General features: G+C 27.6%; 5 protein-coding genes across 9 annotated transcripts; 3 read left to right on the top strand and 2 right to left on the bottom strand.

Moving 5' to 3' along the window:
• The first annotated feature begins 3,841 nt into the window (after positions 1-3,841).
• Positions 3,842-9,373, top strand: LOC112679373 (exocyst complex component 4). Its single transcript, XM_025549150.1, has 15 exons — positions 3,842-3,970; positions 4,117-4,448; positions 4,679-4,844; positions 5,947-6,107; positions 6,171-6,285; positions 6,370-6,627; positions 6,789-6,910; positions 6,968-7,028; positions 7,232-7,353; positions 7,663-7,840; positions 7,906-8,126; positions 8,201-8,387; positions 8,468-8,653; positions 8,731-9,084; positions 9,161-9,373. The coding sequence occupies exons 1-15, from the start codon at positions 3,917-3,919 to the stop codon at positions 9,332-9,334; spliced, it is 2,691 nt and encodes an 896-aa protein (XP_025404935.1). The 5' UTR covers positions 3,842-3,916; the 3' UTR covers positions 9,335-9,373.
• A 1,036-nt stretch (positions 9,374-10,409) lies between these two features.
• LOC112679312 (protein transport protein Sec31A) lies at positions 10,410-18,957 on the top strand. The gene is made up of 20 exons (XM_025549066.1): positions 10,410-10,563; positions 10,711-10,906; positions 11,046-11,238; positions 11,528-11,663; positions 12,184-12,281; positions 12,345-12,487; positions 12,570-12,672; positions 12,930-13,082; positions 13,931-14,035; positions 14,094-14,423; positions 14,497-14,599; positions 14,662-14,816; positions 14,877-15,332; positions 15,392-15,472; positions 15,552-15,903; positions 16,433-17,059; positions 17,119-17,219; positions 17,678-17,923; positions 18,021-18,092; positions 18,698-18,957. The coding sequence occupies exons 2-20, from the start codon at positions 10,716-10,718 to the stop codon at positions 18,893-18,895; spliced, it is 3,843 nt and encodes a 1,280-aa protein (XP_025404851.1). The 5' UTR covers positions 10,410-10,563; positions 10,711-10,715; the 3' UTR covers positions 18,896-18,957.
• Positions 18,958-19,045: 88 nt separating this feature from the next.
• On the bottom strand, positions 19,046-23,076 carry LOC112679313 (DNA polymerase delta subunit 3-like). Its single transcript, XM_025549067.1, has 8 exons — positions 22,944-23,076; positions 22,404-22,780; positions 21,612-21,667; positions 20,090-20,522; positions 19,949-20,029; positions 19,597-19,876; positions 19,386-19,532; positions 19,046-19,329 (listed from the first exon to the last, which is right to left on the bottom strand). The coding sequence occupies exons 2-8, from the start codon at positions 22,446-22,448 to the stop codon at positions 19,088-19,090; spliced, it is 1,284 nt and encodes a 427-aa protein (XP_025404852.1). The 5' UTR covers positions 22,449-22,780; positions 22,944-23,076; the 3' UTR covers positions 19,046-19,087.
• Positions 23,077-23,451: 375 nt separating this feature from the next.
• Positions 23,452-26,014, top strand: LOC112679360 (N-alpha-acetyltransferase 40). 4 transcript variants are annotated; one of them, XM_025549135.1, is made up of 4 exons: positions 23,452-23,827; positions 24,614-25,092; positions 25,171-25,466; positions 25,623-26,014. In XM_025549135.1, exons 3-4 carry the CDS (start codon positions 25,195-25,197, stop codon positions 25,963-25,965), a joined length of 615 nt encoding a protein of 204 aa, XP_025404920.1. In that variant the 5' UTR covers positions 23,452-23,827; positions 24,614-25,092; positions 25,171-25,194; the 3' UTR covers positions 25,966-26,014. The 4 variants fall into 4 exon arrangements, with proteins under 4 accessions (XP_025404920.1, XP_025404921.1, XP_025404919.1 ...); XM_025549136.1 differs by having other exon boundaries at positions 24,614-24,657; XM_025549134.1 differs by lacking the exon at positions 24,614-25,092 and having other exon boundaries at positions 23,454-23,827.
• Positions 26,015-26,789: 775 nt separating this feature from the next.
• LOC112679358 lies at positions 26,790-29,893 on the bottom strand. 2 transcript variants are annotated; one of them, XM_025549133.1, is made up of 5 exons: positions 29,513-29,893; positions 29,212-29,439; positions 29,011-29,142; positions 27,752-27,849; positions 26,790-27,075 (listed from the first exon to the last, which is right to left on the bottom strand). In XM_025549133.1, exons 1-5 carry the CDS (start codon positions 29,619-29,621, stop codon positions 26,965-26,967), a joined length of 678 nt encoding a protein of 225 aa, XP_025404918.1. In that variant the 5' UTR covers positions 29,622-29,893; the 3' UTR covers positions 26,790-26,964. The 2 variants fall into 2 exon arrangements, with proteins under 2 accessions (XP_025404918.1, XP_025404917.1); XM_025549132.1 differs by having other exon boundaries at positions 26,792-27,075; positions 27,752-27,858; positions 29,513-29,889.
• Between the last annotated feature and the right edge of the window lie 42,196 nt (positions 29,894-72,089).

The following is a 72,089-nucleotide window of genomic DNA, read 5'->3' on the forward strand; positions in this document are numbered from 1 at the left end:
TATTTTTTATTGAAATTGTATTGAGGTTATATTTACATAATTGTTCATAGTTTTCTTTACAATAATGAACTATTGATATATAACTCATATAAAATGAAATAACTTAAGATAAAACAGTTAAAATAATCATTGATGTACTTATAGGTATATAAATACAACTATATAGGTTAACCATATAATCATTAACAATTTTGATTTAGGAAAATACTATTCGAGCTGTAGTAAATGTTGATCCAAAGTATCATAATTACTTTGTTGGAAGACATGGTGAAATTATCAATCAAATTATTAATGATTGCATTGAAGTGTCTATAACATTTCTGAAAATAGCTTTTAGTAATAGTGCTGTTACCATAAAAGGTGATAAAATAAATGTTAAAGAGGCGAAACGTAAGATTGAAGAAATTGTTAAAGACTTGGTTAGTATTTACTATACAAATATTTTTATTTATAGTTATTGAATTATCAAATTCATAAAAATAACCTATGACTAACAGTTATTACATAAAAAATAATTAAACCTTTATTATCTTTTAATTTATTTAAATAATAGATATACGAGAATCATAATACAATAATAATAATAATTATAATCTCGTAATACATTAAAATGTTATAGAAAAACATAATTGAAGTCACTATGAACGTTTCTCCAAAATATCATCATCATCTTGTTGCCCACCATGCTGAAGTAATAAGCCAGATAAGTGGGAAACATAATGGAGTTACTGTTATATTTCCACAAGTTACTTCTAATTCTATTAAAATTTTGATTAAGGGCCACAAGGATTATGTTGAAAAAGTCAAAAATGAAATCAATAATATTATTATTGACTTGGTAAGTTGTATACTAACACTTATTGTTTTATCGTTAAATTATTAATCAATAATCGTGTTACACATCGGCGTAGCAGTAGTGTAGTAGGTGTGACGCACCAAGGCTTTCGTGATTTGGGGCCCTCAATTCAAATGAAAACTGATATGAACAAAAATAGAAGCTTGCGTTAACTACAACCAAATGTTTGTTTTGATTTTTGGTAGAAATAAATAATGAAAACATTTTTTTTTTTTTCAAAATCTTATCAACGACTTTTACTGTTAGATAATTGTCAAAATAATTAAACTAATAAATTGAAATGTAATTATAATAAAATAAAATATATTAAATACGATAAACTCAATATAAAAATTACTATATTAACAAATTTATTGTTAATTGTTGATTATGTTTTTTTAGTATTTTGGGTTTGGCCTCTTCCATTTTGAAATCTTGGCTATGCTACTGAAAGATAATATTCTTTATTACATAAAGTGAACTAAACTAAGTAGTCATAAATATTTTTATTCCATATTAATTGATGTAAAAAATAGAGGAGGATTATTAAAGATTTCTAATAGTGTTTTTAAATATGACTTAAATACATTGGAAATTTGTTAATCAAACTGACTTGCTATTTTACTTCTATTATATCTATATTATTATTATTATTATTATTATTATTATTATTTCTGAAAGGGATATACAAATACTATACAAGTATTATTTTTATAAAATACCTTAAATTGTTGTTTTCATGCCTGAAAGAAAATCGTCAAATATTGTATCTATGATACATATAAAAATATAATAAATTTTGGATTATCTGTGGTTGACATGACTCTTCGATTTTCCAAACCTTGTTCTAGTTTTTAGAATTATTTATAAAATTGTAAAAACTCAAAGGCCTTTCGTTGATTTACCAAATTAAATAGATAATAGATTAACAAGTTTTAAATGGTACGAATATGGAAAACATTTTACACTCTGATAAAACGTCTGTGGATTTAGCACTTTTTTTAGCACTATGTATCAGAGATGAAAAAAAATGATTTGCCAAAATATAATTTTAACTAAAACAGTATAAAATAGTAGGTAAAACTTATAAAAAAGGCTTAGTATTTCAGGAAAGGGAAAAAATAATTTTGGTTTGCGTTTTGCGTTTATAATTTGCGTTTTGATACGACTTAGCATCATTTTTTTGTAGAGTTTGTAGGTGTGGTATAATAGGGATAGAGGTTTATTGCTTTTCGGATTGCTTAGATCTTTGTCCGGTTTAGGAAGTGCCATTACTTAAGCTTTCCTCTACATTTTTGGTATAGATTTCTTTTGTAGGAAACCATTTAGTACTTTGAGAAGTCAATTCTTAGTTTCGATTACGAAATGTTTAATTTGTTCTGTAATGATCTCGTCATATCCTGCCGCTTTCCCGTTCTTCATTTCTCGTAAACTGTTACTTAGCTCCTCCATCGTAAAGTCATCCTGGATGTTATGACATTCTATATTTTAGTTTCCCATTACGAAGTAGTTCTGAGGTTACCTGGTTTGCCGTAACATTTATACAGGATATTTGTACTGTTTGGTCTCCGTTTAATTTCTTTATTAGTCCCCAGGCTTTTTTACTGGTTTTTGTCATGTCGATGTTTTCTATTGTTTCATGCCATTTCTTGTTTTTCTCGGCATATAAAAGTTGGGAATATTATATTAATTATTTTATTATATTAAAATTGAAACTAAATTCAATGAAGCAGAAAACCATTACAGATTTCTTCAAAAAATAATAGTTTTTTATAATAATAATTTAATTTACATAATATAATTATTATATAATTAAAACTTAAATTTTAAAAACAATAAATAACTAATACCAATTAATTTGCTGAAATAATTAATAATTATGTACAATAATAAAAACAACATTTTCTTCTTAACTCAGTAATTCGAATTTTTTTTTATTACTCAATATAAAATATTATTATATATATATAATTAAACTGTCAATTTTAAGAACGTGCGACACTGACACATATATAAATGAAAATACGACTACATATAGTTAATTAAACTACATACATTGAGTAAAAAAATTGCAGTCGGCATTTTTCATATTATTCACCCCCCCCCCTTAGATTTTCATCTTCGGACGCCCCTGATTAAAACCATATACATTAGACGCTAAAGGTAATATTGTTTTACGGGAATGATCGGAATTTAAATAATTCAGATAAATTTGCGATTTATACATCACCACTTTATTTCACCTGAAGCTAACGTACTAGTTACTTTAGAATATTTAAAATGTTCTAAAACTAACAGTGGTTTAAGATAGCTGGAAACCCGCGAGCCGCCGTACTGTTGCCGCACAATACGTATTGGTGATGAAGAATTATAATTGATAATTACTCCACTTAAACGCAATATTTTTTAAAATCATTTCTTAGTGCACGGTAAAAATATGAGAAGAACCTCAAATTTCAAGATCGTACATTGCGTAGTTTTTGAGTTACAGCGATCAGTGACTAAGTGGTATTTAGATTTTATATATATGTATAAATATAAATTAAACATAAGAAATATTTATGCACATTTTGTTGAACTAATATTATTTCTTGAAAATTACGTTAATAATTGTAAAATGTATGTTATATTTTCAATTAAAATTTGGCATGACACGATTTCATGACAAACTAATTATCCTTAGCTGTTACTTTAATAATTGGGTTTAGAAAGTGGTGGCTCTATCTAGCTTTATTTCAATGCTTTTCCAAATTATCTTAGCCCTTATCTTTTCTGCAAAATGCCTAATGTTTTTAAAGCCAAGCTTATTATCACGTTTGATTTTTGATAAAATAATACTCGTTCATTTTTTATTTATTATATTGTGTAAAATACGGTTATTTATTAATCAGTAATAAAATAACAAAATTAAAAAAACAAAAAAATAAAAATAAAAAATAAATGCATTAACTTTCAAATATAATTTTCATACCATTTCTCATTCAATATTTATTTATTTCAATAATATACTACTATTCATAATAAGAATTATTAGAATTGCTTTTCAAAATAAATTATTTTCTAATTTGAATTGTTATTAATATGGCAAATCCACCCAGTAAGCCCCCAAGGGGCATTAAAACTCCAAAGGAAACTGTAAGTAAAAAATTGTGTTCCATTTATTTGAAGTATTAATATTATGTTTAAATAATGTATAAATTGTTTAACTCTACTAGCTCTTTTATCATTGTTTATAATTTGGATTTATTAAATTTTTAACTATAATTTTTTTACATCTTTAGAGTGGATTATTAATGACAATGATACGTGCTCTATCTGCAACTGAATCTAATGAACATCGTGAAATTGAAAAAACTGCTTTAGAGAGAGAATACAAACGATGTGATCAAAAATTAGAAGAATTGATCTCCATGGAGCATCAAAATCTTGCCCGTGTAATGCATTTATTTACATCAGTGTCTAGCGAAATTAATTCATCTAGAGAACGAGTTCAAGCAGCAAAACGGAAACTTATTGCATGTAAAACATTATTACGATGTAAGCGAGATGAATTAAGAAAATTTTATGTTGAAAGTATTGAACAACATCACATGCTTACTCAATTAACTCAAATGTAAGTTGACAATATCATTCAGTTAATTGTGTTTCTTCTTCCTTGTCTTTCTTCTAACTATTTAGGGTCGGCCACCTTTATCCTAAACCTCCATTTGTCTCGATTTTTTTATCCCTTACACACACACCAATAGCCTTCATATTATTCTCAACCATATTTTTTGTTCTTCCTCTTCTTTTGTATATACATTTCTAATGTATAATATCTTTTTAATTGTAATTACTTGTTAGAGAACAAATAAAAGAAGTACCTTTTCAATTGAATATGTTGGAGTCAAAAAAACAATATTTACAATGTACTAAATTGTTGATGGAAACATTACATATTAGTAATAATGATTTGAAGAATATAGATGCATTAAATGAATTAAGAATTGAACTGAAACACAAAAAACAAGTAATATGGTTTATACCAATAGTCATATTTTTATTTGTTGTGGTATTTAGATTTTAGTGGTTAAAAAAAAAAAAAAATATTTATAAATTTATTGATTTATGTAATTTATAACTTATGTTATATCAGATTCAATTTAATGTGTACAGTATAAACTGTACACGTTGGGATCTAATCCATTTGTCTATTTTAAGCGGTTGGTTACATTATAAACCAAACTTAGTTCCAAAATACCACCATTTTTAATATAAAAATATTTTTATTTTGCACATGTGAATCATAAAATTAGAAATAAATGTTAATTTATTTTATAGATAAATAAATGTACAAAATAATAATGAATAATTTGATATTGGAACACATAATTTTTCAGTGATTTTTGTTAAGTGCCTGGTGGAAGGGACTTCACTTTGTCTAAAATCGCGATTTTTTTCTTGAAAGATCTTTTCTAGATATAATCGAAAGTGTTCATGATTATGTTGAAATTCATGGTAAAAATGAAATGTCTCTTATTGAGCTAGAGAAAGAAAGCTATTTTTTTATTGCTTTCGATAACACTTCTATATAATCATTTAAATTTACAACAAAATCCTATTAAGGTTTAAAAGTTAACAATTTTTATTACTTTTGATAAACATAATTTAATAGTTACAACGAAAAATTTACACATTCAAAAGTTTATACTTATACTAACATTATGAAAAAAAAATATTTCCCATAAAAATCAAACTGAGAGCTCATATTATATGATTTTTTTTTCAACATTGTTAGTACACATTGGATTTAAAACCTGACCACATTAGGTGGAATTTTCTGTGTTTATATAGATGATTACATTTAATGATTAATAGGTAAATTACAAATTAATATTTTCAAACATCTCATTAAATAATTTGTGTAATAAGAGTATTTGTAAAAATATCTTATATTTTTTTAATATCATCTATTTCAATATAATTTGATTCATCAATATATTTTTTATAATATATTTTGTAAATAGTATGGTAATTGTTAAAGAAGTTAAAAAAAGGATAGACCATACTGATTAATTACATTATAATTGTCTTGCTTAAGTATTAATTATTAATAAATGTTGGGTTACTAGGATTTGTACAATAAACTATTGGATGATTTAATGAATCATATTTATGTAATTTCACCACAATCTGCAAAATCATTTCGTCGCGTAGGATCAGATGGATATAATTCCTCATTTGGACAAAGTACAAGAAGGGTATTGAAATATACACCACAAATTGCACCCAAGTAAAGTTATATATAATTTTAATTTTCTTTAAATTTGTATTTCTTATTATTTATTTATTATAGAGAAATTTCAAATGAAAATAATGAGACTGAAATCACTGAACTTGATACTGAAAAATTTGTCCCCATAGCTGTTGAGTGCCTTGCTATACTTATTAAGTTAAATGATACAATTGAAGTATGTTAATACGTTTATTTGATTTAATTAGTTTAAATTACAAATAGTATGTATGTAATAAAATGTATTAAACTGAATTTTTAGAAATTGAAATCTACTATGCAAACACAGTTAGTAGAAATTGTTGAAAAAACAACAAAACAAATATCAATAACAAATCAATCAAGAAATGTAGGAGAACAATTAGTGACATTAGTAAATGGTGTAATTTTACAATTTTATTCAGTTGTTGATGCACATCAACTTTTTTTAAGCAGTTTAGATAAAGTAGTTGATCAACAACTAATCACCAATATCAACAAATATGATCTTAAATATGTTTGGGAAAATATTGAGTCCATTGTAAGCAAAATATTCAAACAATTGTTTGTTATATATGGTCATTAGTATTTATTTTATAAAATTAAATCCAACTAAAACAAAAAAATTACTATGTTATTGTTTTGCAGTAAATTAAAATTTAAGGTTAACTTAATTTGGATTCATTGTTTTCCTTCTTTTAGGTACAAATATTTTTAAGTAATTATTTGGATGTAAATAGTCATTCAGATTTAATTGTAAAATCTACTCCAATTTTTAGTAATATTGATTTGAATGTATTTTTTTCAAAAAAAAAAGTTCAAAGGTAATTGAGTACCAATTTTATATGAATACAAATTATTTTATTTTATTTTGTTTGTAGACCTAAACAGTGTCTTTTTAAATTTTCAAATGCTTTGGAAATGTCTTCTGATTTATTGGATGTAAGTATTTACTATTTGTTATTTAATATAACTGAATAAAATAAATACTATTTAATTTTTAAAATTTGAATAAAATTGTATTCAGTTTTGAAACAAAACAAAATTATATCTTTTCGTTAGGTACCAAAATTATTTTATTTTAATGCTAATTGGTTTCTAAAATTTATATATTTTATTAAAAATTATGATTTGATGTATTTTAGAGACCTTTTACCAGTATAACTCAACCTCAGTCAATGATTTGTACACCAAGTTCAGACAATATTATATATATTTATGAGCCACTCATAATGTTCATACAACAAATCGAACAATCTATAAACACGTAAAATATTTGATATTAATTTTTAATATAAAATTAAATAACAATGTATTAATAATCAGGTTTAAAATATTAACAGAAGGTATACTTAATTAAATCTATCTTAATCTAGAAGGTTATTTAATATATCAATAATTTGAATGTCAAAGAGTATAATTAAAAAACTTTATATTGGCATAATTGTAATTGGATCTTTAATTTACTATTTTCTTCTGTTTTTTTTTTAAACTTTTTAAAGATTATTTATTCCAAATCAATATGACAGTAAAAGAAAAAGATTTTTAATTAAAAAATGAATTGATTTTTTTACAGAAACACTTGTACATTAAATTTATGGCTTAATGAATATATTCGAACTGTTTTTCTTGATCGTCAACACAGTAAAGTAGCTACTACTGTTGAATCAATTACCAAACAAGTTGATGCTTGGCATGCTATTACTACACCAGAACAAATTCAAGATTTAAATGTTTCTAGACCATTGTTAGCTGTAAATAATAAAATAATAGTAAATTTAAATTTATTTAATTGATAATTCATATAACATTTTTTTAGAGTACAGTAAATATATGGAATAACATATGCCAAATAAAAAAGTTGGTTATAACTATGCCTGAATATGCATCACATTTCTTAATGATTATGGTTAGCATTAGTAGAAGCTATAAAGAGACATGTGATAGCTTTTTTTCTTCTAATATTAAAGCATGCGATAACACCACTAAATTAGTGAGTCATCTATGGATTCAAAAACATGATTTAGTTGATTATCTTAAGTAAGAATATAAATTAATTATAATCTAATAATATATACATTTTATAGATATTAAAATAAAAAATATTGTTTTAGACAATCCCATAACTGGGTAAGAAGAGAATATGAAAATAAATCAAAAAAAAGTTCAACAGATGAACTAAAACGATATACTCAAGAAGCAGATAAGTTGTTTGAAAATTTGGAAGGAAATGATTTTAGAGTAACAAGTGTTTCAGATATAAATCAGCTTAGATGTTTGGCACATCTTTTGGAAAGCATGGCATGTGTTGATATTTTATGAAATTATTTTAGAATTTAATAAATTTTAATGGTAATTTCTCATTTGTTTATTTAATATAGGAGTGGATTGGAAAAAAATTAAACGAGATTTCAAACCCAGAATCGAATCAGTATTTAGTTCCTAAATTGAATACTTCCAAAATAGACAACAATAATTTACCATTAGCTTTAGTTGAAACTTTACAACAATTGGGTAAAGATTTTTTAGATATTTCTGATAGTATCCTTTTGTATCTTTATTTGGAAGTAAGTATCATTAAATACCATCTGTGATTTTAAATGTACTCAGTAAATTTATGTGTATATAATTTAAAATATTTTAGATTCGTGCTCAAAGTATTTATTACTTATTACCTGGTTTTGAATCAGCTATTGGAAATACAATAGAACCTAAAGTTTTGGATCTCAATCAATCTGTATCGGCTTTACACGAGGCTATGTTAAATGCAATTTCCAAGAGCAAGGCTCATTATATTTTTGAAGGACTAGGTGAAGTGATTTCTAAAAGTTTAGTAAATCAAACTCGCAGTATAGAAATTGTTGATGAAATTGCAATAAGAAAAATAATACGTGATATTACAATGCTAAAATATAACATAACTGCTATGTTAGGTGCATCACAAGTAACTTTAGAAAAAACTGTTCATTATTATGAATTGTTACTTTGTACCCCAAAGGTAAGTAAAAGAAATATTTTAAAATTATTCAAACCTAAATTTCTATTTTTCTAATACAATTGTCTTATGTTTATAGGAAATATTGGAAGAGATCTTGGAGAAAGGTGCTGAATATAGTGAAACTGAGTATATGAACTTGTTACAAATTGTTCATAGAAGCAATAAAAACACAGAAGAAACAGTTAGTTTGCAGAATGATTTAAAAAGGTTATCTGATATTTTATCTCAGATTAAACCTATACATTTATAGTTTAATAATTTTACTCTCCAAAAGTATACAAAAACTATATTTTTGTAATTAAATAAAAAATAATTGTTTACCTGTTTAGTATTTATTAAATGAAGTAAATATATCATTGTTACATATTTTATTATTTTAATATATAAATTGTAACTTAACCTTACAATATTTTATAATGCACTAATATTATTAATTACTTGTATAAAAATATTTATTGAATATATTTCTATTAAATTTGTTTTAAAACCATTCTGTATTGTATTTTTAATTTTCGTAATTTTATTTTATATATTATTAAAAAAAAAAAAAAAATTACTTGTTAAAAATTTACATTTTTTCTAAGTAGGTTCTAATATAAATTAAAATGTACTATATTGTTGCGTATGATTTTGAACAATGTATGTGTTCATTGTTTCACTGAAAAAAATTGGAAAAAATCCAAATTGAACGAAAATAATTTAAGCATTGTCAAAAAGTTCTCTATTTTGAGCTGAATGAGATTCTAACTTGAAAATGTTTTTGTAAAGGGAAGGAAGAATTAAATATGCAAATAAGTCAATGTTCTATTTGAGGTTAATATGAATCTAATTTAAACTCAAATAGACATAAATTCAATTGATATTATACATAAATAAAAATACAATCAAATTTTTTTCTTTCTATTTTAACATAAGTAATGAATAAAATAAAAAACTGAATGGGAAAAGAAACATTACAATCTTGCACGAAAATTAGTGCAGAAGAACCATCAGAATTTAATGAAGTTATTGTGAATGAAGCAATTATTAATATTATTATTATTTTTTAATTATTTGCTCCTATGCTGTACACCCTCCAGAAAATGTATAATATATGAAATGAACACAGCACAGGCCGCAAGCACACAGGTCACAAGTGGATATTTTTTCAAATAGTGATAATTTGTTCTTCGTATTAATTTGAGTTTTGTAGCAACGTTGGATGGATGCAAAATTAATAATTGAAAAAAATGAGAACCACTGGATCACGAGCCACGTTGGAATATTAAAAATTGTTACAGACTTCAGTTCCTTAAGTTTTTTAAAATAGAGATAACATTTTTTTTCTCTGCAGATTTACGTGTTTCCTATCAATTTTTGGTAGCGATTAATAGCTATTACCTATTCAATAATGTGTGTGTAGTGTTTTCGACTGTATATATGTGTCGTTTTATTCTAACGTGATTTTAATTATTTAAAAGTAATTGGTGTCCCTTAAAGGTAAATGCAATTTGATTAATTATTTAATTAAACGTCGTTATTTGTCGTTAGTTACGATTTCGAACAAAATGATTATTTGTTATATGCTCATCTTGGTTTAATTAACTTTGAAAGTTCTAAGTTGTACGTCTTATGTTTCTGAAATAGTCATAATGAAAATCAAGCAGTTCCAAAATACGGTTGTATCAACATGGTCGCCAAAACTAAATTATCCAGTCAATATAGCCATGGGCACTGCTGCCCAACAATTAGATGCTTCATTTAACACATCGTCATCACTAGAGCTATATATGGTTAAGTCTAACAATGTAACGCTCAGTGCATCAATTTCAACAGACTGCCGGTGAGTTAGTTACACCCCCAAGTTTTAACTTTCTTAGAATGGAGAGAGTTAAAGTGTATCTAAAAGCGTAAAAACCAACACTTTTTCTTTACTTAGGTATGTCTGTAACTTATATGAACTATTTTGTGTTTTTATTAAGATTTCATAAATTAGTATGGGGTGGTACTAGTAGCGACGAAGATTGGAGTTCTGGAATTATTGCTGGTGGATGTGACAACGGAGTAATTAGACTATATAATGCATCCAAACTGGCAAAAAATGTTGATAGTGTAGTAGCTAAAAGTGATCGTCATGTTGGATCTGTTAAAGCGTTAAATTTCAATTTATTTCAAGTAATTATACTTTATATTTTTACATGTTAAACATATGTTTTCATCTATCACTTATTTTAAACTTTGACAAAATATTATGCACTATAAAAATATTTTATTAAATGATTAATTATTTAAACATAATTTTTTTTTTAAAATTAACATGTTAAAAAATTTAGTTGTTAACCTCTTGTCAGTGTAGAGTAAGGCCTAAAAAAATTAATTTATTGTTATATAATATTTGTAATATACAATAATGATGTGACTAATAATTTTCTTCTTATTCTATCATGGAAACTTTAATTTTTAGACAAATTTATTTGCATCTGGTGCATCAGAATCAGAAATATTTATTTGGGATTTGCATAGTATGAGTACTCCAATGACTCCAGGATCAAAGTTAGAAACTTTAGAAGACGTAATTGATTTAGCATGGAATAATGAAGGTATTGCTACTAAGCTAAAAAGTATTATAATATTATATAGTATTTACTAAACAGTTAGTTTTTGTGCAATGTATTTTTAATTAATAAATTGTGACTATTATAAACATAAATTGTCTTTGTATCAACTGTAATGATAGTGTGTAATGTTAAATGTATAGGCAAATAATGTGTTATTTAAAGTATAAGTTTAAGTTCTTTTATATATAGTGTTATAATATGCGAAAATGGCAATGTATATAATAAATTAAAGTATGTCCTATAGGCAGAGCCGTGTCAAACATATCAGTGCCTCGGAGCAAAATTTTTCTACGAGACCACTGGGTACAGGTAGCATATTATGTGCTGATAAGGGCATCCCCTTTCTTTTACAAAACTACGGCGCCCGGGGGCAATTGTCCCCTTGATCCCCCTTAATACAGCCCTGCCTATAGGTATACACTATATTTAAATAAGAAAATGAATTATAGTATATTTTATATTAAAACTTGTTGAATAAATATTTTTTTGGAAATTATTTCAGTTCAACATATTTTGGGCTCATTGTTTCATAAGTATACTGTTGTATGGGATCTTCGTAAAAATGAACCTATTATTAAATTATCAGACAATAATTCAAAAGTAATAAACTAAAATTACTTATTATTTTTATTATTATTTTGAAATAAACCAATATTTAAATAGGTAAAATGGAAAGCAATGTCCTGGAATCCTAAAGTAGCAACACAAGTATGCATTGCATCGGAAGATGATCAAAATCCAGTAATTCAACTGTGGGATTTACGATATGCTACTTCACCTGTTAAGAATTTAATGGGACATCAAAAGTAAGTATTTAATTATCTTTTAAGTATTTTATTATTATTATTACTTTTTAAATTTTAATAATTATAATTATATAATTTTTAGGGGTATTTTGGCAATGTCGTGGTGTTCTGAAGATCCTGATTTATTAATAAGTTGTGGAAAAGATAATAAATTACTTATATGGAATCCAAGTAGTGACACAAATGTAACTATTGTATTACTATTATAATTATTTTTTTTAAGTATCTATTTTTGTTTGAAAAAATTTCAAAGTTTTTAAAATATGAATAAATTAATAGAGGTGCTAGACTATGTTTGATATCTTTATTTGCTGTATGGTAAGCACACACATACATCATGATTTATTCCAACATATATTTAGTGTGAAAGCATTGATATATACTGTAAAATATTATGCTTAAAGTATTTTAAACTTATGAATATGCATTTTTTTTTTTTTAGGAAAATTTATTAGTATGTGAAATAGAACATAACTATCAATGGAATTTTGAAGTAAATTGGTGCCCAAAAGATCCATTGTTGTTAGCTACATCTAGTTTTGATGGACAAACTACTATTTATTCATTAAATGATCTACAAAAATTTGAAGGCCAGGTAATAATTTTCCATTATAGGCCTATTTGTTTTATTAAGTATATAAGCTTCTTAAGAACCTATAAAAAAAACTAAATATAAACCTTTTTTTTAATTTTTTTGGTTTGTTGTTTCTAGTTTTTATTTTTAATCTGCTGATGTAACCCAGGCTATTTAATAAAATATTCTTTATCTGCTAATATCTATTTATGTTTTATTTTTTATTTTTTTTTTTTAGGCTAGGACTAATTTTAGTTTTTCTTGACACACCAGTTTTTCTAACTTTCGGTTTGAATTTACAAGGTTTCTATTTTGTGTTTAACCTTTGATTTGTCGTTTGAGGTTTTTTATTTTTTAAAAGTGTTAGATTGTATTATATTATATTACATTGTTATTTCTTTATTCTCTACCTGATCTATTTTATATTCTCGTTTGAGCTTAGCTGTTTTAGAAGATTATCTGTCAAATTTAAACAGAAGAATATATTTTATTTTGCAATAATTAAAATCAATACATTTTATTTTCTAAAATAATAAATTTCTTATAATTTTTAAATAATGTTTATAATACTTAAATATTATGTTTTTTTTTATATTTGTAACATCATCACTAGACTATGTTTTCTGAAAAGGTTATGTAAAAATATTTTCTTTTAAAAATGTATACTAATATTTTTATTTCAATATAGTTATAATTGTTGTCTTATTCGACTAGATTATACTGTAATGTTTTTCTATTACTAGTTATTGTAAAATATAAACGTTAAATTGTTGTTATACAATTTTACATTTTTATCAAAACTTGTTGCAATACTTATTCATTTATTTGGTAATTAAATGTAATATTTATTATTTTATATATTATTTAAGAAAACTAGTGGAAATGGAACAAATGTCAACTCTCAATGTTCAACAGTGCCTAGCTTAACTAATGCTCCAAAATGGCTTCAGAGAAATTGTGGGGCATCATTTGCAGTAAGAAAGATTATTTTAGCTACATATTTAGGACTTTTATTTAAGTACCTATGTATAGTTTGGTGGTCAATTGGTGTCATTTGATGGTTCACTTAAAACAATCCAGTTTAACAAGACGATCATCGAACCTGACTTAGTAATATGGTCTGAACATTTAAAAAAAATCCTGAATAATGGAAATTATGAAGGCTTTTGCCATCATAAAAGTGAATTGACTCCTGATAATGATCTTCAACTTATATGGAAATTCTTAAAATCCATGTTTCAAAATAATTCTAAGGAAACACAATTGGAAATATTGGGATTTTCAACTGAAAAAGTTAGTAATGTAGCTTCTCAGTGTTATAATATTACAAATGGAGTTGAAAATAATTCTGTTAATAATAAGGTAATCAAGAAAATATTTAATTTATATTATTTTTTTAATTTTTAATGAGAAATCTTATTAAATTATATTATAGGCTAATAATGAAGAAGAATTTAATTCAGATTTTATAAATTCTCAAGAACATAAAATTGTAGCAAAATTTGATAACTTTAATCTGAAATCTTCAAGCTCAAATGGTAAAATAAAGTGTTTAAGAGTAAAGTACTTATTATTTATTATATTTGTATTATAAATGTAGATTTACAAGATTCAATTTACCAGTCACTTCTTATCGGAAATTTATCAAAAGCTGCAGATTTATTTTTAGATAATGGAAAACCAGTTGAAGCTATATTGCTTGCTATAACAGCTGGTCCTAAAACATTATCTAGAATACAAAATAAATATCTTAGTGTAAGTGAATATTGAATACCATTATCGATTTTTACATTGTTTAATTAATTACTTTCATAGAACTCAAAAGAACCAACTGCTGCTCTATTATATGCAATTATTACTAATGATTGGAATAATCTGGTTGAAAATTGCAATTTAAATTGTTGGAAAGAAATAATGACAGCCCTTCTTACTCATACCAGTGGAATGGATTTAGTGTCTTATTTTGAAAAACTTGGCAATCGTCTTGCTATTAGTGAGGACCAAAGCTTATCAAAATATGCTCTACTATGTTATATTTGTTCTGGGAATGTTGAAGCTCTAATTAACAATAAAAAGGATATCAAAACAGTTGAAAACTTACAGGAATGTGTAGAAATGGCAATATTGTTGTATAAGTCAAAATTATTATCTAGTGAATCTAGCATAGAAGTTGGAAAAAAATTTTGTGAACTTTTAATGAGATATAGTGAAATTTTAGTTTCCCAAGGTGATCTAGAAGGAGCTTTGAGCTTTTTAGAATTTACAAATAAGGTAAGTAATGGTTTTTAAATTTATTTATATCATAATTACACGTTTATTTTATCATGTAGGATCAATGTGTTGAACTAAAAAATCAGTTATACAAAGCACTCGGGAGAGATGTAGTTGAACAACAAAATAATATTTCACAAGTAATAATAAACTAATTTTTTTAATAAGTGATAAAAAATAGTACAAATAAGTATTTTCTTATTTAATAACTATTTTTAGAAACAATTTAATATTGGAACTCAAGATTTACGGAAATATTCAACATCAAGTGCTACTGGAACTGTAACACCAGAATCACCTTTTCCATCTTACACTAACAAATTTATACAAGATAATGATATTAATCAAATTCACAATCAATCACTTTTGAATTATCCACCCAATATTCAGGCTCAACCAATTTACAATTTAAATAATCAACCACAATCGACATACAACTCTCGAACTATTACACCACAGTTTGGAAATAGTTTTAGTAATCAAATTAATTCAGCTCAAACTAAAACAGTTCCTCCAACACCGCCGCCAGATTCTGGTAGTAGATGTATGACTCCTAGTACTATAAAACCAGGTATAACATATTTTTAAAATATTAAATCATTAACATAATATATTTTTTATTATTTAATTATTTAATGTATGTACTAATATAGTATCCATATAATCCAAATTGTAAAAAATTCATCGATTTCTTCCTTAAAAATGTTCGTACAAAATTATTTGCATGCATTTGACTGAATACTATATCAGTATTTTTTATACTTATAATCTTCTTGGTCTTGGATCATGTGTTGGTTACTATTTAAGTATTTAACTTTCAATCCCTCCCCCTATAATCCATTCTATATAATGTTTATAGAAATTCAAAAATATATTACACTAGTGCTTTTGTCTGTAATATATTCCCTTTGAATGTGACCTAATTATTAATTATAAAGATTTTTTAAATGTAATTATATTAAATAATGCTAATAATAAGTTTTTTTTTAATTTTCAAACAATTTGTTTTTAAATAAGTTCATTTTACAATTTTTATTTTATAAACTTTACTAAACTTGATATATATTTTAATAATTTTTGTTTTAATGTTTTTTTTTTAGGAAGACCCAAATATGTTGTTGATCCTTCTGTAAAAGGAAATAATGTGTATGGTAGTTATAACAATAGCTTAGGAATGCCACCATCTGGTCAACAAAGTGGTTTTAATTCTCATTTGGGACAACCTTATTCCTTAAACCAACCATTAGGACAATTAAGTGGCTTTAATTCACCAGTAGGACTACCACATATTCCAAATCAACCATTTGGGCAACAAAATAATTTAAATCCGCCAATGGGTCAATCACATGTTTCAAATCAACCATTTGGACAACAAAATATTTTTAATCCACCATTAGGACCACCACAAGCTTTAATTTCTCCATTAGGACAACAAAATAGTTTTAATACACCTTTGGGACAGCCAAACATTTTAAATCCATCATTAAAACAGACAAGTAATTTTAATGAACCACTTAATCAAACAAATCAACCAAATATTTATAATCCAGCTTCAGTTCAAACAAATAGTTTTAGTCAACCTAAAACTATTGGTCAATTACCTAATTTAAATCAACAACCAACTTTTCAACCTATTCAAAGTCATATGAATAATTTTTCTCAAGCTGTTTCTCCGTCGCCTAACTTTAACCAGTCATCATCAGTTTACAATCATAGAGCTCCATCAAGTAAAAATATTTATTATGTTCTAATTTATTTATCATAAATATAATATTAATTTTTTTAGCTGAACCATTGCATCCACCTAGTTTGATGAATTACACGAAAAAATCAACTGCTGCTGGTTGGAATGATCCACCAATGTTATCAACTTCTGCTCCAATACAGGTAATAGTATTATTATTATTTTTTTTTTTTTTTAGTTTAAATAAATTGTATAAAAAATTGTCTCTTTTTATTGTTTTAAGTCAGTGTTGTATTTTATTATAAATTAAAATAAAGATTATGAATAAAATTTGGATTATTATGTTTTGTAGAGTCTATAATAATTAAACAATTACAAATCAATCAATGTTATAGATAATTTATTTGGAAATGCATTTTTTTCATTTATAGAGTGTTTGTAATGTAATAGTATCATTATTATATTTAATCAACAGTGGTGTAAAAATAAAATAAAAATGGATTTCATGTATCATTATATTCAAAATATTCAAATCTTTAGTTATATTTTCGAGAATAATTTATATTAATATTTACTTAGATCTTTGAAAATATTCTTTTAAAATATTTCATCTAAATTTTATATTTTAAACACATGTGTATATTTATGTTTGAATGTTCAGAAACCATCTACACCTGTATCAACGGCTCCAATTACGCATCCATTATATACAAATAATCCTGCTCCAATTGAAGAAATGGGAACATATAATCAATTTCAAGGTAGCCATGAAGGACAATATTCAGCCAATAATATAACGCAAGGCGTAGAAGCTTTACCTAAGCAACCTATACCACAAGAACATGTTAGAATTCAAGTGGTATTAGAGGGACTGCAATTAAGATTATTAGAAGCAGCACCCACTCCTGTAAGTAGAAGTTATTTTTATACTCAAGTTTTTTTAATGTATAATACATACTTTAAATTGTTATTGTTTAAATTATGTTTTTTTTTTTTTTAAATAGCAAACCAGAAAACGAGTCTCAGATATCGCTAAGAAATTAGATTTGTTGTATGACTCATTACGAGAAAATTCTGTAAGTAAAAATAACCTTATACATAAGAAATAATACTATTTGAATTTTTGACTTTCTATTTATGGGTGTAATTTAATAATATCTTATATGTAATTTAAACATAAATTCAGGTTTTTTTTAAATACTTTCTATAATAATAATAACAATAAAATAGATTTAGAATACGGTTTGGAATCAATTAAACAGTAGTTTTTGATTAATGCTTGTATTCTTGTTAAAATATTATTTATATATATTTAAAGAATTATCTGTTATGGAGAGAATGAAAAAAAAATAAAATTTTCTCTTCAAATTAATGAATTGGTCTGCTATTGCCTAATTGTATATAGTTATCAAGTTAGAAAATAAAACTTTTGCATCAAAAACTATTGTTCAAACAATTAAATTATTGTTATTAAACAACTTTTAATTTCATTGATTTAAAATCTATGAATATGTAACAAACCATATACAAATGTTCTGGGGCTTTATGTTGGCCACAGTTTCTACTCAACTTAATACTTCTTTAAAATATAAAATGTAAATTTTATGAAGGTAATATTTATACTTCTAATAAATAATTATTTATTCATTGTTGACTAATATTTACCATCTATGTGTTACAGCTATCTTCGTATATGATTCAATGTCTTCATGCAATGATTGATCTCGTACTAAAGCGAGATTACAATGGTGCTTTCAATTTGCATATGCAACTGGTTTCAGGACCGGAATTCTCAAAAATATCAACCTTTATGCCTTCAATAAAAGCTCTTTTTCAAATGGCTTATCAATATAATATTAGTCTCGAAGGAATTAATTAATATTAATATAATGTAATCAACATTGTTATTTAGATGAAAGGAAAAATTATATTTATATATATATATATATATACATATTTATATTAACATTGTAATAAGTTAATATTTATTTATAAATTATTATACTGGTGGTTAATGCAAATGATTTAATTTACATGTTTAAATTTATGTAATGTTTTAAATGTGAATACATTATTTATTTTGTTTAAAAAAAAAACTATTTAAAGATGATTGTTTCATGCCCTGATTGGAACTTAATTTGGGTTGTTTGGTTTTATTTTTTTTCTTATCAATATGTCCTGATTCATCGAGTTTCATTTTTTTCTTACTCGGTTCACTGTTAAACTCTTTTAATTTTGCATCTTCAACAATTACATCAGTTTTTGAAGAAGGTTCACATACAGTTTCAACTATATTAACTTCTTTTGTAGTGCCTAAAAAATGTCATTGATTAAATATTTCATAGTTGTAATTCTATAAATGAACTTACATATAAAACCTTCATCATCGACAAATGTAGAAGTGGTTATTTGTTTTTCTTTTTTTCGATTTTCTCTTACTGTAGAGCGTGGTGGAGTAGGTTGAACCAAATCAATTTCATCCTCAACTTCTAAAACATTTTCAGACTTTTTCTTATCTAAAAAAAATATTTCAAACATTATATAAAAATAAATTACACAACAAAATAACAAAATTATTACCTTCTTCTTCACTATCTATTTCTTCATCTGAACTGTCAAATGTTTGAATACGCTTTCTTTTGATATTTTGACTACTTTTTTTCTTCTTTCCACTATCCTTTTTATTTACTTTTTTTTTAATTTTTGTTTCGTGTTCATTTATATTTTTCTTTGAAGGCTCATCGTCTATTTTAATATTATTTTTTGGAAGATTTTCAGTTAAAATTTCATTATCAGAAATAGTTTTTATATTATCTGAATTATTTGATTTTTGAAAATTATTGGAGAAAAGTGAATGAGTCTGAAATTTAATTTTGAAAAAAAAACAGTAATTTTTTTAAATTAATAGTTTAACACCGTAGAACCAACTTACATTTTTTGATGAAACTTTTTTTTCTTTTTCTTTTATTTTAGCATTCTTGCTTTTATTAACAAATAAGTCCATTCCAGTTTTCTATAAATAACAATTAAATAGTAAATTAGAAAAAAAAAATAAATTAAATATAAATACTACTTTTTTCTGTGTTTTGTCCAATATAGTATCAACTTCTGTTTCATTGCTGTGATTTGGAACTTTAGTAGCTGTCAAATTTATTTCAGCAGCTGAAGATAAATCAATTTCCTTTTCAATTTCATTATTTTGTTCAGGAATAGATATAATTTGTTTTTCTTTCTTTTTAATACTTGAAGGCAAAGTAACATAATTGTCTATTGAGCTGTCTATTAAATAAAGAGCATTGTTGATATCATCAAATCTTTTAACTGGTTGAATACTATAAATATGTTCAAAATTAATAAGTTTGAAACGGCGGCGTATTGTTTCAAGATGATCATCATAAGCTATAATCATGCAAAACTCGTCATTTTCTTTGAGTACACCACCAATAATGAAAGTAATAGAATATTTGGTATCATCTACAAGTGAATCCACATAATCTTGTAGCATTCTATACACAATAAATGAATGACATTAATAATGTTAAATTGCAAAAGTTGTATTATAGTTAAAAGAAATTAAAAAAAAATTTTATTATTATGTTCTCTTAGAGTTTATTAACTATATTAAGGGGAATATAAGAAATCAAATGATAATTGAAAAATATAATTTTAACTTAAAAAAACTTATTTAAATATATAGTATTGATTTGAGAATACATTTCTGATCATTAATTAATTTTACATAACTCCTAGGTATATAAATAATTTTCATTATAGATTATATAATTACCTTATTATTTAATAAAAATTTGTTAATATATCCTAGTATATTAGATATGGAACTGTATTGATGATAATTTGTTCTATATTGAATTTTTTATGTAATTATTGTTCTCAAATCATTAAACCTTATATAATTACATATAAAAAAAACTTTTACGTTTTATCAAGGAAGAAATAGCTAACAATTTTTTTAAAGCTTAAGGCTGTAAGTTTTACATTATTAAAACTATAATTTAAGATTATGTTTTTTGATGAATATGTAAACATTTGAATCATGAAGAAATTCAATAATCAAAATTGAACTTAAATTAAAGAAAAAAAGAAGGTAGTGAGTAGTAAATACAAATATTTTAAACAGAAATTTGTAAAATCTATGTTTTAATATTACACTGGTTGAATTTAACATTTTACAAATTTTAATAAACCTGCTTCATTTTTAAAATTGAATAATACAGATAATTTGAGAGTAATAGTAGATAGTAGGATTTGTAACATTAATAAGTTTCAATTTTGTTTACTCATATCAGCGATTCCCAACATTTTTGAGTTATGTATTTCCAATACAAAAAAAAAAATGTAATTATGCCTCCCATGAACTGATAAAACGAAATTTTTTATTATTTAAATATAATTAAATTAATGTTGATCTTAAAATAAATATATGATAATGTAATATACAATATAAATATTTGCCTTGCACCTCCTCAATAAGTGTTTGTGCCTCCCAAGGGAGGCATGTTTCACAGCTTGGGATTCACTGACTTATATTGTTCATATACTGCTTATAATCGACTATAATAAGAAATTATACATACTTTTTGGCTTCATTTGGATGAATATTCAATTTTCTAGTCAGAAATTTATATGTTACCTGCAATTGCATAATATTTAATATTTATAACACATTATAAAAAAAAATGTTATAAGCACTAACATACTGTAAACAATTTAGGCTACAAATATTCATGTCATTAATGATTCAAACATTATTTCGAATAAGTAATATAATTAATAGAAATTCAATTTTTTTTTTTTTTTTTTAATAAGTTTTATTAACAAAAGAAATGTTTATCTTCAAAAATTTATCTACAAAAATATGGAATAAACATTTGTAAAATAGCCCTTTACTAATGAAAAAATAATGAATAAATAATTAAAAAGAAATCACACTATACTGAACATAAAATACATGAAATCTCAGAAGGTTATTAATGATTTATTTTACCTAACCATAAATATTCTGAATAAAGTAAACATGGAAATGCAATGTTTGTAGTGAAAAATAGATGAATATCATAAACAGTACTAATTCATTATTTCATTATGGTACAATAGGAGTGAAAATATTTATAAAATTATTTAATGCGAAAATAAATATTCACCCACTAATCACCTATATTTAAATGGATTTGTTAAGAGAACCGAATGCCTAACATACAGGAAACTCAATTTGATGTACCGCATACGATAAGTACAATACAAATACAAAAGCAAATGCCGTGAGAAACATTTGAATGGCATAATATTTTCAACAAGACACAGTTAAGGTGCACGTAATGTAACGACCGATAGTTGTATAATAATAAACAAGGAATGATAATACTTACAATTTGTTGCTTGATTTCAAGCTGATCTTCAATAATATTGACCATTTCAGTGATAAACGAAATAATAATAAAAACAAGTGTAGTCTGAAAAGCAGCGACTATGAGAGAAATTCGAATTCAAAATTGAACTTGTGGATCGATGATAATTAAAGATAGACAATAGATCTTAAATTTGCTATCAAACCGCGAAAACGCATTGGTCCGACGGACGATATCAACGCATTCGTGCTTGTATTCTCGGTGATAGTAAAATGCGATAACTGTTTTCATGATAGTGTACACTGTACACTGTTCAGGAACTATTGGGAAAGAATACGGTTTTCATATGTATGCTATTTTACCATTGGCGCACAGAGTTAATTTGCGAGCAAATGCAACTAAAAAAGTTAAAGTTTTTTAAAAAAAAAAAAACGTTCTTCTAAATTGTTGTCTGTAACTGTAATTAACTCTTAAGATAACTATAAATTTAAGACATTCAGATTTATATATATACCGTGTAGGTATAATGTTTGTGTTATAATAATAATGTTATGTGCTTACCATACTCCATAATGTTTGGTATCCAAGTTGTCCAATTATATACCCACTAACCCACCACCGACGAGAGCATATGCAATTGCACCCCTTGGTAACCTATCTAGACGACACTGTATTATACTATCGCAACACCTTTTCTTTTTTTTTTAAGCCGACAATACACACGCCATCTGGAACTAGCCGATAAGGTTATGTAACAGGTGGCGGGTTGCCATAATTAATTTAGTGGATGCAGGCCTAATAAAGTACCTATTATATTTAACAGTTTTGGAATACTACATATTACGTCATGCCATAAATGAATTATAATTAATAGCATCAATGGCATTGTGTAACACAATAGATCTTATTGCACCTACGACCTACATTGCATAAAGTTAAATATTAAGTTAATTGGGTTTCAACTATTAAAAAATCAAAATACGAATTGCCGCGCATATTTTAAACAGATATTGCTTGATAACAACATGATAACGACTGCATAATGATAACAATATTGTGATGGTAAACGGGTAGTATTTATAAAGATCCCCCTTAAAACCTCAAAAAATGTATCACTTTCATCGAGATAAAGAATAAATTAATAATGACAAAATGAAGGTTATTCTTTATCTCGATGATCACTTTATTCTCAGTTGACAAGCTCAGTCGACAAACGTCCTATCCATTCATTTAATATATAGGTCGGTGTACGTTCGATTATCGATTATTTATCATAATTATCACGCGAGTTTTGCCGCCAAAACGACAATGGTACCCGATCCCGCCGCGTTAATCTCAATACGTCGGCCGGCATCTCGGAAGTCCCGGAACGTTCGACCGGTCTGAGAACGAATAAAGATCTTGCTAGCATCCGCCACAATAACGGGTGTCCGTTCGTCCCGCAGGTGAGTAACACAGAGGCCGCGGAATGGACGTTCGAGAACGGCGTTTCAGTTCATGTTCGTTGTCACGGTTTAACCGCAGACTGTACATGGATTCGTGTGGTCTGCGGTTCAAACGGCAATCGTGGAATAACGTGCCGGATTCGAGTGTTGGACTGTCTGCAGTGGTTGTTTTCCCGTTGTGATTAGTGACCGACGTCATCAAGCCGGTATCCGGTTCACCGGTGGTGTTGCGTTCGCATTGTGGGGGGGGGGCGAACGGGACCATTTTGCCCTAGGCCTCACTGTTAGAATATTTTTTAGGGGGACCCGTAAAGTCTTGAAGTATAATAATTAATAATAAAGCCTCGATTACAGTGAGCAATTTTACGCACTGCTTGTCGGCGATTAAAGTCGAGACTTGTCCGATTACATTTCGCGATTAAATTATAAATAGTAGGAATAATATTTAATTCTTTTATATAAGTATGTAATGCAGTACATGCGTTTAAATGAGCTTGATTGGTTAAGGTTTGGAAAAATACATTTGCAAGAATTTTGTTATTCTCGGTGAGTATTTTGTTAGGATATATTTTATTATTATGGACGAAGGGCCCATAAATAAATTTGCTTCTGGCCCCAAAAAACTTTGGGACGACCCTGGGCGGGAGGTCCCATTCCGGTTGACGACGTCGTCGGACGCGCGCACCGTGAATTGTCGTGACTGCAATTAGTTCACTCAACGATAGTTTCCCTAACCCGTCCGTCGTCGTTCGCTATTAAACGGTCGTCCGTTTTTGGTTTTTTCAGATCTGCGAAATGCCCCGTGGAGATTCGACGCATCGCTCGTAACAGTTTGTATCGCGTTGACGGAAATAAAATCACCTAAATAAATTCCGTACAACCGTAAATAAGTTCGCCAATATGTTCCGTTCGAACCCGTTTTTTTTTTTATAGTTATGAAATCGCCCTTGGTGCTGGATGTCCGAATGATACACGCACTTTATATTGTCAGATCGGTAGATTTTTACTGTTCGCCGAAGAATGTCTATGGCTAATTCCTATATTATTGTTATGTAGTCAACACTATTCTACTACCTAGACTAAAAACCGGGTTCCTGTTACATCCTATAGGACCTATTTTGATTCCAAGTCACTACCATTTCTCTCATTATCCTAATAGCCATTCAACCTTTGCTGTTCTTACTGTAATTACCTTGTTATCAACATCACTTAAAAGTTTATTTACAAAGTCTATTGTTTCATTATAATGATTTAAATCGATCTATGTATGTTGTCAATATTTTAATGTAAAGGTCTTTTTTTCTTATAAATTTAATGTATGCTAATTTTTGTTTTGAAACTAGATTTATATAACTGCTGAATTCAAAATGAGTATTTCTCAGTTAGAAATAAGCACTCGTGCAGCTAATGTGGCGAACGGTTTGCCGGATCCAACCAAACCATTTTCTTCATTTATGAAATTTAATAAAAATGATCTCAATTTAACAATGGATTTTATTAAAGCACCTGCTATGACTTCTTTGCTCAAAAAGGAAATTTTTTCTTTGATTAAAGAAAACATGATGGAAATATATAAGAAGTGTCCTTGGGGATGGAATGAAAAAAATAAACGCTTGGAGTTATTTCATAGAAAAGCTAGGTAAAAATAATCATGATTTAAAAAAAAAAAAATTTCTTGTATGCATAATATAATTATTTTATAAATAATATGAAAGTATCATAACTAAAAATTAACAGGTGTATAACATGCTCTGAAGCCACGATAAATTAATAAATTATTTAATATATATTGTAGGTACATTGTAGTTCGTCACTCAAGTAATAAATCTCTCGCAGCTTTTGTGCATTTTCGATTCGACATTGAAGAATCTATTGAAGTCTTGTATCTTTATGAAATCCAACTTGAAAAAAGTGTGCGCAAAAAAGGTCTTGGACGATATCTCATGAGTCTTATGGAAACAATAGCATTTCACTATAATATGAAGAGTATAGTACTAACAGTGCTCAAAAGTCAAGAAAATGTTATGAAGTTTTATTTTTCTCTACATTATGAAATTCAATCACATTCACCAGATGATGAATTTTATTATATACTTGGTAAAAGTAAAAAAACTTTAGAACTTCATAATGAACAGTAAAATTGATTAAAAAATGGCTCTTAATTTATAATAAACAATTTTATTTCTTCATAATTAATTTATATATTATCATAGTTTAATACTTAGGTTAGGTAACATATTTTTTGTATCATTATTGCTACAACGATAATTCTTAACTTTTTTTGTAAATAACATACAATTTTTATAATAAAATTATTCTTATAATACATGTTTTTTTTTTTTTTTAAGAATAGAGAAATTAAGAAATCACAACAAACATCTTAGGAACTTACATCTATTAACAACCTATAACAAATACTGAATTGTAAACATTTGTAAAACAAATACTAGTATTATATACATCTATCATAACAATAAGAGTTACAATTTAATAATTATATATATGTATCCAAATTATGAAATTAAGTTAAAATAAACAAAACCGCTATTATTCAAGAAATATAAAAATACTAGATTTATCTAAATAGTAAGGTACACACATTTCAGGGGGGAAAACAAAAATAAAAATTTATAAAATATATATTAACTACATAAAAATAATACACTTTAATATTTTTTGTTCATTAAAAATTTAATGTTCGAATGTAATACAAAGTTACTTTGGAGTTAAGAGAATATTTTAACAATTAGAAGATGCTACATAGATTTTAGTTTGTTCATCTCTCAAAGTATAGTTAATAAATCATGTTAAGTTTATTTTAAACTGTTTTTTCCATATTAATATGTTACTGATTATTTTATTAATCTACTATGTAATTATAATCAAAGCAAAATTTTATATTTTAATACAAATTTTCTATACTTAAATAAGTTGTGATTAGATTTCTTAAATAAAATATAAAATGTTTTCTTTAAATTACATAATAGACTGATAATATAATTTTAACTCAGAAACAACAATTTGATATTGGAATAAACTTAACAGAATTATTATGGTATGTATGTTATAGACAAAAAAAAAAAAAAATGCATTGTCTAACTGTCTTAATATAATAAAATAAAAAATTCTTACTAAATTTATAATTTAGTATGTTTAACATTTTCTGTCCAGTAATTTTGTATGGTCATGGCTTCTAAACTATTTAGAAAAGAATCATTGTCCAAACTATACATTTCATCTGAATTTTCCTGTAATGTAAAACATTTTAATTCAATTTTAATATAGCAATATAGTTGGTCTAGTTAAGGTGTAAAATAAATTTTCAGCACATTTTATAGGGCAAAATTAAAATTGTAGTGTTTCTGATATTTTAATATTTACCACATATTGCTACTTGTTACAAAATTGTATCTAATCAATATATGTATATACATAATATTTTTAATGGTTAATCGACAATACAGTTATTTATTTATTTCATAAAATAAATAAGTCATTTATAAAATCTAACTGCTGTGTATCTAATAATAATTACTATGAATAATCTCAATAAAAGAGAATATCATTCATATTTAATAATAAAATAATAGTATTATTTTTTTAAACGTCCATTTTATTATTTTACTTAAGACGATGTCACATCAGCATATTTAGTCTGTTTTACTAACATAAATTTGTACTTAGTAGTTCAAATATGTGTTGTTTGCTTTAATATTAAAGTAAACTGATCCTTTATCAAACGCAAAGAGAAAAACATCATCTTTGTCAATTTTTTTACAATATTTTAAAAAGATAAATCAATAAATATAGATTATTTTTCTCTCTCTATAATTGATAATAGGTCATTTTATTTTTACTTTTGTAAAATAAAGACAACATGCAGGTGTACCGTTTTATTAAATTTTACAATTTAAGTTTACTTACTTTAAACATGTCATCTAAATATCCAATAGAGTCTGCATTGCTACAATGATCTAGTGCTTGAGGAGTATTCCATCTACTTCTTTTGTACATTATATAACCTAAAATTACTTTAAATAAAAAAAATATATAAACAAATATATTTATAATGTATATAATATAATATTAGTTTAAGTAATATATATACATTTAGTTGATAATATATTATAATTGTATTCATAATTATTGATCAAATATTTATAAAAAAGTTATGTTGTATTTTAAATATTTTTAACTATTTAATAAAATCTAAAATGTGATAATTATTTTTTTAAAATCTAATCTAGGATTAGTGTCCTCTTATTATTATTATTGTTGGGTATCACATACAAATTTTAGAATGATTTACAAGTGGTAAGATTGGTAAACATCAAATTAAGTAGTTGGATATTAATAGTATAACAAATAACATTTAATCAAAATATGAAAATAGGAAAACATGTAATTGTTTATTTATTATTAAATGTATAATTTGATAATATTCAATAAATATATTGCATGTTTCTAAATATTTACTGGAAAGAGCGAAACAAGTAAAACAGATAAGTCAAAATTCAAACAAAGAAAATAAATATGCCATATATTGCAGTGTTTTAGATTTAAACAATTCAAACCCAATATAAATTATATCAAACAAATAAGATAAAATTTGGGTGATGAGAATAATGTTATGCAAATAATAAATACTGAAACTTTAAATAAGAAATTAGAACATAAAAATGTTGAATTATTGAAATACTTTAACAATAGTTAAATTAGTCTAAAGATTTTATTCGACTTAACACTTGATGGAAAATCTATAAACAAACAGTTGAAGTTTGTATATTATGTACAACCTAAATTATAATATGATATAAAAATATGATAACAAAGTCGGAAGCAATCTACCATGATTTCAAAAATATATTTAGCCAATCATTTTTAAAAATATCATTAAAATATAAATTATTGACAGTTAATAACTGTGTTAGTAGCTCTATAACTTAATCTAGTAATTGTTTAGTACATTATTGTTTTTATAATAAATAAGACCCTTATAGTTAGCGATTAGTACAACAATTATGAACTATGAAAAATTATTTAAGACATAGTTACCTAAATTAAATTATCAATTTTAGGTCAATTTAAGTTGATTATTGTGATGTATCTAATGGATTTTAGTATTGTGTCTAGTGAGTTTTGTTTTTAAATATACAACTAAAATGTAAATTAATGTTAAATACCAAATGATATGATAATCACACAGCCTGCAAGAGAAGCTCCTGATATCAAAACAAAATGAGAAGTCATATAATTTGAAAGCTCGGGCAAAGATGTGATATTTGTGTACGTGTCATTAAACCCATCAATAGCATCTGTAAACAATCATAATGAGTGTTGGTTTTTTTTAACATTATTCCTAATGAAATGTAATATACACATACTTGTTTCGTTTTGAATTTCGTAATGTTCTTTGAAAACCAAATTATCATTGATTTCCGTAGAATTCTCTGTTAACAGAACGATTTGAGATTTATTGTTCAGTTGCACATTGTTAACGCTTCCTGCGACGGAAGGTGTGGTTTTTAAATCTTGTGTTTGCGTACTGCGACTGTGACGGATCAGACCGTACGCAGGGAATTCGTTGCTGGACAACACAGTCGGTAGAATACCTGGACGGAAAACAAAACGGTCAAAATGTATGATTTTTAAGATCGGATAAACGCACGCAGCCGACCGGTGTACCTTTTACGTAACTGGAAAAACATATGAAACAAATTAAGTACATTATGTTGACGTTGGGAGACGAATCATTTTCCGAAAATTCATATGCGGCGACCCGACGACATTTCATCAGAACTCGGGAAGCGGTAGGAGACCGACGATCATAACGCGGTGCGTGAGCCGATCAGGAGATTGAAACCGTTCAGCGGGACGATCATAATATATTTGGCGTTGCACTTCGCACTCGAACTTCGGTTTAGTCGTGCAGCAACGTTGCAGTCGAACGTTTGGTTATTGATTGATAACAAGTTATTGTTTACCAAGGTGGAAATACACTTTGTTGTTTACACTCCGGTGGTATTGTTGTTGTTGTTGTCGTCGTCGCGTACGGACCGCGATAACAACGCGAGACGCGCACTGATATGACGTACAGCGTCTTTGGCCGTCGTGCACCGGAATACGCGACGCGGTAAGTTGGGTAACTGACCGACTCCGGCTACGCAGTAGATATGGGATTGATCGTTCACCTAGGCAGTGGCGTATATAGTGCCTAGTGTGCCACATCATACGTCCGTTGTTCATAAATACAGGATTAAATTTACTATAGGAAATACGTAAATAATGTGATTAGTTGAGACAATTTTTATTGCCTTTGTCAAATAGTCTTGGGACATTCTGTAAATGAAATGTAGATAAGTACCTACTGTATTTTGTTGGTAATTCTTAGACAGCAGTGGTAATTTAATTCTGTTCATAGTAGCCCCTCCCGAAAATATTTTCTGTGTACGCGACTGCACCTAGGTGAACAATTCAGTCGTTCATTGTTCACTAAAACGAACTGGTTCAAGACCCGTTCCTCGTTCGTATTTATTACAAATCGTTCATATTTATTATCGTTCATCGTTCATCGTTCTCCGTGTCGACTATCAACGATACGGGGAACAAATCGTTCACATAAATGAACGGTTCGGTGATTCAGTCTTTTCATTGTTCATATTATGTAATGTATTACGTAGTGTACATACACGGGTATATGAACATGAAAAGGCTTTGAAGATGTTTGTTCATGTTTCAGATGTCATTATATTTATTTTTTATTTTTGTTTTTATACATTTTGACATAAAGACAAGCGTATATGTGTTTAACTACTTTAACTATTGTAGTATGTATCGGTTAGACAGTTGAGTAAGTCGAGTAAAAATGAGCAAATCAATTTGAGTAACATGGCATGGATATTTTTCAATTAAAAATGAAACACATAATATAGTGAACTAATCAATCCGAACGTTCACAGTGAACGGCGGTGTACAGTGTATAGTGTATAGTAATTCATGATGTGAACGATACGAACGAAATGAACGATGAACGACTCGTTCATCTAAACGTGAACTATTTCATATTGTTCACTATAGTGAATAGTTCAATCGAACTAGGTCGTTCATGAACGACACATCTTTACTACACAGTTAATTTTTAATGTTCCGACGACGTTCGCGAAGAAATATTAAACGATATATTAAACGATTCCGGTCGCGCTCCGGACCTGGGGAGTTCAGGAGGTCTGCCGACCCGCAGTCGATGTTCGTCGACCAAGTCGACCTGTTAAAGACTTCTCATACTTATCAAGTGCGCCGACTACGAGTCGAAGTCAATACTCTGCAGTGGCGTATTAATCTGCGAGCACGTGTCTACAGCGGTAAATCTGAAGAATGTTGTCAATCGGTAACGAAAACGATTCGAATCTTAAGAAATTATCTTTTACCGTTTAAATAAAATTCGTTTTGTGTACTCGGCTAATTAATATTATATCTCGTAGTTCACGATTAAACGATAATGCACTAATTAATGCGATGTACTGTCTTGGGTATTTAGAACGGTGATTTTTCACAGGCCTACATGCGGGAAACATGTAAATACGCGTCCCTTGGTGTATTTACAACTTTCGAAAACCGTCGGTATTCATTAATGTAGATTTACAATTATTATTATTATTATAATCTTTTTTTTTTTTGAGCGCTTTGTTTTTAAAATTGCTGTAAGTATAAAAAATAAACGAAAATTTATAAATGTAAGTATAGAATACCTGCTCTTTTTTTTATTTGCTGTTGCATTTCTTCTTCTAGCTTTTTATGCATCAATTATTGTTTTTCATTGTTAAGGTAATTAACTAATCATTATATTTTAGTTTTTCTATTGATTCTCACTATTTATGTTGATACAATGATTCGGTCCGTGATGTATGAAAATAATCGAAAGCAGGATAATACACGTATCCGTATATCTATTTTTTTATGGCCTGGTGAAATGTCAAAATGGTCTGTTTGATGAAACCTCGCACACCCAAAAAATTCTAAAATAACGCCCTTGGTTTTCTAAGATAATGAACACATGATCATATTGTGTTTTTTCGTTACAAGGTATACACTTATAATCCAGTTTTAGGTCTAAAAAGTTCTCTAACTGTAGATTAGCCCCTGGCTCCGAGGCACATGGCCAGTGGTTGTTCGATCGTGCACGCGGTAGAGAACAGGAAGCGTACCAAGAGGCTCCATGCATAATTTCCACATCAAAATCAACGATCTCGACGTGATTTTAACTACTCCGACTATAGGTTTTAAACATTCGAAAGAATTTGAAATGTTGCTGTGGAACTGGCCGTCGCGGGTGATCATAGAAGTTGGGGACGGATGCAATAAGCATGTAAACAACGGTAAATGAAATAAAATCCGTACGACTCGCAGTATTCAGTTATGTAACCATATTATTTCCACTGTTTGACGTATGTTCTAGGCAGTGCCGTCTTATGGAATAGCCTCAAAAGGCCCGATTTTGGAGTTCCAGAATTTGAAGCATCTAAAATTTATAAAAATTACATTATATTTATCAATAATATCTTAATTTTATATTTTTTCTTTAAATTTTTTTTTTTTAATTTTAATGTTTTTAAACTTTTCTTCATAATAATAATAATTGATGTGTTTAAAAAATATATGTACCACGATTTATGTACTTAAAGTCCCCCGATGTATATTAGACCCCGAGGCCTCATATCCTATAAACGACTCTGGTTCTGGTCATTGTTCTGCATTGACGGATTTAACGGGATACGCAACAGGTGAATTATACCGGGCTTCGATGTTTTAGGATTTATCGTTAGCTTCAGATTTTATCATAAATATTAATTGTTCAGAAAAATATATTCATGAAAATCTATTTATGACAGAAAAATGTTTTCATTTCGGAAGTATTCATACCTACCATGAATTATATTTTTCCTTGTTTGTTGAAAGTAAAATTAACAAATAGAAATTTTATTGTGTATGTGACCTTTTTGAACAAAGAAGAATATACGTAAAAAAAAAAATTGACAGGTTGTTAAATTGTTAAGAATCTAATCTTAACGTTGTTTCGGTTGTTATGATTCAATTTGGATTTTTGCTATTCTATTATGAGCCTAAGAGTATCCGTTTGGCCAGGTTATTTTCGAGATTTAGATCTGAGAACAGTACTCACCAATACACTAAAATATATTAGGAGTTGACACCCCGATATTATTACTTTGTTACACGTTGCTACTGAATTTGAGGAGTACTTACAACCTAATTTTTTTCTCGGTATTCGAATTATTTAAATTAAACGCTTTAATATTTCGTTTCTAAATTTATAGATATTATTATAGATCGAAATAAAATGCAAATATTTAATAATATTATTAACACAGAGAAGATGTTATATTTGGATAAATTTGAATTCTTAATATTTATTATAATGTTTAACGCCATATGATTTTTGCTCACTATCTAATATTCCGTTTTGCTTGACTTAGTTCTTTGTTTTAACACAAGTATAAGTGTTCGCGCTGTATATATTGTTTGTGTAAAATTTGTTCATGTCATCATTTTCGTGCGATGCGTAGCGGCGCGTTGCGTATTCGCGGCCCTCGTCGGCGGCGGTGATAAGCCTCCGTGTGCGACCGGCCGGATACGTTATCGCGCTGTTATCGTCGCACGTTAATGATTGTTATTCCACGTTTTCAAAAAACTGTCGGTTATGTTTTGTAAAAGTTTCAAATCATGCTCTCAGTGCCACAAAGTTCATTGATTTCGAGTGTTTTTCTATTTTTTGTGGTGGCACTGGGGCATTTTATCTTCATTGTGGTGTCCGGCGGCCTTAGCCTTCGTGGTGAATGTCGTCGGACCCATCTCGGTCTTGTTTTTCTGTTTTCGTGGTGTGGACACCGAAATTCATTTTTGTTAGTTTTTCGTTAAATTCACGTTTTGTTGCTGTCTTCGTTGGTGATTGTGATTCGCTGGTCGCACGTACCAGACTGTGACATTTTTATTTGTATAATTTTAAACACTGCGGTGTGCCGTCTAAGGCAATTGTAGTCATAGTTCTGGTGCGGTCGCGTCGGGATAAAATCCGCCACCAATTACAGTCATCACATGTGAGTATTGGTCGACCATATTTGTTTCATTGTGTTAAAGGCCGACGGGCCTCAGCCGACATAGGCACATTATATTGTTATTATATTATTTTGCATTAGCCGACATAGGCACATTATATTGTTATTTGTATTATTTGGCATTAGCCGACATAGGCACATTATATTGTTATTTGTATTATTTGGCATTGCCGTCGTAGGCATATTATTGTTATTATATTATTTGGCATTGCCGTCGTAGGCATCTACCACATTATTGATATCATTGTATTATACATTTTATTCATACACTGCGGTGTGCCGTCATAGGCAAATTATTATTATAAATTGAATTATTATTTTTTGGTGTGCGCCTTGTGGGCCACATATCTCATTTCATTTATTTTATTTATTTATTTAATTTATCTATTTACTATATTATTGTTACCATTTTGTTTCTTTCTTGTTGAGCCAAACAGGCTACATTTGTGATATTTATATTTTATAGCTTTTATTATTATACAGTCCACTACCCACACTATTTTATTTTTTGATTTATCCTGCTTATTATTATATTGGAAAAAGGTAACACTGTTTATTACTTGCAGTGACCCGGTATCCTACAATAAGAATAAATGGAATTAGTTCATATGTGCTACAGATATATAGGTATAGAACAGTACCCTTATCCCACTACGAAATATTTTTGAACCTATAATTATAGTTAAGCTTAAACTATAAAGAGACTACTTAAGAATATGGGGTTTTATGTAACTATTTATTTTGTACTTATTAAATTAATAAAAGAAATAATCAACGACTAAAGAACAATATAAGTAATATAATTGATTCTTCGACGCTATGTTTTCTCACTTTGGTCTACCTACTTGAACAAGTTATCCGCGAATTTCGCTTCTAGATTTAAATCTATAGTTTCCGTTATACCAGATAAAGTATGGTTCAACGGTATCACTCTTTCCAGATCCCTCGTAATCAAATTTAACTGATTACGCACTGGCCATCATCTCTTACTACGTTGCTTGCAAATTAAATCTTAATGATTCCCTTCCAGTGGTGCAATTATCGGAAGTATTGGGTGTACAATTTCCAGAGATCCCCGGTTTTGGGGAGCCTTGAGATCTTTTCTGATATTACATTTATCCCTTACAATATTTCTACTATAATCTGTAATATACATATATTATGTTGTCTAGTTTAATATAATAACATTAAATAATAATATAGGTCTGGAATTTTCACATGAGCTCCTTATCGTCAAGTTGCTCATAATATATAAGCATTATTTTGTTCAGAGATTGATAATTTTACGTGAAAAATTATGCTGCACAGTGTTGCCAGGCTGATTGAAGTCATGGATTATTTGTTTTTTATATAAATCATACGATTTTAGATTAATGCCTACATTCTAAAATAAAAATCATTATAGTAAGGTTAGATTAGGTCAAAATAATTTGTGTTTTAATTATTAGATTATTAACTATTAGATATTGCCAAAGGATGAATGAAATATAATACATATATACATAAATAAAATTAATCATCATAGAATACATTTATAAATATTTGTACTCGTACGATTTGTGTTAACAGTGATGATTTATTGAGGTTATCACTTGTATGCTCTGTGTAATTTACACAGAGTTCGAGAACTTAATTAATAATATTATCGGTCAGAGCCTCAGAGAACGCCATACTGAAGCAAATAATAATTGTTATTATGTATTGTACACCGTGTATGGTCGTCCTCCATCAACTACCTGTACTGGTTTTACACCAAAACCTTCAATGGTAATAGAATAAATAATTATTGGAGTATTGATTTTTAAGCATTAAAAACTAGTCAAATATGCGTAAAAAAATTTTTTTTAAAAAAAAAATAAAAATAAATGTTAGAATAAAATGGTTAATTTATTAAAATTGTATGTTGGAAAAATGTAAATAAACAATTCAAATACACAAATCATTGTAGTTCAAGATAAAGACATTTTAATGGTTAAATGGTCAACATACCTAATCGCGTAGAAAAAAAATCAGCATAATGAGAATCAAAGATATAAATGTGAGTTTAATTAGATCACAGTAAATTTTGAGATATTTTTAAATAGTCTATCGAAATTTGAATGATTAGTATTAACAGCACTGTATCGTGAATTTGTTTTACCCAATATGGTTTTCTGTCAAAAAAATCGTAAGAAAATGATTATTTTACTTATAGATCCATGAGCACGAATTTGCGTCACGCACTCATGTGTAGTACTCATGATGTAGCCCTTATCTTCGTTGATCTATTGAGCGTTAAAGCCAGGGTACATTTTTGAGTATCACGTTCTTTTAACAGTTATCGTTTTACGCACTTGAGAAAAACATACTTTTAGTGTTAATTATATACGTCATATGATATCCATTGAAACTGCTGAAACTACTGCTAACCGTATATAAATGTTTAAAAATATAAACACGCTACGACGGTCATATTCTGGTAGCTTGATGCTCGGAGTTAAATTAAAATCTCACTTCAAGATACTTTAAGTTTACTCCTCAGGTAATAAATAATAATGAAAACAAAATGTTTCACACAAATTAAATATTAAAAAAAAGCATTAGTGCTGTAGTTATAGGTCTATACATCGAGTTAATTATTAAGAAAGTTCTGAAGGATTGGAAACCAAGTTAAATATAAAAAGTCTATATTTATTACTGTTTTATTATTGATTTATTCCATAGCTAAGTTTAACGTTTCAAAGATATCTGATAAACAAATATTAAATACGTTTACATAATTTAGTTACGAAGTTGTTTACATTTAAGATTGAATTTCCTGCCGGCTATGCCGTTATTCTCATAGCTTTTCAACTGTTCACAATTTGTATGATTTCACCTTTTAATAAAGCATTTCTTTGAAATGCAATTTATTGATTAAAGCATGTACACATTGAAAATAATTATTGAATGGTAACATTTTATTCATAAAACATAATTAATACATAATAAATTATTCATAATCTATTTACACCAGATCCATAATTACTAATATTTAAATATTCACATAAAATGATGGTATTATGCTATAAAGTCATCTAGTTTGATTATATTTTTGTTTACAAGTTTAATTTGAATAAACTGTTATTGTTCAAGTCCAATTTGGAAATTTAGATGTATTGCTGTTTGTGTTGTGAAGTCATGGTTATTGAAATAGTGCGTATTTGTTTGAAAATAACGTGACAATTAAAAATCAATCATTTTTCTCATGTAATATTTCTAAATCTTAATACTCTTATATTTCAAGTCAAATTACCCTAAGGAAATAGTTAATGATTTAAACAATTTTTTTTCTTTTTTTTCAATCAATCAAGTTAAATATTTGAGACCCGACAAAACGTTCAGCGCTCTTTTTTGCAACATTGTCTGCAAACACTTTTCGAGTAAGAGTAATAAATCTGCATTAAAAGTCCCATACAGTAGTTTTTTCAACATGAATGAGTCGAAAAAAAACTCGAGAAGAATTTGTTTCTTTTTCCTAATAAGCAACAAGAAATGGTTCCCTATTTCATACTTTGTGTTTTACTGCTTCAATGTATAAGTAATTATATATATTTACTGGTTGTTAATTTTTTTTTTCCGAACATTTTCGACCAAATCGAAATATTCGATTTAGATATTTATATTTTATACATTCCTACGTTTCGAACCGTCATTTGAATGATTTAACACTGAAAAAATTTTATACTCTATATCAGCTGAAAACGCACTAGTGTTTTCACTCTTTTCACAGTGTTTTCACACTAGTGTTCTAACAGATTTTATTTTTTTTATGACCATAAACGAATATATCACAATGTAAAGAAAAAACGGAGTATAGGTCTAGGTCTACCAGTCTTACCTGACGCAAACGTTTTTATGTCAATGTGACGTGCTGTGACTATTGATGAAAAACATTTGGATTAACCAGTTTGAAAATCTAGATTTTTGAAACTGGAATCTGAAATTTTTTTAAAATAAAACAAATATTTAAAAAAAAAGTAATATTATTATAAAATACGATTTTCTTAAATTTATTAATTTAATTTTTGAAATAAAATAGAAATAGAAATTGCACGATATAATCCGTGCACTTATAATCCATGCGTACTGATCAAATTATTATGTACACGCTTTACCTCAATCTATAATTTTTTCAATAGTTAATAAAATATTTGAAAATAAATTCAATTAGTACCTACATGTATACTGTATACCTACAACAAATCTTGTCCCTGTAACAAAATAACATTATTAGATTGATATTGAGATTATTCTTACTTTTATACTTGGTAGCCCGCTTTAAGGTAATAATTATCTTAAAGCGGGCTGTTAAATATTATCAAATATAACAAATATAACAATTATTGTTTACCAAAGTGGCCTGCTGAGGAAAAAAGTTGAATATTACAGATATGAAACAATCAAGAATATTTCAATACCGTTCTAAATTGTAGGTTAAACTTTTTAAATTCAATTAAGTACGAAAAAATAAAATTCGGGTTTAAAATCTAATTTAAAATTTAAAATCCGAAATCTGTATTTTGTATCCTGAAACCCCAAATTCTGATTTTTTGAATTTTTGGAGAGTCTTGGATTTATGTCACATCATTACTTGATTGTCCGGTTTCGATTGGTTATAGGTAGTATTTATAAATGGTGGGATCGTAATCGATTCAGTGAGGGTAATAGGAATAAGCAAGTATTGCACCTCGGAATTAACAATACACAAATATTTTTCAATTTGTATTGTCAACATAACCTAAAGGAATGACAAATTGGATTTTATTATACCAAACATTTTATCGGAGTTTAATCAAATCTCGACAAAAAAGGGTAAACACACATACACACACATGCATATATATTATATCAATAAACGTGTACCAATAGTATTGAATTTAATTTATTTTTCAGGCGACCTAGGTGCCCTCAGGGAAACATTGGATTTGTGCAATACCGAAATAATTTCCACTATGTTGTAGATTTTTATTTTGAGCCATTAATACTCCATTAATTCTCCACCTTGATCAGAGTATATTATACACGATTATACAAATACCACAAGTATATTACTGAATTGCATAGCTATAATTTTAAAAATAAATAGTTTTAAGAGTTTAATGCCACGGTCCATGTTGCTTACTAATTAATATTAATGAAATGGTTTAAGCTAAAATTGATTGTTTTCACTTTTACGGGCAATATTTTTTGTCAGAAAATCGATTTCAAACAATGACATACATTTTATAATGATAAATAACTATTTATTAACCATACACTATTCAAATAGAATCACCAATTTAATGTTAAGTTTTGTCTTTCGGACGCAAAAGCTGAAAATAATCATCTCTCACCATGTTTATTTTTTAAATGATTTAAATGTTATAATTTCTAAAGAACAGTATTATATAGGATAAACTTAAATTTTGTTTGGAACTGCCGACGGCGATGGTATAAATGGTATCGTAGTACCTTTTTTGGAAAATAAAACGAATTTTCCATGGGAAAGAATAAAGTAGATACTTCATCACTTTTGCCCAGCGACAGAGGAATGCGCACGACTTGCCATGCGTACAATCCAGAAACAAGAAACACAAAATTATCGGCCCGCGAATTGATTGATTTCGGATTGTGTTTCGTTAGGATTTTTTTGTGCAGCACAAAAATTACATTCAAACTGAATTCAAAAGCGCGACACGTATTCGCCGGGGAAGGGGGAGTAGGTGTTTGGTGGAATCTGTTCAGGAGAAATGCCGGTGAATTGAGAATTCGTGAATGCACAAGTGTGCATGAGAAGTTGTAAAAATATTATCACATAAATGGAGACTGTGTTAAATAAGCCGAAAAAATTACATCGAGTTATCGTCGATGTATATAATGCACATGTGCCAGAATCGCCAGTAAGAAGGGCTGCATTTTGTTATTAATACGCCCAAACTGGGGGAAACTGAGGTGGTAAAAAATCAGGTTGAAAATGAGATAAAATGTTATGTAGTTAGTTGCACATTTATTTATGTCTTTATTAATACATTATAACCGAGTAAAACTTTTTATTTTGACGTATATACGGTACATTATATTATAATTAAATTAAAATTATTTCAATAGGATAACTTTAAAACTTGATAAGGGTAGACTTATTAACCTCGATAATATTTAAAAAATATAAATGAAAACACTTAGAACTGAAAATAAATTCATAATTGTGATTTATTATCTTTTACCCGCGCACCATATCTGGTATATTATTGTATTGAATTACTATACTAAAATCTTTCAACATCTACGAGACAAATCCCGAACATAACTTGATGTCAAAATGTCCAGCTCCAATCAAACAAATAGCATGGGTTTAAAATCATGCACCATTTTCTATATACATAATGATGCAAATATATGTATAATTTTTATACATATTTGCAATTTTTTAACATTTTAGGAATTTATCGCCTACATGTTATTTAATATTTGGTTCTGGTGTATTTTTGGTTTTACATTACATACAATATTCAAGTTATTTCAGTAATTTATCATACTGCAAAAAATTAAATCTCAAATAGTTATTAACGACAATAAGGATGATAAAAATGTAATAATTAACAATTGTTAGAACCAATTTATTTATTCGCATTCTATAAGGCTCAAATATTGTTTGACGATGCTGTGTTGAAAATTGTTCATGAACAACCATCCGTATAAAAAGTGACCTTATCTACATTGTTTGTGATTTTTTATATCTTATAAATAATAAATATAAATAATAATTTATAGTAGTTACCAACTGAATGTTTCCAATAGTGTTATGTATTCATTTTAATTGTACAAAACAAAGTGCGACTTGATGCTATGCTTCGTTTAACGTTTTTAGGCTTTCGATTCGTTTAATTTTATTTTTATTTTATAAAATCATATTAATATGATTAAAATCTCTTATATTGCATGAATATATTAATACGAGTAGTAAATAAGACATTTTATGATATAACGTGTAATCGTGAAACATTACTGCTTTTTCGATTAGGAATGAAAATAACTGTTTTTCAAATAGTTAGATCATTACACATAATATAAAAATTATATTATACTATCGGAAATAATTGACCTTTCTAAGAAAATATTTAACTATTTTAGATTAAATTATTAGAATAATTATTATTTTGATCTAAAAATAGTATTTTAGTTTGAAAAAAGTGCACAATCGTCGTAAACTGTAATGATATTTATTTTTATTTACTTATAATATAATAATTTACATAGCCTTAATCGGTAATTACTAAAATTACCATAATAAACAAAATAAAATATTTTCTAAGTAAACGAAAAGTGAAATGGATGTAAAAATCCAGCACAGAGCCGAAAACTGTTTCGATTATTAAATATGAATTTTTGAAAAAAGTGAGTTTTTTCTTGGTACTTTTTACCCAAGACTGTTTCACAATACAACTAGAAAAAACGTGATATGAACAAGATGACTGTAAATACGTCACACGACGATGGACTAAATACGAGAGGAATGTACATTCTTTCAAATTTCAAATGAATTATTGTGGTGGTTTTGGTTGAATTCTGATTAGTTAGTTATGGTATTGTGATTTTATATTTATATTCGTGTAATATAAGATATAGATTATAAAGTTACTCTAAGTGCAGTTAGCATAAGCTATTATAAGCAATAATCTTGAGCTTATAATAAAATAAAATAAAGATAACAATTTTGTAATTGGCTAATACTCGTAAATTAATAAATAAGTAAATAAATAAATAGTTTATAAACCGAAATAAATAAATAAATAGCCTGGAGTATTATTATAATTGTAAAGTACGACAGTTTCATATTAAAAATGTATCATCAGGTGTATACAAAGTTAATCAAATCGCGACTAATATTTACTGCTGCTTTTAGTAATTTACAAATATAATAAAACTCCTGACGAAACATTAATTAATTTATTTTTATTAATATACTATTTTTTCATTTATTTAAATAAAATATTTTTGTGGTGATACGTAAATAGCGTGTGAGTGTAAGAAAACAATTACCTAGTTATTTGAATACTATACGTGTTTTATACAGTATAAATTATAATATTTCACGAAGGATTATTCAGTTAAGATAGGGAATAATGCGTTTTAAACGCGTCTCGGAATATAAAATAAGAAATACTTTTAAAAGGTATTTGAGCGTGAATATATTCATGAAGTTTCAGTTAAATGTTTTTCAAATATCATTCAAGTAGGTGTTTACTTATCCCATAGACGTAATTGAGTGATATTTAAATGTTTCTTGAAAATATTTTAAGCACATTTTGATACTCAAGAACATAAAACAAAATTTAGTATTCGCTAGAATGGTTACGAATGCAGACTGTCCGTTCGTCTACCCGTACCGGCTGCATAGTCGAGAACTTAATTTTTTACCCTGTTAATTCAATAGCCAATAAGATGCTTTAATATATGACTGGTAATGTAATAATCTAATAACTAATAAGTTATAGTTAAGATTTGTATACTGATAACATTTAAACTGTTAACATGGTTGTAAGCCAAATCTGGAGCGTCTGTATATGTATACGCGGATAATCTTTAATCTTTCGCCGGCTGCATGCGATGTTGAAAAATAGTAAAAACCGTGGTAATTGCTCAACATGACTAGGTTTAAAGCGTTACTGTTCATCACCGATCGTCCTTACAAATATTTCGGTTTTAAAGAAAGTGATAAAATTTGAAAATAAAGTCGACGATAACTTGTAACTAATAATCATCATAAAATATTGAAAACAAAGCCGTGTCAAGGAGTCCTGGGCTATATTTGGTCTTCGAGATCATAAGAAGTATTAGCGTAATGGCAGAGCACCCTCATACTTTACCCTACATTTAAGGAACCTGGAGGAAATTGTCCACCCTATTTTGATAAAATAGCCCCATAACCGTATAATGATCGAATACTCGACATGTACCATATTATTTAGAAATACACAGGCATATTTTCATATCGTTACTTCTTTACGTTTGCATTATACACCGATCGATGTTATAAATAATTAAAATACGTGTTAAGAAAAAACAACCGATTGAGTATTTAGAACTATAGGTACATTTCTATCGTGACATTTCGCATGCTACAAAACGTCGTTTACGTGTTTCGATTATTTAAAATAAATTATGCATACTAATAGAACGAATTTGCATATAAATCAAGGCTTTACATATAGTAGTTAAGTCTTTATGTTGATAACCGTCTTTGTTCGCTTTTGTGCACGACGCTCCCGGACCATCAGACGCGTTCATTTAGCAACTTATACAACAGCATAGGGCCGCTATCACTGGTGTCTGCGTGCCACCATATTTAACCATTGTGTCGGGGAAACTGACTATTGCTTTTGTACATTAGTTTCTTAATTTCATTGTTATTAATTCTCGGATCAGTTCACCACCGCTATAAACGATTTTCTCACATTCTTTCGTACCCATTTTGTTGTTATTGTCCTTTATAATATTTAGAACGGTCCCGCGATCTCCCTCTTCCAATGCGTGTTATTCAAAAACCCTTTCGATTATTATTTTTAGTAAGTTTTTCGTGTTAATTATGCGTGTATTATGTTATTCAGTATATCTCTTCTGGACCGAACAGATCTGTGCCGTAATTAGCCCTTTTCCTTTATTATTTACCTACTTTATATACCTTTTCACTTGCTACTTTTGCGGTCAGAAACTGAACCACTGTACCTCGAAGGATTCAGCTTACTTCTTTATGCTGCATTAGCCGTCTCGGTTTCACATGGCGATACATTCTATGTATCACCTTTCAAGGATTCAATTTCTTATATTCAGATTTACACTATTGTAGTACTTTGTCAGTAGATGGCTTTTATCTTGAAAAACCTTTTTCGCATGTAAAATCTAATTAGTATCACATTCATTTGACTGCCACTCTTATCTGTTATTCTGTTTCCTACGTATATAATGTGTAATACAGCATTTTTATTTTTGATTACTTCACTATAGAAAAATCTTCATATTAATATTATACTAAGACGGATAGACACCACTATAATACATATCACGGTTTCATGTACTAACAAAAAATTTAAATTTAAATTTAATTTCATAGTTAACCATAGTTTAATTAGAAATATTTGCAAGTATTATTAAACAAATACTAACGTAATAAAATACTAATTAAAATAATAAAAATATAAATATTCTTATAATGATTTTATGATTTTATTTACAAATAACAATATTTATTAGCATACAAATTTAAAGTCTAAATTGTTATTGCATAATTTTTATCTAATCGGATGATTAATTGCGTTTTAAGTTTATGCGGAAAAAATATTTGTTGGAGATAATCGATAATGAATAAGCTAAGACCACAACTATTTGTATGAATTTTATTTTCGATGGAGTTAATAACGGAAAGTAACGGCTCATTTTTACTATAATAAGATGTATTAATTCACTTCTAGTGACAACTGCCCCGAAAGTAGAATTTGTACTATGCTCACCAAAGTTAGTATAATTCCGATTTAATTTATAATAATAGTAATACACATATACTAATTATTAACTCTTACAACAATATACGTTTTTAATATTACATAGATATATAATTAAAATAAATCAATACTTGAATTGAAAATATCAAAATAATAGCTGTATAATTATAGAAGTCTATAAAATATCGCGAATTAAAATTAATAATATTGTTGTAGTAAAATTTAAAATTTTTTTTTTAAATCGTGAATAAGTATTTTATAATATTTTTGTATTGTATGATAAAAAAAATATAAACATTTAATACTTCATACTTATTTGTAAATATAAAATGAATGTATTATAATTTAATTAATTGAGATTAATATATTATAATTTTAAATATATACACATTTACTGTTACAGTTACTATAGTTTCAACTTTGGATTATTATTAGGTATGAAAATAATTATTAATAAAAAATCAAAGAAAAAAAATGTTTAAAAAGTTAAAATTATTGTGACTGAAAATATAACCTTAAGGTTAAATACAGAAAAAGAAAAAAAAATTGATTCGAAATAATAAACAAATATTTTTAAAACAAATGCGAGCGTTATCGAAAAAATATGAAGTTAATGCAAATCAGATTATAGTCAATTCGATTATTTCACCAGGATTTAGCAAACGGAGATGAGCTATAATTTAATTGATTTCCAGTTTATTATTCTGGTGGAAATTGTAGACAATAAATTGAAGTTTACCAAGAATATTAAACGAAATTTATAGCTATTACTTCGGTGAATTTATCCGTTCTATCTACACATGTATTCGAAATGTTTTGCAACATTCATGTTTTACTTTGTAAAAAACTATATAATCTGATATCTGACATGACACAACCGACTCCTACTCTTATTGTATTTCTCTAAAGAGTTCAGACCCCGAAGTCAATCAAATTACTATCCGAATACAACTGCGATATCTCGCATTGAGATTTTGATCTCGACAACGAAAGGTTTTTTATTACCAATTCTATATGAAACTTATTGGCCACTACGATGATTTACCCGCAGAAAAACTACATAACTACATTTTATGGGATGATTTTCGCTGAAAAATAATGATAAAATTGTGTTCTTCCATTATTTGTTGAAATTGTTGGTTTTTTACAAAAAAAAAAAATTGTATATGGAATGAGGTGGATTAATATACCTTATGTACAGAACTATGAATTTAATGTGCTAAAAAACTATGAAATATTTGCATATGTATGTGTTGAAAAATTGAGAAATATGCAATATAATATGCAGTAAAAATTAGAATAGTATGTACAAATATGCTGAAAAAATATTGTAATAATACATTTGAAAATTAATTTTTGATTAATGCATTGTTTGAACGTAAAACAAAGTAAAAATGTATAGATACTAATATAATACCTAATATTAATTATAAAATTTATTAATTTATAATATGAAATAAACACACAATAAATGAAACATAAAAAAATGTAATTAATTTGCACAGGTTGATTCTTTTTTTACTATGCATTGACTTTTATAATGTTCTTTAGTTTTTTCAACAAAAGTAAAATCAATAAATATTTATTAGTCATATAATTTTGTTTTATTTCTCTGAATTGCACAAAAGATAGAGGTTTGTTTAATTTCAAGTTTGAATGTTCTTTTTCCGTTCAGTAGAGATTTTTGTAAATGGAAAAAGATCTTTCTAATATCAGTTAATTATCAAATATCAGTAATTTGTATAAACTTGTAAAAAATTAGATCAATATTGTACAGGTTTTCAGATAAACCATCTAGTACTTTCTTCACCAAAAATCTGATATTTATTTTATGTTCTTAATCAGTTTTTTTTTTTTTTGTATAAAATATTTAAAAATTTGTAATACACTTTTTGTCCGTCAGTTTTCTGTGCAATTTAGTATTGAACTTGTAATTTTTCCACAATATCCAAATATTCAATTAAGGACTTATTATTTTTTTGTAATTATAAAATTTGGATTCAATATAAATTTATTATTAATCTGAATTATTCAAACTATCCTCGCTGTGTATTGTATATACGGAATGAGTATATATGCGACTTAATCAAGGGGAAAATATTTTAACCAATAAAGAAATTTGGATGTTTAAATTTCGTACATTTATGATTGTATACTTATATGAGTTTTTGGAAATACTGTTGAACATCGCAAATACATCCGACAGCCAATAATGACTGCTAAATTTCATAAAATGTAAAAAACTTAAGTTTTTTACATTTGGAACTTATTTGTTTAAGTATTTACTAAACTACTGAATGGTGTAAACCTTGTTGATATTTATTACGTAAATAATACAGTATAGTTTAACCATCGAATAAAGAACAATTATGTAATAACGTTTTGCTACCAAAAAGAATTTCGATTGTAAACAATATGATATAATGGCGTATTTTTATTTTTTATTTAGAATTTTTGCTTTAAACAATTATGATCAACAATTACAGAAATACAACAGAAATATTCACAATTCAGGTTTAAAAATACAAATTAGTAATTAAATAATGATACAAAATAGATAGCAATAACGTGTGAGAGTATACAGATAATTATAATAATAATGATAATTTTTGTAATAATTATCTAAACTTACAATAATTTAATATATTATATGTTATTACAAGGTATATATTTATTTAAACTTAATAGGTTAACGGAAGATAATATTGACGTTGTTATGGAGTGGGAATGACAGGAAATGTAATTTTATTTAATAGGGATATTAAAGCAAGTAGGAGTTTAATATCGATTTAAGTTCTTCTATGAATTTGTTGATGATATGGCATATTTGATTGACTGGTGGTGTGGTATAGTGTGTTGGCTGAATAATATTGATTAACTGTGTTTATAGCTATCAGTAAAGTACGGATCTTAAAGCAGTAAAAAAACTAAAGAAAATTATTAAAAAAAACATTAAAGCTGTATAAATTTTCAAAAATGTATTAAAAATGAGGTTTTTAAAAAAAAAAAACTACTAATTTTCGGCAATTTGAAAATGACTACGGTGTTACTATGAAAACCAAACTGTAATTCAGTGAAGGTAATTTCCAGAGCAAGAGTATATTTTTGTGTTTATTGTCGTTTTAAGATAAATATATTAACGATAATATAACGATATATAATATATAACAATATATAATATATAATGATATATAATAGTTAAATGTATATATATTATATACCATACGGTATGTGACTAACTGAACATACGGGAGAGATTGTCAAAAAAAGATTGAACAAAATTCGGAACACATTATATATTACAAAAATAAATATTAACATTTTAAATATGTTTATTTAGAACACATGTTGAAAAAAAGTAACTTAAAAACAATAAAGAGTACCTAAAATATTCAAAAAATTAATATATATTATACAAGTACATACATATATATATATACAAATACATTAGTATACAAAAAACACAAAAAAAAAGCAATTTTCTTCAAAATCCGTACTTTAGTTATCAGATAACAAGCAATTAATAACAACATTTTTAAGCACCCGGGTGTTCATAAACGTATTTCGGTCATAGAGTTTTTAGTGCTATCACGCTGCAAAACATCGTGTCTTATTTTCTCGTCAACAATCTTTTTGATAATTGTGTACTTACAATTATACACATTAATTATATTTTAATAAATCTAGATTCTAACCAGGATAATAGTTTTATTATTTTTTCGTCAGTTCGTCAATTATTTGGAAAACTAGAGAGAAATTCAAAATATAACATTTTGAAACCAAAAGATATAAAATAATCAAATGGACAATATTTGCTATCAAAAATAATACCTCTTTCTGGTGATCGAAGCAAGCTTTCTATTTCAAAATCTAGTTGACAAACACAAAAAAAAGTAATGTAAAAAAACTGCATATCCCACTTAAACCAATACATTTCTCACTTTTCTTAGTACTTAAGAGTTCGGAAACAAGCAAAGCTATCAGTATGTTCACTTCATCGACACTTTGAACATCCACTCTAAATATAGAACAGGCTACGGGACATTAGTGTATTATTGTTGAAGATATGGATTTATATGAAAAATAAATACTATTTTATCGGTATGTAAAATTATATATAGTATAATATCGATTCAAAGAGATTAAGTTTTTGGTATAATAAGTGGGTATATTGGATAAATCAGATATATTTTTTGATTTGCTTGACATTGATTCATAAAGGAATATTTTTCAATGAGGAATTAGACGTGAATCATTCAATTTACAGTAGAATAGAATAATATATTTAAATTGATATCCCGTTTGTGTACGGAAATGTAGTGTTATCAATTCACACAAATCATTCCTTAAAATTGAACAAATGTGGTAAACTCTTATATTAGTAATACTTATTATCCTATAATGGAATTCATTTATAAGAAAAAAAAATCTGGACGAGGCGAAATTATTCAAAGTGATAATAGAAAATTAATTAATTCCATACTTTTGAACACAATTTAGGGTTGTATTAGTAAATACCGAAAAAATAACTCGCCATGCGACTGAGTCGAATATAACTTTAATCTTAAACTTAATTTTTAAATCCTGCTAACGCTTAGTCTCGCTTATAAAATGGCTATCTTTTCTCTCTTGTGAACCAGCTTAGCGGCTGACTTATTTAAAACACATCGAAATATACATATGCTTTTGGGTTTAATGTTGGTGAGCAAACGAATAAAATAATAGTGTTGTTGCTCACAGGTTACCTGAAATGTAAACAATTTACCAAGTGCATGCCTTATGTTACCGTTAAAACATTAGCGGCGTTCGCAAGCCTGTGATGAATTCCAAAAAACCACAGAGCTCGGTACACGTTGTCTAAACCGTGTATCGAAAATGCGTGCGGTCGTAGTCGAATAGTCGATGTTCTATTAACGAGCAAATACCGCAGACACACTTATGTGTTCGTTAGAGGTAAGTAGCTTACTCTACGACTCTACGAAGACCATCCGCTTTGAATAGATCTTTAGAGTTTGGGGCATTCGAATCGTTTGTGTGTATGTGTGTGTACCAACGGTGTCGTTGTAAAATGAAACTAATGTAAGTGCTTGCATTGCTTTTCGAAAATCATATGATTCTGAATGTCACGGTTTTTGCCCAATAATTCCTAATAATTATAACAATAATAATAATAATAATAATAATAATAATAATAATATTAAAAAAATAAAATAAATTACATCACGTATAAATATTTGGCACGTTTTTTCATCATGAATTTCTGATTACAAACGTAAAAATATTCTCACTTGAACTCCAATAGTTGTTGATTTTAAACATAAATTTTAATTAATATCTGTAAAATAGTATTCTGTTTTCACAGAAAATACAACGTAAAACTATGCACAGAATATATTATTTATATAAATTTATATTTGTTGATTATACTTCAAAATTGAAGCTGAATAACGTAACTGGTGCCATTGTTTCACATAACTCAAATTAATAAAAACATATTAATAAATTGCATATTACTTTATCGTGTATCGATATTCGGATAAAGTTAATAAATAATTTGAAAAAATGTTTATAATCTACTACGATGAAGATTGATCATTTTCTAACTTTTCGTGAAATTTTAAATGTATTGGTTTTTCATGTAAAATTATATTAAAAATCAAAATAAAGTTTAGTCAAAGTAAACATAACAAAATAAATTATATCTTATCCTATGAAGCTCATGTTACCGAAGAAATAATTTTTACAGTATAAATAATATTAATAAATTAACTATACATTTTTACAAAAAAAAAAAAAACTTAATACAGTTTTAACTGTTTTCCCTTTAAATAACGATTAAATATGTTTGATTTAAATTGTATTTAAATTATTATTTTTTCATCATATACTGGGTGCTGTGAGAAACATAATATGTTTATATTGATCCATAAAGTCTATTGATCGTCTTTAGTATTTGTAGTTTATTTTTCCGTATCCAACTCTACAGATATATTAAATTCATTAGTTATACAAAGTGAATTTAGGGCTAAAATTGTATCATGTTGGTCATGGTTAGACATTAAAAAAATTAGTTCAAAAGCAGCTGAAATTATTCAACAATTAAAAATTATGAACTTATCACTGTTCGATGTTGAATGACAATAAGATGAGCGTGAAAATTATATTTTCTTAGTTTTTATTTACTTAAATATTGTTAAATTCGTTTTTCTTTATTCTTAAGTGGAATTTCAATTTTTTAGAATTGAGCACAGTATTAGTTTAGCAGAAGACGAGGAGAAAATGTTAATTTACAACGCCGCATGACGCTAAAAGCGTTTATAATCACGCATGTATCTGAATTGCCTATTCGAGACGCCGCCGTACTTAGTTAATAATTATTCCATAGTGTCATTATTTCCGTAATTTATGATAAGTAGAGTAAATACGTAACTCAAAAAAATATACTCCTTAAACTATTATTTTTAAATCATTTACTTTTGATACTTTAAACTTTATTTTTAAATTAGTTTGGTAATATTAAAAGATTTTTATCTGGTGTTCGTCATATTTTGCTTTTTCGGTTATTATATTTATCCATTATAGAAATTGATTTTTTTATACTTCAGATGAAACAATATTTTTTGCAAAAAAGTTTATGTAATTTAAAATATTAAAACCTAAATATTTTATTAATATAAAAAAAAATTCAAGTTATGTATCTTGTTATTTGCGTTTTTCATATTGTGTTCGTTTTTATTATTTGTTTTTTATCTAAAATGTTGAATAATAAATAATAAATAATAATAATAAATGGTCTTGAATAATTATACAATTTAGCAGTGTTTTCTTAACTGTAACATAGGATGATAAATAATAAATATGTTTTATATTATAAATAATATGAATGTGTACTCTGTGATTAATTTTTTGAAAATTGAGAACAAAGAAAAAAAAAAAACTATCCTGTAACCTATGGTTTTCGCAGATTCTATGAAGCCTTCACTATTTAAAATTACATTTAGACTATTGCGTAATATATAAGTTTGATATAAGTGTGATAAACAATGCCGTATGTTTAATAAATATATGTATGACTTGTTTTATTTTAAAAATCATTTTTCCATTTAAAGTAATATTCGCGTATTCTTAGAAACAAACCTTACATTCAATATTCACAATAATTTCCAAATGAAATTGAAACTTTTTAAATGTCAAGGGCAATTCTGTTTTCTTTTCCTAAAGTTATTTTTTATAAAAGAATTTCGAAGTAAAAACAACTGTATGCCAGTATGAATTTATTTGATGAATATCGAAGGAATATAACATGAAAAACATACTTTATATTATAGTAAAATTATAAGATATATGTATGTTCTGATGGTCTACAAAAAGAATAGTGTGGACATATCGAATATTAGTATTTTTTTAAGATTTGACGTCTCGCAAGAATCATTTGTTGCGTAATCAATATTCAATTAAATGTTTTTTTTTGTTTGTTTCCAGAACGCAGTACGTGAAAAATCTAGAAAAACTAATGGAATTTAGTACCATAAAATTTAGCAATGGTAAAAAATATTGGTATTCTTTGTTACACGTACTAAACATTTTTAATTCATAGAAAACTTTTTATGGTTCATAAAAATCGTCTCGAAATGATACGAACAATTCTCTTAATAGAAACAATTCTCGTAGACCAGCGACGACGAATCTAGGTTTCCCCTGTGGCGTTTCCGAGCATTCACTGGCTGTTTGCTATGCAATCAACTGCGCATTCAATCAATAAATCAAACCACGTTACTCCAAATAGTTAGCATTAGCGAGAGGCACCGATGTCACTAAGACGTATCTGAACACGAGGCTGAAACTTACGGCGGTATAATATTTGACTACAGTGAGATCACGATAATAACTCGAATTTGGAGCTTGAACAAAACAATGTCAAGCTGTCGAAAATTTGAGTAGAAAGTAAATTAATATTAAAATGCTTTTGAAAGCGGACAGTTGTGCAGTTGTAGTACTGTTGAATATTTCGAGTTATTGCTACTTTACTACGTATACAACTAAATAAAGTTCGTGTTTCGTATTAGTCTCAAAATATCGTTCACGAATCGTCATACGTTGACTCGTTCGGATAAAACATATGTTTCATATGTTCAGCAGTTTCACATTTGGAACGGTTTGTGAAAAAAAAACTCTAGTAAAAGGCAAGAAGACAAAATTTGGAGAAATCGTTTGTAGATATGAAGTCAAAGAGTCGTCGACAATAAAAGGGGCGGTGGACCTCTATGAATTTATTTATTTTGTTCTTTAATATTATTTATTTATTTATTTATTTTTTATTTATTTTTTAATATAAAACACAATAATACAATTTTTAACTTTTGATTATTTGTAGATATATTTGGTGAAAACTTTGTAGCATCATTCTTTAATTATTATTGCGTAAGAATAATGGTTCTCAAACTTATTTATTTTGTAGAAATGAAATTTAATATAGTGTAGCTCCCCAAGGGTCTAATGAATTAAATTTAATTAATTTTTTCACTAGGTTATTGAAATATTTATCACGAACATGCATCCATGTTTTGTGAATTAACTTTGAAAATTATAATAAAATTAATATTTGTTTTTTATAATTATTTAACGGTTCCCCTCTTTTGTTCGTACGGATCATCGAGGGAAGAAGAGAGCTTTGACATACCGAGAAACTTTTTTGCAGACTCTATGGGTGAATTAAGATGTCTTAAGTTTAGAGTAGATGATGTATTATACGTAACTTATGTTTGTTCGAAATTATTTGTTTAATGTGACATAAAAAGAATCACGTACTTGTGAGAAAGTTATTCACCTGTCTGTTTTCCTTCATCAGCATATACATAATAATAAATACCCTTGTAGCATGATAAAAATCATATTTTCTCAGTACACAAAAAGTATGTGTACTGATAGATCTGATTTAATATCTGTATTACGCAATATATTTTTGTAAAACATTTTTATATATCGAAGAAAACATATAATAACTTGGATAAAGTTTAAAAATATGAACAAATTAAAGGTATAGAACAATTTTACAAATAACAAAAGTACAAATCAGATAAGCCAGTCAATGTGTGTGCCATGATACCAAGATTTTAAATTTATTTAAAACAATGAACTTTGAAATAAATGAAATGAAACAATGAAATTTGAAAAAATTTGAAATATATTTTAAATTAATTAGATAACCTGTATACTTGTATGATATTACATAGAAACCTATGTTAATCAAGAATATATATCAAATACTAATATTTTAATATTTTCAACACTAACTAGCTTTAATTAACTTTTTATTAAACTGTTGTAAAATAATTTATTTGTTCAACTCTACTTAATCTTAATATCAACAATAGTAAATGTGCCTGGTTAGGTTATATGTCTGGTAAGTAACAAATACCAAAGGAATATAATATATTCTGACTTTGTATTTAGAAACCGAAAACTGTGGTCTTAAAATATAACAAAATATTTCTAAAATGAGGGACAAAAAAAATATATTTTGTTTTAATTATTTTACATACAGACTAATGATAAACATATTTAATTATATTATAATGTACACGAAATTGAATTTTCTACAACCATTGTATAGTAACAATATGGTCTGAAAGGTCTTATATATTTTAATATCTTAACTGTATTATGGGCTCGTCGGAGAACAGAAGAAACAATCAGATGTAAAACTACCTATACAATATCTTTATGAGCTATTTACTGCAAGTTATAACAATATACTTTTGTTAAAAAGGGTATAAAATCACTTTGAAAATACCTGAAAGACACAAAGTATATATATATATTTTAAATCGTGTTTTATTTAATATTTATAATCTGTAAGTATAAGCTTTAGTATAAAACATTTTGTGTTTGTGAAAGAAAATTAGTAAATGTGATCTTGAATGTCGCAATAGTTAAAGACATCAGGATGATTTGAAAAAACATGCAAGAACATTAAAAGTATTAAATCAAGTTGCTTAAACTGTTATTATTCTTGTATAGGTTTACTATCTAAAAACACTGAATAGCAGCTAGGTAATTCAGACAGTAGTATTTAAATGATTATTATATTCATGACACTATAGCTGGTATTGATTGTGGTATATTCGGTGAGAAAAAAAATAAAATTGTTATTATTATGCGCAAAAGTAATTCACCAAGTGTTTCTCATTCCCACAGCCCAACTATTTATTTCAAATGCGCGTTTCATTCTATAATTCTGATTCCTTTGCGGTTACTAAATTACACAATAAAAATTTTTCAGCGTAACGAAATAATGACGGTTTTCAACAGGATCCATATCTCCGCTGAGATGATTCCTTTATTTATTTATTTGAATTCTGATGTGGATATTATTACAGTACGAGATACATTTTAAAATATGATGTATATAAATATATACATATAATTATTGTTTTATCAGTGCGTTGTGCTATATATAATTGTGTCTCCTTATTTCGAAACATTAAACTGGTCACCTGCATTCATACGTGGTCTACCACGGAGGGGTATGGCTGTGCTAAAATGATTGACAAACATAGTTATTTTCGAACCCATCTAAAAAATCTTGCATTATTCATTTGGTAAATATATGCAGGGTCGAATTTAGAACAAGTGCCGCCCTAGACCTTTTTAAATATGCAGCCCCTACCTCAAGAAAAAAAAAATGTTGTAATTATTTCTAATAAATTTATTTCATTTTAAAGAAATTAGGTCAATAGTTATTATAAACAAAACAAATAATTATAAATTCTTAATTAGGCATTAGTAGTATAAATTTTTAATCTTAATCTTAAAATAATCTTAATAATCTTAATAATCTTTAATCTTATACCTATATTATCTATAAAATTTTACGACGAACTTTTTTAGACACGAAATCGTCGATAATATCATCATAATTTATACTTCGAAGCATCTCAGATTCTATGTGTAGTATTGATGTCGCGTTTAATCTATCCGACTCTAAAGTTGAACGAAGATACGATTTTACTCTTTTCAATGCTGAAAATGATTGCTCTGTTGTACAATTTGTTGCAAACGTGCACAAATACATACGTACTAATGTTGACGTTTGGCTAAATATCTATTAAATAATTTGTTTACAACATCTTACAAGGTTCTTGGGCGTTTCTTTTTTTGTTAGATTTAAAAAAATATGATGATCACGCAAATCAAGTCATTTGTAAATGATTCTTCAATATCATTAAGATATTGTTTTATTTGTGCCCTAGTTTTTTTCAGCAATAATTTCCTCATAAAAACTTTATATATTTGTAAGAAAATCAAACTTGACACATAAATCTTTATATGAACTACCCCGTCTTACAAATTCAGCATTCAATTTACCCAATATAATGAAAAATACATTTATTCTGAAATCTTCCTTGCCTATTTCTGTGATCACTTCATTAATTGTTTCGTCGAATTGACGTTTTCTCTTAACAGTTCTCCGCTTGTCTTTTTTATACTGTATTTTACCGCATATTTGTATAGCTTTTCCTTTATATTCTTCAAAATTATTTCTAATTCTAGATATATACTGCTCTAAGGATCCATCTAACTTAACGATCATTTCTAATTCAATATCAACTGATTGAAGTTTTTTATTAACTATATGAAAACTTTCTAATACTTCGTTCCAAAAAAACAGTCATAAAGCACACGTGTGCACATATTATTATCGTTAGGAACAACTTATATTATGTACCTAGATAGGTATCTTTATAGCTCACATTACGAAGAAATTGATTTCATGTTATTGACATTTTCAATGTTATGTGCCCGTATATTTTACACACAGATATCTATACTATAATATTAAATATTACATAATATTAATTTACGCAGTTACATAAATATATAAAATATTTATATGATTTTTATTTATTTCTCACAAAATTTGCCGCCCTGGGCCTGGGCCTCATGGGCCTAGGCGTAAATATGGCCCTAAATATATGGCTAAAAAATTGATTGATGTCTTTAATCAATATCTTTAAATTTAATTGGACCTAATGCAGGTTATCATTTTAACGGACCATGCAATATTTGTACTGTAATTGTTGTAATTTGTTGTTATATCTAAACTACATAATTTTAATCGAAACGTTTTCGTTAAATAATACAAACATCGATTCATGTTATATGTATGTATTTTAAAAAATCATCTTTCATAAATTATAATTCAGCATTTTCAAAATTAAATGATATTGAATCTGAATATAAATTAGGATTTAATTGTTCTAGCGCATGAAAAAGATTTTGACACGTTTTCGCTGGTTTATTTGGCATAGGGGCACAAATTAGTGTATGTACTCATTCGGTGGCTTAAGCAAATATTAATTAAGCTCTTGTAAAAGAAGTAAGGGAAATGTTGATGGCACCATCGCAAATCCATTTTGTTGATTTAGCTAAAATATTCATGTTATTCAATCTACCAAAATATTCGATATTCAATATTCGATCTAGTTTGGGTACTTTATCATAAAGTACAAAGCGTAACACAAAACGTTTACGCATACTTTTAGATGGTAAATAATTTGTGTATGAATCAGAAATTATCATGTGCGTCCCCAGACATATTTTTAGGGGGGGGGGGCAAAATTAATTTAAAAAATAAATGAAAATTTTTTTATACATTTTATTTATAGTAAATTATTATATTTCGTCATTATTAAAATTATGAATTAAAACATTACAATTAGGTAGGTATTATTATTACAATTAAAACATTAAAAAATATTATTATACATCATTCTTTTTCATTAAATATAAATTTCAATCTCCGTGGACATTTTGAATTTTACCAATTTCTGTGGAAATAACATTATTCCTGGGGGGGGGGCAAGTGCCCCGTATTGCCCCCCCCCCTTGGGCATAAACATATTATTATTGCCTTATTTATATTAGATGCCTATCATCGAAACGACAATGACTGGTCGGTAAACAGTTAATGAACTGAATGCACACGGAAGAACTCGTAGAAGAATAATGAAAATAATTAGTCCAAGATGCAATATTACCGTAAGTTATACGCTCAAACTTGTGCAAGTTCATTTTTTAGTTTGTTCATTGTTGACTTTGCCTTAAGGTCTCCACACACTGCTGCGGCTAGGCGATTTTTATCCAGTATAAACATAATATATTTATATATTACATACATAGGAGTAACTTGGAAATTTATTAGGGGGGGGGGGCAAAAATATAATTACATATCTAACAAAAAGGGTGTCCGAGGCTAAATGCCGCTTTACTACCTACATATTATTATATAAAACTATTCATTTTCTAACATTATGTTAGATAAGCGAAAATTTAAGATTAAAAAAAAAAAAAATGTAGTAATAGTTATAACCAGCTATTTTGTACTTATTTTAAAACAAGGTTGGTTAAATACCAGAGGGGGCATCGCCCCTTCTGATTTTTTTAGGGGGAAATTACTGTAGAATTTTTTCGACCCGGCAGATACTCGCCTGAATCGTGGTTTAAAATCAAATAAAACTAGTTTAATGCTCAATTCTTCAAAGAACATCACTCGATTGATATCAGTATTTAATGTTTACTGGGTAACGTGTTGTTACCGTAGCAGTTACGCTGAAGGTTTTAGCCGATGTATGTTACTCTAAGAAGGCTGTTGATGGGTGGTGGGAAAACTGCAAGGTGGATTTTCAATTGGTTCTTCTATTTTACGACTGTTACGATAAAAATAAGGCAAGGCAGTATCAATAAAAACACACTGTTATCCGTGCTGTACTGTTAAATTATAATTATACCTCAATTCAATCGGCCCAAAAAGTTTTTATACACAGTAGAACTTGGATAATTCAGGGGGTAATGATGTAGATAAGTCACGCGGATAAATGAAACTTTTTATTTAACGAATTCTAATTTATATTTTTTATACATTATTACACTTTTTTTAACCTATGTTATATAAATACATATTGCCATGTTTAAAAATTATCAGAACTTAAAATTTGAAATAATCTGTCGTTGTTTTTACGGTTTAAAATAAATATTTTTACTTTACTTCTAAATTTTCTTGAATTCATGGCATCATGGAAGTGAAAATATTCTTGTTCGCAGAAGTTCAGGAGGATATCAACCACTGCCATAAATCTATTTACAAGTCCACAGAATGTTTATTACATTAATACTATTTATCTTCTTTAACTTACGTACAATATATTGCTTACAAACGTATGTCTTTATTTTTGGTACACACAAATTATCGGAAGAATGAGCACGGATAATCGAGACCTGATTAATTTAGATTTTACTGTATTTTATTTACTTACAATTAGTGTTTGAAAAATGTATGAAATACAAACATTTACGATATTTTATATAAAAAATAACCGATAAAAATCCTAGTTCAGGTGAGACTCCTACGGTCGGATGGTTTACGGGTGAATTATATTACTGTATTGGTCTTTTAAACTTAAAACTCTTGAAGGTTAAAATTCTGAGATCATGTGGATTAGTTTATATTTCTAAATATGTTCGATAGAGCAGTAAAATAATAGGGTTGGTTTAACTATTAATTTGTTATTTTTTTTTACACATTCTATAAGAAATGTTATAATAAGCGTTACTGATAATGGAACAATTTATGTTCTACATTTATTTTTATTTTTTTAAAAAAAACAATTAATTTATAGGTAGGTAGATAGGTGACATAAAAATGTTATTATTTTCCCCACGTGTTATGAAACTAAAACGTTTTTTAACACATCTTTTCGAGTGACCCATTGGTTTCCTGAGATTATTTTTCTCTTATTTAAAAACTATTAGATTTTTAACCAATGGCCAATAGGTAAAAACGATTTTTCCATAAAGAATGTCGTGGAAATATAGACGATGGTCATGGTGTAATATATAATTCATGCTAATTGCGTGCCAAATATTAGAATTAATTATTTTGCAAGAACCTGAAAACTGGTAGAGGGGCGGGCTAGCGTAGCGTCGCACTGGTTCGATTTCTTGATTTTTTTATGTATTCCTGTTGAGTATCGTAAAAATGGTCCATGAAAATTCATGTTAATTTTATATTAAATATTGGGTGCAACAAATTAAAATGAGCCGGGCTGGCGCAACAAACGTGTTTTTTGTTGTTGTAATAATACATAATTTTTTCGCAATTATTGGAAAACCATCGAAAATTTAAAAAAAAAATATTACTGGAACCGTGAGCCAAGACACAAAAAGCAATACACGTATTAAGGTAAACCGTACATTCCTCATTTTATTCAAAATTTAGAAGTCAAGATTTTAGGCCATTGCGAATTATTTCAAGGATAAGTATTCAATGATCATTTCAAAAGCCAACTATTATAAAAATGTTTCTTTAAAATCAATTAGTAGCAAAATCGTAACTACCGTAGCCGTAGTTACACATTTTAAAATTAAAAAATAATGTGGATCCAGAAAAAAGTTAAGAAACAATGCTATTGAACAGTGTACAATATTATGACTGTAATAATTATGTCATTATCATCATCAGCAGGTTAGGTTTTTTAAAACCGTCCGGTGTAGATGACGGATATAGTTTATTGAGTGATTGAAAGGTTTTTATGATTGGAAATTTAGGTATATTCACTTCTTGGAGGCTTCTAATACCTTAGAGATACTGAGAGGTTTATCAGTCGTGTAGAGGTTTTGCTACATGTTCCGGATAATGTAAAACTGTAATATTATTGTGTTTGACACGTCATGCATGCTATCGAATGGAATACGTCGCACTCGTTCTTGAAATGTATTACTCGACCACGTGTCCTTTACACTTTTACGAGTATTGGTCTTAAGCTTAACGCTATTCAGCTTTCGATATAATTTAGCCCGTCAACCACTCACGGACTAGACGCGTTTCACAAAAGCCAGTAAAATATACTAATTGCAATACACGCCCTTACCTCTATTGTGAATCGTTGTCCTGACAAAGATTTTTTTTTTGTGTTCTCTGTGTACATGAATATTGTATAGTAGTAGTAGGCAAAGTTTTTCTTTTGATCATTTCCCGGATACAATGATGCAAAACCACGGCTTTCAAAAACACACTTACCGCCCCGGTTGCCAAACAGCACTCTTAACAGCCTTAAACTCATAGGACACGGTTTTTCAACGTATATTTGATGCAGCATACAGTGTTGTGTGCGGTTGATCTGTATCACATGTTCTATATTAATATAGTGTTCAAACTTATTTTAATAACCATCTCGGGATAAAAAACTTGAGTAAAGAAAATAAAATCGTTTACTAACAGTCGCTCTTGATAAACGTCTTAATAATGATAGAGCAACCTCTATCCGGTTAGGTTATATTAGTGTGTGTGTGTGTGTGTGTGTGGTTATGACGGTTAATCGTTATTTGCCGTCACGTATAAATGCGTCGAAACCAATAAGTTTAAACTTGAATTCATCAGTTGTGATTAAAATATTATAATATTTATGGTTGATGTAAAGGCACATTTACTTGTGCACATTAATTTTTCAAATTTCGACAATTTTACTGTATAATTGTTTATATTTTGTCCGTAATAAATCTCCAATTCAATAATCTAAACAATACATACAAACAATTGCCGTTTATAGTAAGCACAAGTATATTATACATACAGATCATTATAAATACCTCCAAAACGATTTTTACTTATTTTTTTACTTTATGAATATTCCGGAAACAAATGTTACAATTTACCGATCTTGTTTAGTTTTTTTTTAACCATACGTATTCTAACTATCAAAATTTTAAATGATTACTTTTAAAAATATAATAACTTTACTGAATAATTATAACCTATGACACTCATGAAGGATTTATTGATTTATCTATGGCACTGACTTATAGTTATTAATTACATCAGAGTATCTAATTAAAAAACAAATTTGCCCTTTTAAAACAAAATGCACCATGATTTTCTCATGATTTAATTAATATAGAGAATATTTTTTAATAGTCCAATGAAATAATGTCAAGTTAAATACTTCAAACTTAATCAAGATGTAGTTAAAACTAAAAGGTTTTTTTTTTTTTTTGTAATATAGACAACGAGTAAAATTGTTTACGGTACTAAATTCATTGGAACTACTTTATTATTTCTACTAATCATATAAATAATAAATTTGATGTAATTAAAATTTTACGGAGTGATGTATGGACACCACGGGTATATAGTGTCATGTTACGTTTATTTTGTTCGTCAAAACACATTTAATTATTTCTCTAATATCTAATTCAACGAAATGCAAAACAGCCATGTATTTAGTAAACTGTTTGATACTTGAGCCACTGTTTTGTCGTATCCACGCTATTCAGTTACCGTGTGTTCTAACCATACTGCATATAACATCGGTATGAACTGTATTTAGTTTTTTACTTAGTGTCGGTCGTAACTTTTTAATAATTAATTTTAAATCTACTTTCAGCTCCTTAGTGGACAATATTTAAACTCTATCATAATAATAACTTTATTAATGGAAATTAGATTCAATCTCATTTTTTATAGATAGTGAATTCGAATCTTAATCTAATTAAATTATCATTTATAAATATAAGAAACTAATATATGAAATGAAATAAGTATATAATACAATGAATTTAAGCAAATTAACAATTTTTGTGATCACTGATGATACAGCTTTATGGGTTTATTTATAATTAAATTTTCGACGAAAACTTGTGAAATGAGTTATAAAAGAAATCGGTTGGTTTAATATTGTTCCCTTATGCCATTAGAACATTACACGGAAGGTTAAATTCATAATTAGTTGCCATAATGAGTTTGTACATGATGTTGTAGCCTCGTGAACGAAATGTGACTTCAAACCCTTTGACACATTATCGAATGTTATTATTTTGACAACGGATCACTGCGTTTTCGGCTTGCGGATTCAATAGTCCTGCTGTCATCGCGGTTATTTCGCAGAAAAGTTCTTATTATATTTAATGTCAAATGTAATCTCTATCCCTCTCTGATAATATCATTGGAACATAAAAGTTAATAGGATTCGGAGAGTAATTTTTTTTTTTTCAGACTATTTTCGAATTTAAACTTAAACAGATTAGCAGCGTTCATTGCGCACCAAAGGTCCGATCACTTGTGTATAATAAGTTATAGTTTTCAAGTTATGCTTTTGTCCAAGAAAAAATGTACGCTCCAGTTGTTTGGTTAGAATGTTATCGTCAAAATGTCGTACATCTTCTCCGCACGAGGAAAAATATATTAGATAATGTAAATAATTTATATTAGCCACTTGCGCCGATGACAAACAATATCCAATTTATCTCGTAACATTAGTATTAACACACTAGATACTTCGGAATTGCGGGTCCGTGTTTTTATAACGTTTGCGATTAATGCCTCAAAATTAAACATGCAGTTTTATGCGGGTTAGTATACGCACAGGAAAACTCCTACACGATTGAACTTTTTACCTAAATTTAAAGCATAGTGTAATCTCCTACACAGACCCTTTTTACCTGCCAATAAAAGATGGTGTAAACTCCTACACGTAATTTTTTTTGATAGAGGTTAAAGCTACATGACGTAAATGCCGAATACTATAATGAATACTAAATAAGTTCTATTTAAACAGTCAAATTTAAAATCGTGTTTATATCTATAATCTATAGTCTACTCAATACGAGATCAATACTGACGCCGACCAGTTTTCGTCCATGACGTTTTAATGACACAAATAATATGACTTCTATCGTAATCGAGTTGGTGTAATGTGTCATCATCAGTTTTTCCTCCAAAATTATGATCTACTAATGATACAACAAATGCTTGTGAATCTTTCCATTTTAAATTTAATAGCAATTATTATATCATCACCATCCAAATATGCATTTATTTGTGAAAGTTTTGCTAGACATGAAGACCGAAATATATGTTAAATTACAATCAAACATCAATTTTCCTTTGTAACTCCAATGCATTTCCGTCGTTACAATACACATACAATATACATGAACGTAAATACTCCACGATTGCCTCGCGTTTATTTATATTCAATCATCATTTTTCTTTTGCCGTAGACAAGACGTAGTTTTGTTTTAACTTACTTAAAGTTACAGTTAACCAAAATTGTTACACCGTAGTGAATTATGCTTAAGGGTGTATATATTTACTGCGTTAACGTTTTTAACGTTGGTAAAAATAAAACTATTGACAATGAATCTTTCGTCATTGATACGTCAAAAGATGGAATTTAGGCAAGTTATACCATTAAGATATCAAGTTATTTGAATTTAATGTGTAACTAAATTGGTTATACTGAGCATGCATGTGTACCATACAATACCTATTATACGTTATACATATCTTAAAATCGCACATTAAATGTATAGGAAATAAATTATAGCATGACAAAAATGCAAAACATTTAAATTGGACCAAGGTGGTGAGAGCTTGTACCTAAGATTTTTTATGTAAAACTTGCTTCGAATCGGCCAGTGTGAAAGCGGAGCGCAAATTCGAATCGCTTAGCACGTAATCCACTTAACAGTGTTAAATAATTTTCAACTCATCAGACCACTGCAAGCAATGTAACTCCATAGAGCAGCGGTTCTTAACCTGTGGTCTGCGGCCCTCTAGGGGTCCGCGGCAGCTCTAAAATATAACATATGTATATAAATACGATTATTAAATGTCGTATATGACATGAGTGCATTATTATAATATTGTTGGATTAATATTATTATTATTTTTTGATACATATTTTTTATTATATATTAGATAGATTTTATCATTATACGATGTTATAAAACTTGTATATCAACCATCGTATTAAGCTAATAAAAATTAAATTTTAAGAATATTAAAAAAAGAAATTAAAACTAAAATAATTAAATTTAAGTTAACTGAAAAATTAAGTGAAATAAGAATAATTATAAATATGTATGTTTTGTTATGTCTGTTAATGTAATTTATTATAATTTTGGTTTTAATAACATGAGGTGTTTTGTGTAAAAAAAAGTATTAAACAAAAAATTAGTAAGGGGGTCTGCAAATTTCGTCAGGGGTCCGTGAACTACAAAAGGTTAAAAACCGCTGCCATAGAGTATTAAAGCTTGAAAACGACCATTGGTTTTCCATTGTTGAGTCAAGAGATACATTGTTAGGTACGGAAGAGCAAAATATTAATAATGTTCTTGTTGTTCGGATGTTCGGTACGGGTACTTGCACGAACGTGATGACGACGCGCGCGGCGTCCGACGGCCGAGAAACGAGTCGCAGCCGAAACGAAAAATAATAATATCCAATTGTCGTAAGACTGTTGCAGGTCGCCGGAAGGATTTCGCTCGAATGTTACATTATATTGGTATGCGATTGTCGATATTTTACAGGCTACGCGCGCAGACGATGTCAGACATTGAAACGCAATCAATTAGCGTCCGAAAAGAGCGTGGAATTCTTCCGAAGACTATTTCTACTATTATATGGAGATGGGTAGAGGGATGGCGGCAATAAATAAATACGCGACAGAAGATTTGTAGGCATTCGTCGTGATTTGTCCTTAGCATTGTTTTGCGGCTCAAGTAATGCGTTACGAAGTAGTATGGATGCTCGTGCGGTTCTACGGAAGAACCGAAGGCAATGAAAGAATGCAGGATGCTCTTTTCATGATCATAACCCACAAGCTTTCGTGATCCACAAGAAACGTGTCCCAATCGGTTGGGCGTGATTAATCGAATTGTGAATGTTCGCGTGAAATAAGAATATATCTTGTTAAATTTATGATTACCGTTTATGTATTCCACCTAGAGATGTGGAATTTACCAGTAAAAAATTGTTGGTAAATTTACCGGTAAAATTCATGTAAAATTCAGTAAATTGGTAAATTTTGAAAAAAAATTTTTTTTTAATTTTTATTCAATTTTTAAATACAACTTATGTACTAATTTTTTAACCTTCTTCAACATTTTCATACAAGGATAAATAAAACATTTACAATAATCATTGTTCAGCTGTTGTTCTAGGTAAGTGTATAATATTGCATCTAAGATAAGTCATTAGATTTGTCACGTGGTATTTATCTATTAATAAAATAAAAATGATGGTATCTTTTTTTTCGAGATAAGTCGCAACACAACGTCTGACCAGTGCACGTAACAAAATCGATTTTATTAATACCGATCGCCCTATAAAAAACTGTATAGAAATTGAACATTAACATTTATTTTCTGCGAAAAATAAGTATTGAGAAATAGCTCATTTTTTAAGTGGCTTACATTTTCTATTAAATTGTATGTGCAACTCAACATAACTCTGAACAAGGGTGGATGCAGCGTTTATTTATAACCCGAAGACTTTATAGGAGAAATTATATAATATTGCTGATCATATGTGTATGTAGTGGTGTGTCTTGGGAAGTTTAGATCCTCCCCCAAATAATGTGAGACTGTTGTACTAAAATTGTCAACATTTATTTTTATAATCTAGTATATAATTTAGTTCTTCTAAGTATTCTTTATTTTTAACATTATATTTTTTTTCAACGGGGGTGGAACTTATCCCCAATGCTCCCCTTGGATCCGCTCATGACTTTGAACGAACAACCGAAACAACATCATCACAATGGAATTTCATATTAATCAGTATATGTCATTAAAATCGATGGGAATAAAACAAACAACCGTCAATAAATAAGTTTTTTTTTCACGATATCAGGGACATTTACGATAACATAACGAACTAATAACGAAACACACAGAAAATATTGGCTGTCGGCCCAAACTATTTCTTCGAGGTTTCTCTTCGAAAATTTTAGATATCACGTTACACGCGATGATGTTACTAGAAATATTTACTAGATTTATTATAACTCATTGTTCCAAACACTGTACATTGCGTATTTTGTTTTAGGTTTTAACTGTAAACGCATTTCAGAGGTTCAACTGTTACAAAAGTTTCATGTGCCATTACATTTTAATCTACACTCGCCGCTATTAGATTGGAAATAGTAATTATGAGATAGGTACTTTTTAAAGTTGATTTTCGTCTCATCCACGTGTTTTTTTAATTTTTTTGAAAATGATAACTATAAAACACAAGCGCAGATGTATCACGATGGTTAAATACTTTCGTTTTTGAATAAATCTATTATAAATATTTATGGTAATTTAGAGATTACCATACTGTGTGTTGGGATCCAAAAGTAAGTTGCGTTTGTATTTTTGAATAGTTCACCGATCTCGTAATTATTTTCATAAACATTATAAAATATAGGATATTAGATTATTAAAAAATCATATAGATTTAAAAAAATGAGGTCTTTGAAATAAAATGCTTCCCAATAATAAATTGTACGATGAAATGTTTGGGAACCTAGATTGAAAACTACATTAAATCCAATACATTTTACTGTTCGGAAAACGATAGGTTTTAAATTAAGTTTTATTATTATTTAGTTGCATGGATGGGACGAATTCATTTCAGGAAAAAAATAATTTTATATAATACATAGTTTTTGCCGTGTAATTTAGTATTTTCAAAATGTGTTTAATTTTCTAACGACGGGTTAAAGATGCAACGATTTATCATTGTTTTAAAATTTAAATAATATCACAACATAAAACGTTGATTTGTGTGTGCTATAGAGGACGAAGTAAAATGAACGGTCACATTCCACCCTTTCCTTTTCATGCAACCGTATTCCGTCCAAATTTTATTATTTTTTTACTTTCACAAACATCTTCAGTAGCTTATTATTATTATTATTATTATTATTACTATTATCATCATTATTATTGTTCTGTTATGCTCATAGCCATAATTTTCATGTGTAATACATAGTTTTTATTTTATTTTAAATTATTTTTGTCGTGCATTTTTGTTTTTTAAACTATATATCACATCATTTATTGTCCTCTTTTTATAAGGTACACGGCTATTCAGGGCTTATTTCCGTAGATACTAACAACTTGGCTGAAGGAAATCGAAGAAGATTCCATTATTTTCATTAAACATGGAGATGAAAACGGAGATAAATATAAAAATAATTTTTCAAATCAATGATTTTATCAAGTGTCCAGTAAAAGAAACATAACTCATAAAAACATAATGATAATAAAGTAATGCAATATTGACGTAAGATTTATAGAAAATAATACTAAGCAAGTATACTTATAGAAAATGGATTACCTACCACAAATATTAGCTCCAGTCATAATCCACAATCAATAAAAATTAAAAAGTGGATGTGAAAAAAAAATTGACCATTAAATTAGTAAAAAATTATTTTGAATATACAAAAATGTTAAGCTTAAAGTTAATAGTGAAAATTAACAATAGATTTCACTCGAATATGGTAATAAAAGTTAGTTTATGTTTTAATTATTGGTTCTTCAGTCCCCCAGAAGCGTTAAATGTGATTATACCCTACTTGAATTTTAAGTGATAACGCTTCATGTATCATAATGGCACCATGCACTGTTATCTAACTATACGAGTATGTAATTATTACTTATTTTATTTTAAACGTGAAATTTCAATAATTTTAGTTTAATTTTAACTGAACTATCATTGTATGTAGTAAATCAACTAAATTATGTTATGTTCTTAAGTTATAAGAAATACATTTTTCGCTAAACTAACCTTAACATTAGTTAGGTCATATTTGCAAGATTTGATTCCGTTTATGTTATTGTACGTCCATTTTTGATATGTATGTTTAGAAATGAAAATATTAACACGGATTTAAAACCATTATTATTACTAAACACATATAATACAATTTTAGTTTACGGCCAAATAATTCATTAAAAAAATAATAAATTGGTTCAACTGGAGGATCAAAGATACCAATTAGAGACTCGTGTTCAATTTTTCCAAACAATGATTAGGTAATAATTTCGAAAATGGAAGGATATCAATGTCAGTAAGTACCACTGCAGTCGTTGTAAGTTCAACATAAGTTCGTAGTGTCTACTTTCTGAATAAATATGGAGTTTATAACAAGCAAAAAGTCTAAATCATTAATATACATAAATGGATACAAGTATTGTTTTATAAATTGCTATCGAATGATATTTAACGTTAGAATTTCAGTTAGTTATAAAAAAAGTTGGTCTTGATCTTGCTACAAAAACAAGACCAAAACCAAAACTACTATGGCTCTGCAAGACCAAGACAAAAATAAGATCCACTCTGCCAGAGTCTTGCAGTCTTGCAACTTTTATAGTAATTAAAAAAAAAAAAAAATTATAAAAAAACAAACTGAATTTATTGTGTAACTTATTTTAGATCCAAGATATAAGGTAGAAACATTTGGTTTAACGCCTTGATCAGTAGAGTTGAAAGAAAGGATTCTGAGAAAATTCGATAAAATCTATGATGTATACTTAAACAATGAGCCAATGTCAGATTTGCTAGAAGAAGAAGACTTTTTATGGTAATGATAAAGGCATTATAAATTCTAATGTACTATATTCAACTACAATCCTTTTCAAAAATTCTCAGAATAGGAAATAAAAACTAGAGAAATATCTGAGTCAGCCAAGCAGTGAAGAAATTTTACATTGGTAGATATTAAATCAAGTACAGTTCTCTGTATTAGTTAAGATTTCAAGATTTCTGTTCTATAGCGAGAATGAAAAAATTGATTTGTCGGCTAAAATCAAGTGTTACTACGTTACAGTGATGATTGTTATAACAAAATATGTTCGACCGTTTTCTCGTTTGTACTTCATTGTTCATTTCTTTTGTTATCGCTTTTTGCACTGCCACTATTTAATATTGGTAATATTGAAAATAGAAGATTTACGTCGAATCAAATAATAAATATGAATGATCTTAGACCACATCTAAGTATACTCCACGGTAAGATAGTATATTACTGTATAAAAATAATTATATTGAAATGTGATTGACATTGATGCTCGTTTTAACCCGTTTGAATGTAACTAATCTGATATATCTGCCATTCACTAGACGAACAACTGTTTTGTCTTACGGGTGACAATGCTCCCGTTACCTATCCTTGGAATAGGGTTGAAATGTTATAAGGTCGAATGATTTTTATAAATATTAGTGACATTTTCGCCTTTAGTTTGGAACCGACCTGAAAGTTTTTTTCTTGTACAGTTTGTAAATTGTAATTATTTATTTAATAGAATACTATGTATTTTAATTGGTTGAACTCGGTTTATTTGAGAATAGTATATTATGATGTTTTATTCGAAGGCCCTAAAAGGTTATTTGGGTAGGTTTTGTTTTAAAGTATACCTAGGTATATATACCGAAAATAAATAGAAAGCTGTTATATATTATATAAGCTGTTATATATTTAGTGCTCCTTTTATCCTCATGAAGAGATTTCAGATTAGACACTGGTGTCTCTCATGCATTCACAAAGCTACAAAGAACGCTTAAAATACCTACAATATATTATGATAATTAGTAATATAAGACGTATAGTATTTTTGTCTACATATTATAGTATAACGATTTTATAAAAACAATTCTGTTTTTTATAAGCAAATTTTTATTTATTTTTAATGTACTGCGGAAGAAATCGCAGGCGATTACAAAGCTCAGAGCTCAAAAATTAAATTTTAACGTTTTTATGTTGAATATTGTAAATGCGAAATATTTTTTCTTGTTTCATCGTCAATTTTTGTAAACGGAAATTTTATTTACAAATAATATTAGAAAAATGATGTATAGTTGATATATTTGTAGGTTTAATCAACGGAAAATAATATACTATGAAACATAAAATAACAATTTAATTATATAAATATAATAATTATCAAAATACAATACGTGTATCAACGGAAATTGACTATATCGTGTTTTTTTTTTCGTTTACAGATTATTTGAATGACGAGAGTGCGAAACTCGAGTCTAACCATTTTGACTGTTACGTTATCAAACCTATTGATGACGGCGGTTATCAGGTAAGCTCGTGTCACATACCTTTATTGCAATACGGTTAAGTACTATAGTTTTATGTTTTACTTGAAAATAATTTTAAAATCAATTCTTCTCAGTGGCGTGGTGAACATTTATGAACAATGATATACAGCATATAATTTTTACACACCTTACTTATTTCGTACAAATAAAAGAAAATATTTTAAGGTTGAATAATTTATGGTTTTATGGTTATAATTTATGTTAATTTTGGGATTTTATGATATAAATGTTTTTTTTAGAACGTTTAGTTAGTAACTATTACAGTTCAACAATTACAGATAGTGATTACATAAATCAATCAAGAAATTAAAATAACATAGGGCCAATAGAAATTGGTGATAATTAAACTAACATACAAAGGGTATACAATATTTGCATATTGAATTAAATAAATAATTTATAAAATTTAAAATATTCAATCATACTAGTAGTCTTTAGTACAAGAATCTTTGGTTCACTTTTTTTAAGGGGCCTCCCCTGCGGGCAAAGTCTGCGCACGCCTATGGTTATCAACCATGGAGAGGGGAATGAACCGATTTGACGACACATAAGACTTGCTTTTCTTTAGACTTGAATCGAGATTTGATGAAGGGAGGACGACAAATTTCATTTGGTTGACTTTAGTGTAGTAGCACGGGACATGACTGACGGGTCTGCGTATTATCATGCAAGACACGTGAACATAATTAAATAATAAAACTGATAATAATTGCGTGCGCGACGTAGTGAACGTACGTGCTCGACCGTGGATTTCAAAACAATAAATATTAATAAAACGTTTAATTACCTGTAAAATAAATAGTTCCAAATTTAAACCATGGAACCTCATAGACCTATTAAAAAAAATGTCACCATGTCACTTTTCTCAAGGAACTACTGTTTATTACTTTTTATTATCACGATGCATAAAATGAGCGCATGTAAAATGAACTACAGGTAAAATAAGGTACATGAAAATTCCGCCCAAAAAAATTGATAATTAATAAACACATCCTGCATACAACTTATAAGTTATGAGTAAGAAGTTCTTATTACTTAATGAAGTTTAAAAGTTTAAAGTTACTTTTATTTGTATTTTTCGATCAAAACCATGTAGGTATAGTAGCCAATAGGTTTATAAAGAATACATTTATTACTTACTGTTAATAAACAAATTTCTGAATGTGTCTTATTAATCTTATTATAATAAGATATAATAATCTTATTATTACTGATAACACAGATTAATCATTATAATTTATAAGTAAGTATTTAAGTATAAAAAAAAAAATGCAAAAATATTAAGTATTTAAATACATTTATATTTCACATATTACGTCAATAGATATTGACATAATATGTGTTATGAATTATTAATTTATCATTAATTATTAACTACGGAGACGAAAATTCTAAATTCTAAAAATTAAATATAGGTAATAAAGAATAGTATAATAGTACATTAGGCTATACATTCATAGTCTGTTTACCGAAAGATCGTTTTACTTTTGGTCCTTTTTAATAATTTATCGTTTGAACGCCATACCGTGGTGATTATGTAAAATAATAAATGTAACCCGACAGGAAACAGTCAAAGAAGGTTAAAAAATAATAATTGGAAGGTGTTTCTTTTTTTCCTTTGACGATATATAACGGCGTTCAAATTTTAAGGTGACCGCTGTTAGTCCATAGCATTTTGTACGTCGAAAACGATT

This window comes from Sipha flava, unplaced genomic scaffold, assembly GCF_003268045.1.
Source record: "Sipha flava isolate LNK unplaced genomic scaffold, YSA_version1 134_pilon_pilon, whole genome shotgun sequence".
NCBI lineage: Eukaryota > Metazoa > Arthropoda > Insecta > Hemiptera > Aphididae > Sipha > Sipha flava.

What these genes read in the sequence shown, in the direction of transcription:
- LOC112679360 (XM_025549135.1), top strand. Translation starts at nt 25,195, where the DNA reads ATGAGTATTTCTCAGTTAGAAATAAGCACTCGTGCAGCTAATGTGGCG. An exon ending in TTATTTCATAGAAAAGCTAG is followed by an intron (nt 25,467 to 25,622) that starts GTAAAAATAATC and finishes TATATATTGTAG; the next exon opens with GTACATTGTAGTTCGTCACT.
- LOC112679312 (XM_025549066.1), top strand. Translation starts at nt 10,716, where the DNA reads ATGAAAATCAAGCAGTTCCAAAATACGGTTGTATCAACATGGTCGCCA. An exon ending in AATTTAATGGGACATCAAAA is followed by an intron (nt 12,488 to 12,569) that starts GTAAGTATTTAA and finishes TATAATTTTTAG; the next exon opens with GGGTATTTTGGCAATGTCGT. An exon ending in AACAAAATAATATTTCACAA is followed by an intron (nt 15,473 to 15,551) that starts GTAATAATAAAC and finishes AACTATTTTTAG; the next exon opens with AAACAATTTAATATTGGAAC.
- LOC112679313 (XM_025549067.1), bottom strand. Translation starts at nt 22,448, where the DNA reads ATGGTCAATATTATTGAAGATCAGCTTGAAATCAAGCAACAAATT. An exon ending in CATCCAAATGAAGCCAAAAA is followed by an intron (nt 20,523 to 21,611) that starts GTATGTATAATT and finishes TATTGTGTATAG; the next exon opens with AATGCTACAAGATTATGTGG. An exon ending in AATAGATAGTGAAGAAGAAG is followed by an intron (nt 19,533 to 19,596) that starts GTAATAATTTTG and finishes TATTTTTTTTAG; the next exon opens with ATAAGAAAAAGTCTGAAAAT.
- LOC112679373 (XM_025549150.1), top strand. Translation starts at nt 3,917, where the DNA reads ATGGCAAATCCACCCAGTAAGCCCCCAAGGGGCATTAAAACTCCAAAG. An exon ending in AGTTAAATGATACAATTGAA is followed by an intron (nt 6,286 to 6,369) that starts GTATGTTAATAC and finishes CTGAATTTTTAG; the next exon opens with AAATTGAAATCTACTATGCA. An exon ending in ATCGAACAATCTATAAACAC is followed by an intron (nt 7,354 to 7,662) that starts GTAAAATATTTG and finishes ATTTTTTTACAG; the next exon opens with AAACACTTGTACATTAAATT.
- LOC112679358 (XM_025549132.1), bottom strand. Translation starts at nt 29,621, where the DNA reads ATGAAATGTCGTCGGGTCGCCGCATATGAATTTTCGGAAAATGATTCG. An exon ending in TGTGATTATCATATCATTTG is followed by an intron (nt 27,859 to 29,010) that starts GTATTTAACATT and finishes TTTTATTTAAAG; the next exon opens with TAATTTTAGGTTATATAATG. An exon ending in ATTTAGATGACATGTTTAAA is followed by an intron (nt 27,076 to 27,751) that starts GTAAGTAAACTT and finishes TTTACATTACAG; the next exon opens with GAAAATTCAGATGAAATGTA.